Source organism: Mirounga leonina, unplaced genomic scaffold (genome assembly GCF_011800145.1).
Source record: "Mirounga leonina isolate KUSES-001 unplaced genomic scaffold, KU_Mleo_1.0 Mir_53, whole genome shotgun sequence".
Lineage (NCBI taxonomy): Eukaryota > Metazoa > Chordata > Mammalia > Carnivora > Phocidae > Mirounga > Mirounga leonina.
In genome coordinates this window covers 93151391-93212338 of record NW_023270807.1, presented here as the reverse complement: position 1 = coordinate 93212338, position 60948 = coordinate 93151391, and the positions used below count along the sequence as shown (strand labels likewise).

Below are 60948 nucleotides of genomic sequence, written 5' to 3'. Positions count from 1 at the left end.
AATGGGAAGAGTCTGCTGAGATAGCCAATCAACTTCTTAGTAGGATTGTCTGAGAAAAATTTAATATATTTCTTGTCCCCACAAGTTCCCTAATTGAATATGACTTATTTTGATCTATCCATGGAAGCTGTTGTCAAGAAGACTGATGTGAATTACATGCCCTAGTTAGAAACTTCCATAATTTAGGGGGTCCATAGATTTTCTATACATAGTTAAGCATTAAACATGATAAGCTACTGAGCCACCTCCTCTTCTTTCTCCTCTTCTTTCTTCATCTTCTCAACACTTTTATTGATATATAATTCTCACCATATCATTCCTCCATTTACAGTGTACAATTAAATTATTAATATATTCACAGTTGGGTAACCATCACCACAATCAATTTGAAAATATCTCGTCACCCTCATACATACCCCAAGCCCGTTAAACTTTCCCCACATTTTCTCCCAGCCCCTTCCCTCTAACTCCTCAGTCCTAGGCAACCACTAAAGTATTTTCTATCCCTATAGATTTGTCCATTCTGGACATTACATTTAAATTTTATACATTTCATTTCATATAAATGGAATCATACAGTATGTGGTCTTTTGTGATTGGCTTCTTTACTTACCATAATATTTTCAAGGTTTATCCATACTGTGGCATGTATCAGTACTTGATTCCTTTTTAATACCAAACAATATTCTATTGTATGGATATATTAGATTTTATTTATCCATTTATCAGTTGAGGGACATTTAAGTTGCCCCTGATCTTGTTTTTTTTTATTTTTTATTTTATTTTTTATGTTATGTTAGTCACGATACATTACATCATTAATTTTTGATGTAGTGTTCCATGATTCATTGTTTGCGTATAACACCCAGTGCTCCATTCAGTACGTGCCCTCTTTAATACCCATCACCAGCCTAACCCATCCCCCCACCCCCCTCCCCTCTAGAACCCTCATTTTGTTTCTCAGAGTCCATAGTCTCTCATGGTTCGTCTCCCCCTCCGATTTCCTCCCCCTTCATTTTTCCCTTCCTACTATCTTTTTTTTTTTTTAACATATAATGTATTATTTGTTTCAGAGGTACAGGTCTGTGATTCACAGTCTGCCAACCATTGCTTTTTGTTTGGATTGTTTAATCCACTCACCCTTTATGTTATTATTGATGTAGTTGGATCTTGTGTGACATTTTTCTTTTTGTTTTTTTGCATGTCATACTTTTTTGTTCTGTTCCTCTTTTATTGCTCTCTTTTGTATAAAGTAAATATTTTCTAGTTTAACATTTTAATTCTTTAAATAATGATGCAGGAGAGCTAGGTTCTTGTCTCATGGAGTCGAAGAATGAATCTTGTGGACAAAGGAGAGTGAGTAAAATAGAACTTTATTAAGTGAAGATACAGAAAAAGCTCTCGAGAGTGAGAGGGGTCCTAACAGGGTTGCCATTGAGGGCCTTTAGGGTTGGTCTTTTATAGAAAGCTAACCAGGGAACTTAAATCCTTTTAACATCTCTATTGATATCACCATTGAGCAAGGACTGGTGATAACACCTTCAATGCCTTACTTCCTTTTTAGGGTCTGGTTATTCTTTGTTGGACACAGGTGATTATTATAAAAAAGACAGCCATCCCACATGCCTAGGGCAGGGTGTTCTGGTTTGTTCCCTTATCTCTGGTTTCCCCACACCTCCACATTTTGGGGATTTCTGTAAGCCTGATTACATAGCCCCTTATCTATCTCTCCCTACCCAGCCCCACCTGTCCCTTACTCAATAATTTTTTTACTGTATGTTTTGTGTTATTTTCTTAGTGGTTGCTCTAGGCCTTATCATATATATCTTATCAGAATCTACTTCAGATTTATACTAAATTAATACTAGTTTATGTGTAGTAAAAACCCAACAGTACATTGTTATAATTTTTACTTTATATAATTATTCCTTTTAAAGATGCTGGGAGAAGAAGAAAGACCAAGTATGTATTTATTGTTTGTTATAGTAACTTTCCTGTTTACCATTCCTGGTTCTTTTCATTTATTCTTGTGGATTCTTTTTATTTGTTCTTATGGATTCATCTAGTGTCTTTTCTTACTCCTGTATAATTCTGTTCCCACCCACCTACTCTGTGCATTAATTGTCAAATACTATTATATTTTATATATTATAGGCCCAACAATATAATTTTATACATATTGTTTTATACAATTGCTTTTTAAAATAAGTTAAAAGAAGAAAAAGGGAGAAATATGCACATGCTGTCCTTTCTAACTAAATTTACCCACATTCTTTGATTTTCATGTGGATTTGAACTACTGTGAGAGTCACTTTCTTTGTTTGATTGTCTTTCAGAGTGTCTTTCATCTTGAACTTGCTCATACTCTGTTCCTGATACAGTAAGTTTCCTTAGGGAGAGCTTTGGAGCTCTCTGCTTTCATAGCTTATCTCTTCCTTGTGCAAAATCTCTTTCTCATTGAATGCTGATTTGATTATGATGTACCTTGGTACAATTTTTTTAAGCCACAGGTAGAGTTTATTGAATTTATTTAAAAAAACAAAAACAATCCCAAAAAGACTTCTTTTGACATTAAAATATAGAACAGATAATTCTATCAAGGAGTTCTTATAGATACAAATATCTAGGTTAAATGCAGCACCTTATAACTAAATATGATTTTATTCTATTTATCTTCTTTAAGAAAAGACTTTATTTTTTAGAACAATTTTTTAAAAGATTTATTTTCTTTATTTTAGAGAGAGTGAGAGTGTGGGGAAAGATGGGCAGAGGGAGAGAGAGAATCGCAAGCAGACTTCCCACTGAGTGTGGAGCCCCAGGTGGGGCTCCATCTAACGACCCATGAGATCACCACCTGAGCTGAAATCCACAGCTGGTCACTCAACTGACTGAGCCACACAGGAGCCCCCTTTAGAGCAATTTTTAAAGTGGCTTTAGGTTCACACAAAAAATGGAAAGTTACAGAGATTTTCTCTACATCCCCTCCCCTCATAGGTACACAACCTCACTATCAACATCCTGCGTGTGTTCATATATTTGTTATAATTAATAAACCTATATTGACAGATCATTATCACCCAGAGTTCATAATTTACATTAGAGTTCACTCTTGGTGTTGTATTTTCTATGGCTTTTGACCAATGTATAATGGCATGCGTCCACCATTATGATATCATACAGAGTAGTTTCACTGTCCTAAAAAGTCTCTGTGCACTGTCTCTTTTCCTCTGCTTCCTCCATAATGTGAATTCTGGCAACTGCTGATCCTTCTACTGTCTCCATAGTTTTGTGTATTCCAGAATATCATACATTTGGAATCATACAATATGTAGCCTTTTCAGGTTGGTTTCTTTCACTTTGTAAGATGCATTTAAGTTTCCTCCGTATCTTTTCCTTGCTTGATAGCACTTTTTAAATATTTATTTATTTATTTGAGAGAGAGCAAGAGAGCATGAGCAGGGTGAGGGGCAGAGGGAGAAGCAGACTCCTTGCTGAGCAGGGGGCTTTATGTGGGGCTGATCGCGGGACCCTGAGATCATGACCTGAGCCGAAGGCAGATGCTTAACTGACTGAGCCACCCAGGCACCCCAATAGCTCATTTTTTAGTGCTGAATAATATTCCATTGTCTGTATATACCATCGTTTATATGTCCACCTACTGAAGGACATCTTGGTTACTTCCAAGTTTTGGCAATTATGAATTAAGTTGCTATAAACTTCCATACACAGGATTTTGTGTGGACATTAAGTTTTCAATTCATCTGAGTAAATACTAAGAAGCATGACTGATACATTTTATCATAAGAACATATTTAGTTTTGTAAGAAAGTCCAAACTATTCCAAAGTGGCTGTATCATTTTGCATTTCCAGCAGCAATAAATGAGAGTGCCTATTGTTTCACATCCTCATTAGCATTTGCTGTTATCAGTTTTTTGGTTTTTTTAATAGGTGTGTAGTTGTATCTCATTGTTGTTTTGAATTTAAGTGCTTTTTATTTTTTGACAACCTACATGACATGTTTTTTTTTTCTTTCTTTCTTAAAAACAATGCCTCTGCTCCAAATAAATCAAGGTCAAAATAAATGAAGAGCTCAAGATGACAACAGTCCCTTTGTCTAAGTCCTGGTGTTGTGTGGATGAAAAATAGCAGTCAGTTATGATAACACATGATAACATCCAAAGTGTAGCCAAATGTGTTAACATTTTTACACATCTAAACCAGCCTTAAAGTAATCACATATGGGGTTACACCATCCTCATGGTAGTCCAGGATAACAACCATGTCGTCTGGATTCATGGTTTTATCAATAAAGAACTGGTTGTTTTTGAAATTAGTGAAGATGTGCTTGATTTGTTCTGTAGCCCTGGTCATAAAAGGTTTCACTCTTTCTGGTCTTTGTTCTTTAAGTTTTCCTTTGATTGATTTCATATAATCTTTGATGTACTTCTTGTGGGTTTCTTTTGTGAATCTGGTTTCTTGCAAGTGATGGTTCATGACAATATCAACTCCAGTGATCACTGTGATTTGGGTACCTTTGCCCTTGGGGCTTTCAACGAAGACATTTTCACCAATGAGCGACTCAACAGTGTTAACTCTGTCTTACTGGCCATATTCCCCTCCACCCACAGGAACTACTCAGCTTATCACGGGACTGATGAGGTCCCAATAGATGATCATGACAATGGCTAGAGAGAGTCAATGGTAGTTCTAGCCTAGCAGGAGCCCAGAGCTGGAAGTAAATGGTATGCTGCCAGAAGGCATGCTGGGGGAGGGGTTAGTGGGTGGAAAAGCTATCTGTTCAGACTTTTTGCCTATTTTTTAATTGGAGTTTTTTGTTGAGTATTAAGTGTTTTTATTTTTGGATAACAGTCATTTACCAGCTATGTGTCTTAGACATATTTTTTTCCCAGTTTGTGGCTTGTCTTCTCAATTTCTTGACTGTATTTTTGCAGAGCAGAAGTATAATTTCGACTCACTAATTTAGTCAAGCTTATTGATTACGCATTGGGCTTTCAATATTGTATCTAAAAAAACGTTGCCATCCAAGGTCACTAGGCTTTCTCCTATGTTATCTTCTAGGAGTTTTATTGTTTTATGTTTTACACTTAGGTTGATGGTTAATTTTGTGTAGGGTGTAAGATTCCTTTTTTTTTTTTTTTTTTTGCATGTGGATATGTTTTTCTAGCACAATTTGCTGGAAGACACTCTGCTCCATAGTATTACCTTTGCTTCTTTGTCAGAGATTAGTTTACTATATTTATGTGAATCTATTTCTGCACTCTTTATTCTGTCCCATTGATTTGTTTATTCTTTTGCCAATACCATACTGTCTTGATCACTGTAGCTCTATAGTAAATCTTGAAATCAGGTAGTGTAAGTTCTCTGACTTTGTTCTTTTTCAATATTGTGTTGGATATTCTGGGTCTTTTGATTTACCATATAAACTTTAGATTCACTTTGTCAATATCCACAAATTAAGATTTTGATTGATATTGCATTGTAGATCAAGTTGGGAAAAAGTGATATCTTAAAAATATTGAGTCTTCCTATCAATGAATATGGATTATCTCTCCATTTATTTCATTCCTTTATCTATGTGATTTATTTTATCAGAGTTTTATAGCTTTCCTCATATAGATCTTGTATATATTTTTTCAGATTGGTACAAGTATTTTATTTTGGGGGTGCTGGTGTAAATGGTATTGCGTTTTTAATTTCAAATTCCACTTATTCACTGCTGGTATATAAAAAAGCAATTGACTTTTATATATTAACCTTGTATCCTGCAACCTTGCTAAAATTGCTTTTTAGTTGCAGGAGTTTTTTTTGTTGAATTTTTTGGGTTGTCTACATAATCATGCCATTTTTGAACAATGACAGTTTTATTTCCTCCTTCCTAATCAGTATAACTTTCATTTCCTTTTCTTGTCCTATTGCATTGCTAAGACTTCCAGTACAATGTGGAATAAAAGTGGTGAAAGAGATCATCCTTTCTTTGTTCCCAATCTTAGTGGGAAAGCCTCCAGTTTTTCTTCTTGGTAGAATTTTCTTCATGTTTCTTCTGCCTGGGATTTGCTTTTATCAAATTTGAAAAAACACTGGGTCACTATTTTGATTTTTTCTTTCTCTCCTGTCCTTCAGGGACCTAATTACAGAAAGATTAGGTCACTGAATGCTTCCCACAGTGCACTGATACACTGTTTTTTTTTTTTTTCAAGTTTTTTTCTCTCAGTATTTTAATTTGGATAATTTCTATTACTATATTTCAAATTCACTGATCTCTTCTGCAGTGTTTGATATGCTCTTAATCCTATAAAATTTATTTCCCATCACAGACATTGTTTTTTCCTCTGTAGAAATTGAATATGTCTTTTTATATTCACCATTTCTCTATGTTAATGCTAATGTTTTCTTCTTCCTTCTCAAACACATGTATAAGGTTTAGTTACATTTTTAATATCTTTATCTATTTATTGTGTCATGTGTATAATTATTGGTTTAGTTTCCATTGACTGATTTTTTTTTCTTTTTTTCTTTTTTTTTTTTTGGTTGTGATTTCCAGCTTATTTCATGAATTTTAAACAACAAAGAATGTTTATATATACTTCTGAATAGATTTTGTTCAGTTTAGGGCAATGAAATGTATAATATATATTTTATAAACATTGAATACTTCAGTATTAAAATGTGTCCTTCAATTATATAGAAATCACATTTTTTCATGCAATTTTATTCTCTTGGAACAATGAGATACAGTGGACTTTGAAGTCAAATATAATAAACTTCAAAATACAGTTTTACTAAAGTCTTTAGGAAATTAAGGAAGTTACCTTACCTCTATGAGTTTTGATCATCTCATATGCAAAATTAAGACTCAAATATGTATCTCATAGAAGATGTACAAACATTAAATTAGATATGACTCTAAGGAACTTAATGTGATGTATAGAACATAGACTATAATAAAAAAAATTGCCCATTTGGTAGATGTTTATTCTGATGTATACTGATTCTATACAAATGAGACAATACCCATGCACCTATATGTAATATGATGATATGTCTAAATGGTACATACATAATTATAATAATTTTATAATATTTTAATAAAATATCAGTAAGGTTATTATTATTAAAGCATTCATTACACTCTCCAATCTCATGAACCTAAGACTTCAAGTAAATACATATGGATTCACTTAAAATGCAAAAATTCAATAATCTAGATGCTTCATTTCTACAATGCCAACAATTGCATATTTATTAATCCAGTTTTTAGACTAAACATTTTTCTCATCTAAATGCTTAGCATCATCAGACATCGTCACAGGAGAATACAGATATTCGTACAGCAATCTAGACTACAATATGTTTTCACATAAAAAAGGTTAGAATGGGATAGTTGCAGTTTGAAAGTGAGAGATTTCATAATATAGGAGATTGCTTTGGTAGTTAATTTATTTTGCATAATAAGATTGGATGTTAAAAGATAAAATGTATATAATAACTTTGAAGATAAAATTCCTAGAGACATTCTCAACTTATATGTAATATTAATTGCCTTGATATATATGATATATAAAAGTGATTTATATACGTATATTCAAACTTATTTTATTTAGCCAACCTTAACCTAATAACAAATTAAGTAATGAGATCCAAGAAGAATATGATAAGGATTTGTAATCAAGTTAGAAAACATAAAATTGACTACAGTGCAAATGTTTATCTTGTCTAATGAAACTGTGATGTTTAAATGCTGTTATTGGCCAGAAATATTTAAAAATTGCTTACATTTTAGAAATGGGTTGGCACATTTCATCAGCTTATGTCTAGATCATTGTAAGTAGTTCTTGACTAATTTTCTTTTTATCACACAATTTTATTCTTTAGTAAACAAGAACCATCCTAATGTCATTTCTAATGAAGAGTGTTATTTGGCTAACTTCAGAACTGTGCCACTTCTGAGAAGTTTACGTTAAAATCAGATGGTGTTAATTTGGAAAGTTGTTTTGGTTTGGGGAACATCCTATTTAAAATAGTGTTATCAGGTGATGGGGATTAAAGAGTACACTTATGATGAGCATTGAGTTATGTATGGAATTGCTGAATCACTCTCTTGTACAGCTGAAACTAAAAAAATCGTGCATTCTATATGTATTGAGTGTATATTTAGGGGTAGCATTGCTCAGTCATAGGCAATCATATGTTCAGCCTTAGTAGATATTGTCCAGCAAGTTTCCAAAAGAAAAAAAGTTGGAATTCACTTTGGAAAATTCCCCATTTCTACTAAAGTTGAACATATTCAATCATTGTGATCTAAAAAATCTACACCTGGGATTCAAATGTGCATCAGAAGACAGGCAAAGAATATTTATGGAAGCATTGTCCAAATTAGCTAAAACTATAAAGAATCCAAACGTCAACATTAGAACTGATAAATACAGTGGTATGTTTATACTAGAATACTCTGTGGCAATGAAAAATGGTACACACAAAATCACAAGTGGGTTTCACAGACATAATGTTGAGTGAAAGAAACTGGACACAAGATTAAATACTTTATGGTTCCAATTATAAGACGCTCAAAAGCAGCAAACTAATCTCAGATGATAAAAGGCAGAATAGGGGCGCCTGGGTGGCTCAGTTGGTTAAGTGACTGCCTTTGGCTCAGGTCATGATCCTGGAGTCCCTGGATCGAGTCCCGCATTGGGCTCCCTGCTCAGCGAGGAGCCTGCTTCTCCCTCTAACCCTCCCCCCTCTCATGTACTCTCTCTCTCTCTCATTCTCGCTCTCTCAAATAAATAAATAAATCTTTAAAAAAAAAAGGCAGAATAAATAGTGGTCACTTCAAGGGATAGTGGTTAGATTGTAGGCTCTGAATGGTGGTCAGATTAAGCTGTACATTTAAGAATTGTGTACGGTGTGCATACTCTAGTTCAATAAAATATGTTTAAAGCTCATACGCCAGCTTTTGGAAAGAGTTTCCCTATTTGGGGTGAAAAAAATTGGGTCAAGGAAGAAGAATGGGGAGGGAATTCCATTCATTTGCTCCATCCTTGTCACTTTCTCTTTCCTAAATTGTTTTCCAGTGTCAGGGCCTTGCCAGCCCAGCCCCTGAATTCGGAGGTTCCCAAACTGTCTGGAGCTCCTCCCGCTCGGAGGCGGGTGAGGATGGAACTGTGTAGGGGCGCAGAGTGAGAGAGAGGACTCAGATCCCCCCCAGTTCCGCACATGCCAGCAGGAACTGCAGAAACAAGAGCAAAGCTGTGGAAAGAGCAAAGTGCCCGCCCAAGGTTTCAGCTGCGGTTCGCTGGTCAGCGGCAGGATGACCTCCTCCCCTCCCCGCGAACTGTGGGGCAGGTACTTTTATTAATTCCGGAGGGATAAATCTTTGTTCACAAAAGGACTGTTCTCCGCTAGCTACAAGGGAAAACAAAGCACTGAGGATTAGAACAAAGACGCAACTGCTTTGCCTTTTTTTTTTTTTTTTTTTTTTTTTTTTGGAGGCAGCGGGCGCCAATGTGCCCCTTCCAGAAGTGAAGCATAGGAGCGTGGACAGACTCCCTCTTTGGGACGCGGCGGTGTGACTAGCTCGCCCCAGGCAGTGCACTTGTGCCTGGGACAGGGAAATGGATTGAGCCCCAGTGTGTGTTGCACTTTTCAGGGCACCCGGGCGCATGAAAACTCCAGTGGACTCTTTTGGGAAGGAGAACATGCCCCCCAAGTCTCTTTGCAACCTCTCCCAGACCGCGGACGAGAATCCAAGCGGCTTGGTTCCCGGGGTGTCGGAGAGGGACTTCCTGCCCGCCTCGGACGGGACCAGCGCCAAGTTCGCGATCCGCTGCGCGATCCCGTCCCTCTACCTGCTCATCATCACGGTGGGCTTGCTGGGCAACATCATGCTGGTGAAGATCTTCATCACCAACAGCGCCATGAGGAGCGTCCCCAACATCTTCATCTCTAACCTAGCCGCTGGGGACTTGCTCCTGCTGCTCACCTGCGTCCCGGTGGATGCCTTGCGCTACTTCTTTGACGAGTGGATGTTCGGGAAGGTGGGCTGCAAGCTGATCCCGGTCATCCAGCTCACCTCCGTGGGGGTTTCCGTGTTCACTCTCACAGCGCTCAGCGCCGACAGGTAGGGGCGCAGGAAGTGGAGGTGTGGTCTGGAAAAGAGGTGGAAAGGCGTAGGAGTGCGGGGGCGGGGGTGGTTTGGAAAGGCTGGGGATGGGCAAGGAGAGAGGGAGAGAGGATGTATCCGGGAATTAGAGTAAAAGGAGTTAAAACGACTGAGATGTGAAGCTTGAAAATATATATAAGAAAATTATTACTTCTAAAATAACTAATATTGCCTTAGTTTGAAAGCAGTTTTAAAATTGCATATCCCAGTCTTCCTCCTCCCCTGCACATTGGAAATCTTTATTAATATTTCATAGAAAAGTTATAGAAAAATTGGGCAGCGGTGCAACTATCATGTAGAAACTTTTCTCGTGTGCCCAAATTTTAGAAGTGCACTTTCCTTATTCAGTACTTTAGTAACCTGATAGGTAAGAAAGTCTGACTTAATATTAGGGAAATATTTGATTTTGAGGTTTTTTTCAAATATGGGGAAACATTGTTTACACTTATTAACTAAATTCTGTTATCTATTTTGAGTCAAACAACTACAATAGTAAATGCTCTTCAGACAGATGACTATACATTCTTGTTTTAATACCTCAAGTCAAGTGACGCCCCCAACAGGTAGGTACCCAATTTTAGTGTCTTAAAATGGTGCTGTAAAAATACATTTTTTGACATTTAAAATACATTTTATTTCATAAATCAAGACAAATTCATATTGATTATAGTTTTCTTTAAAACAGTATCTTTTTTTTTTTAGAGAAACATTTACTTATGCTTACCAGTTTATTATAAAGAATATTATAAAGGATACCGATGAACAGCCAGATGATGAATACATAGGGCAAGGTACATGGGAAGGGGCACAGTGCCTCCATGCACATGCTCTCTCTAGGTACACCACTCACCCAACACCTCCATGTGTTCACCAGCTTGGAAGCTCTCCAAACCCCATCCTTTTGGAGTTTTATGGAGGCTTCTTTTTTTTTTTTTATGTTATGTTAATCACCATACATTACATCATTAGTTGTTTTTTTATTATTATGTTATGTTAATCACCATAAATTACAAAATTAGTTTTTGATGTAGTGTTCCATGATTCATTGTTTGCATATAACACCCAGTGCTCCATTCAATACGTGCCCTCTTTAATACCCATCACCAGGCTAACCCATCCCCCCACCGCCCTCCCCTCTAGAACCCTCATTTTGTTTCTCAGAGTCCATAGTCTCTCATGGTTCATCTCCCCCTCCGATTTTTTTGATATCAAATCTGCTTTTCACATATTTTAAACACGGGGAAGTGTCCACTGTTCTACCTTGCAGATCAGCTAAGTTCAACTATGTCATTCTCCAGGTGAAGATACTGAGGCCCAGGGAATGTTAAGTTCCCTTGGCAGAGCAGAGAGAAGAATCCAGGCCTGCTGACTCCTGGTCCAGTGCCCCTACCTCAGTCTGTTTATGATCATGCTTTCAGGCCTTTAAGCAGGAGGGATGTCTGAATGGGGGTGGGGACAAAATGTCCAATTAGGCAACTGTGCATGGAACCCTGGTCTAATTCCCTTGGGGATGGGGTATGGACGTAAGCTATTTAGACAAACAATTGGACTTGGATGATTAAGGTGGTGGTCACTCTCTTCTTCAATTTACATGTTGTTATTAATGGAAAATGAGTCCATCTAAATTTCCTGGTATTTGCAATAATACCCTTCCCTTACTCTGGCATTGAAGAGCTGTTCTTCGTTGAAGGAAAGACAGTAATCACTGGGGAGTTGAGAGCTTCTGTCCTTTTAAACCAAATATTATTGACATTTTGGTTTGTGTCATATTCTTTCTAAAACCACGTTCCTATAAAAATAGGTGACTTCGGGTAAATTATGTACCTTATCTTGCTAATATGACACCATTTCTATTACCTTTTATGAAGTTTTCTTTGACTCCTATAATTAAAATGTGACTTTTTAGTTTAGCTCCCCTTCCTTATAGGACCTATTTTAATTAGAAAGTTAAAAGAATTCTACTTAATGATTAGAATAAAACTTAATGAATAGCTATCACTACACTAGTTAAAATTACTATTGTTGTGCTTTAATTCCATGAGTAGCAAGATCCAAGGCTTGAGTTTATTTCATGCCATTTTTCTCAGCCTATTATCATGGAGACCCACAGATAAATTGGCTCTGACCAAGCTGCGAGAACATGCTATTCCTCATGTACTTACTGACTTTTTGGTTTGTTATGTGTGTCAAGTACTCTGTAAATGCAGCACAGATAACTTACTAAGGATAAAAAAAGCTGGGTTGCCTCTTCTACTTGGTCCAGATTTGCTTATTAGTGCATGTTTTGGAAACATAAATTAGGGAACTGGAATCCCTGGTGATGAAATGACCCAACATATCCCAATATTCAATTAAAATGCTTTGGAAATGTTTTGCTCTATATTGTCTACACGTCTACTTTTCTTCCAGAACATAGTAATCAACTGTTGATAAGTACTTGATCTCCTCACATTTTATTTAAGCAAATATTTTGATTTCCTGTCAATTTGATAACAAGTAGAAGACTAATCTCCCTTAGCACTGTGCTTATTTGTGTGTGAGTTTATTACCCTCACAACTCTATGAAGTAGGTATTAATATTATTACCATTTTGAAGTGAAGAAAACTAACTCTTGAAATTAAACAGCATGGTCTGAGATGGTGGGAATGGTGACCTCAGTTTGTTTTCTACTTTTATCTTGATGAATTTTTTTGTATTTTGAAAATGTACTTGTTTGCTTGCTCACATTAAATAGCGAATTATAGGCACTTGCATATTCTCTGTGGTTAAAACACATAACAGTTCTACACACACTCACACACACTCACACACACTCACACACTCACACACTCACCTATATGCTGTGATACTGAGTAGGTGGGGTCCCATAAACATACTTTGTTTATGGCTGGCATTATAGATCTCTCCTTCACTATCTATTACAGTAGCTTCATTTCCAAGTTTAGAATACAATTTCTTTGATTCTTGAAGACATTTTGGCCTCTAAAGGCCTCTAATTAGAATGCAACTAACTTTTAAGAATGAGTTCTTTTTCTTTTATAGGAAAAATTTCTCAGATTCCTAGTGCTGATCTGTAAACTTTATAATTTTGTATATTTACAAATGTAAAACTAGATATCTTATTCTTTTTTATGTGTTAATTAAAATGCATTTATAAATTAAATATTAAAAATCCATAAAAATAAAAGTGAAATTAATATTAATTTAATGTATCAGACCAAGTTGTTTTTCTGATATTAAATAGCCAATGTTGGATTGAATGTAAAAATAATTTTGCACCAAATCTGACTGAAGTGCTAAAATATGAATGGTTTCAAGCCTTTGTTTGCTAGTTAAGATAACCAGATTTAATTCCATAACTGAGTTAGTTCTATTAGGTATGAACCTTGAATTATTAACATTATTTGGATATTATACCAATGCAAACAGATACTCTCTTCAGTATAGTTATTTGTTAAAATAGTGAAATAGATCAAATGTAGGCCCTGGATCTATATTTCCTAGGCTGTCAGAAGCGTTTTTATCAGTCTCAGTCCAGTAATGGGGCGGGGGGGGGGGGGGGGGGCATGCCATAATCTCTTTGCTGGGTTTTCACCAAAACTCCTGACTGAAGCTCAGATACTGATTAACCAGCTGGCCCGGACTGCAGATGATTTCTTCTTTGGTCTGGAGCCCTGGGTAGTAGGTGAGAAGCCCTTGCTTCTCTGTGCTGACATTAGCACTTTGAGTGTATTTCTCAACTCTTCTGGAGAGTACAGACTGGCAGTACCTCCTAAGAGAATACTCCCCACTTGCCCTTTTACCAGAGTGAGGACTTTTTTATTGTCAACTTGTTCCAAAAGAATTTAAGGGAGCTTAAAAATAAAGATACAAACAACATACAATGAAATAAAAAAGGGAGGAAACCCAGGTAGAGGAAAAATAAAAGTTGAAGACTATAAGTTGACTTATACTATCACAAAATGTGAGTCACATGTTTGTCTGCAAGCATTCTATCTGCCGATGCAAAAAGGGCATTTTTTTTTTAAACAAAAGTTGCTATATTTAACTCCAATAAGTCAGATATCTTTTATTCATTGGTCTCAAATGCTTCTAGCTTTTGAGAAAACTTTATAGTTTTTGAGGATTATTCACTCACCTTGATCTGAAACTTTTGGGACACACTATAAATAAGAAGGAATGCACCAGGAATGTGGGTGCTAGTCCTGCCTTTGTTAGGGTCAGATGTTCTAGTTGGAGAAGATGATAAAATAATGCAAAACACATGCTCTTAAGGTGGTTATTTTCTTCATTTGCAAATTAAGAATGATGTCTTCAACTGTAGAGCTGAGGGACTATAGCCAGGATCCTATTATTTCCCTACCTGGGTATTGAATGGAGAAAGACCAAAAGAGGAGAAGGGACATTAGTATTGGTAAGGCAGCTGGATGGTGAGTTCTGTCTCTGGGGCTCTACCTATCACTCTACTCCATGTTGCAACATCTCAGACAAGTCTTTCAGTTAATAATTTATGCTGATCTATTTGGCCCACTTCTTAGTGGAAACAAAGACACTCTAAGATGTATCTGTCAGTCTTCTGCCTGTGGTGCTACATTTAAATAGGGTCCATCTGCTCTGGTTGAGCCAGGAGGTGAGACAGTGAAGTTCAACAACACCTTCCTTATTGTTAGTTGTCCCAGCAGTACAGTTCTGTGTGTGTTTCAGGAATGAAAATAACAATTTACTTTTGTTCTGCCAGTTGCTGATTCCTCAGGAGGGTTGACCAGTCTCCAAGGTCTTTTAAAATTTTTAATTGCATTTTTATTTTCTCATTCTCAACAAGTTCTTTTTTAAAAGAAAATTAAAACTTGAGTATAGTTGATATACAATGTTATATTAGTTTCAGGTGTGTAATGTAGTGAGTCAACTTCTCTATATATTATTCTATTGCTCACCACAAGTGTAGCTACCATCTGTCACAATGCAACGTTATTACAATAACATTGATTATATTCCCTCACCCTCTCCCTCTTGTGGTTGTATGTTGTTTGTATCTTTATTTTTAAGCTCCCTTAAATTTTTTTGGGACAAGTTGACAATAAAAAAGTCCTCACTCTGGTAAAAGGGCAAGTGGGGAGTATTCTCTGTTCCTTTGATTCTCGTGACATTCATTGCATAACTGGAAACCCATATCTCCCACTCTCCTTCACCCATTTTGCTCATCCCCTCACCTCCCTTCCCTCTGGCAACTATTAGCTCATTCTCTGTATTTGTGGATCTGATTCTGCTTTTTGATTTTTTTATTCATTTGTTTTGTTTTTCAGGATCCACACATGAAAGAAATCATATGGTATTTGTCTTTCTCAATCTGACTTATTTCTCTTAGCATGATACCCTCTATGTCCATCCATGTTGTCACAAATGACATGATCTCATCCTTTATTGTGGTTGTATAATATTCCATTCAATAAGTTCATACTTAAAGTTTTTTAGTTAGTCCTGACTTGTTTATTTATTGTATTTCTGGAAAAGTTGATGTTGATATGAGGTGTATATGATTCTCTTCTGGAAGCAGTTGATTGAATATTCAGTACAAGATAGTTATATGCTATATTTGTGTATTTACTTGCCATTATTATCTTTACTTTTGAATCAATATATAGGTTTTAGATAATATTTATGTAGCCAGTAGATTATTTTAAGTCCACCCACATTCCAAATATACTGACAACTGGTAACTGGAAAGTTCATTTGTTTATTTTCTATACAAAAAGATACATGTCTTCATTACATTTCCTTTTTTTAAATTGTTTTTGTTCCTGTATTCTTATTTGTTTTTGTTTGATCAATGTTATTTTCAGTTTCAGTCCAGGCTCCAAGTGATGAACCAACTTAATATTGCTAGGTTCAAACTTAATGAGCTATCTCTTAACTTATTGTTTTAATTATTGATACAAAATACTCATTGTTATTAGGTTAATAGCCTGTCTTTGTGAACACCACTGATTTATTGAGGTTCTAGGCAGTATTTTCTATTTCTAGTTACTCATGGAACTTCAAGGGGAACAAGAATAAATGCTAACCATTTATTTATCCCTAGCCCTTCCCTTGATTCTTCTATTTGCCATTAGGTTTTGATTTTTGTCTTCTGCAGATTTTCATTAAGAATATTCTTTCAGGGCACCTGGGTGGCTCAGACAGTTAAGCGTCTGCTTTCGACTCAGGTCATGATCCCAGGGTCCTGGGATCGAGTCCCATATCAGGCTCCCTGCTCCGTGGGGAGCCTGCTTCTCCCTCTGCCTCTGCCTCTCTCATGAATAAATAAATAATAAATAAATAAATGAGAGGTGCAGCTCTCTCATGAATAAATAAATAAAATCTTTTTTTTTTTAAAAGAATATTCTTTCAACTTTCAGTGTAGGCCTTCTTTACTTTTATTGTTTGTGGAAGTTTGGGGGGAATATTTTGAAAATGAAAATTTTAATAATTGTGATTTAATTTAAATTAATTTTGGGGAGAGAATCACATTTTGGGGGGGAGAAAATCACTTTATTCCAATTAATTCACAAATGAGAACATCACAAAAGGTGATTTAAGGAGGCACACAAACATCTGCCCAACCCCAAATTCAAACCATCTCAATGAACTTCTATACAGTGAGAACAACATTTTTCATTCCAATTCCAAAGAAAGCTGTATTTAGTGATGAAGGAGAAGCTTAACTGGTGGTTTTACACCTTATAGATTCACCTTCAATTATATTTTTATGCTAAATCAACTTGGTTATGAGAGATGATTTTCCATATCTTCAATTTGAACTTCTTGATTAGCCTAATCCATTTGCAAATCTGCACTGTTTCAGCACCTCGCTGAAACCTTCACAAAGCTTCAGGTCACCCTGGTTCTGGGCACACTCCAGAAACTGTTTCATCTCGGAGTGGCCTGGGCCAACTGCTGCTGCTGCTGGTGTGCTGGCCGGGTTCCCTGAGGCTCCTGGTAAGTGATGTCAGGCCTTGAAGGCTCAGCATTGCCTCCTCCACTGAAGCCCCCAGTGATGGCATGACCTCTGGTGTGCCCGACAGCAGAGCCCACAGCCACGCCAGCTGCAGTGGTTGCCATCTGGGCCATTGAGACCTGGCTGCCGGGTTGCCATCTGGGCCATTGAGACCTGGCTGCCGAGCCGACAGCAGCTGGTGGGGCCACTGCTGGAGGCTGAGCTGCCGGCGCTGGTCTAGGGGCCGCTCTCATCCGAGGTGCCCGGCTGGCCGGAGGGGCCATGCGGGAGGTGCGGCTCCGGCTTCCACGCGGCACCGCGACTTGCAGAGCAGCTCGGCGTCTACAAGTCCGAGATCGAGGGAATCACATCTTAAGAGACAACCAAGCATTAGATTATGAGAGCATGACCTGGAGGTGACTGTAGGTATTTACATTGATTTGATGAAAATGCAGTTTTTAGAGATGACTTAAAAAATATGAAATGGGGCACCTGGGTGGCTCAGATGGTTAAGCGTCTGCCTTTGGCTCAGGTCATGATCCCAGGGTCCTGGGATCGAGCCCCACATTGTTGGGCTCCCTGCTCAGTAGGGAGTCTGCTTCTCCCTCACCCTCTCCCTCTGCTGCTCCACCTGCTTGTGCTCTCTCTCTCTGTTAAACAAACAAACAAACAAACAAACAAATAAATAAATAAATAAAATCTTTAAAAAAATATGAAGTATTACTTGCTAGTAGTATTGAGTATGGGAGTAACTGAGCCTCCATACTACTAGCAAGTAATACTCCCATAAAATGATCATTAAATTGAGAAAATGTGATTACAGACATACGTCAAGTCTTTCCATTTAAAAATACCACTGACTTTTAAAGGACAAGGAGATCGAATGTCTAAAAATGAGTAGAACAGATAAAGCATTTAATTTTTCAGTTGCATCTTCCGTGATGTGCCATAAACTGAAAAAATATAGCCTGAAGTCACAAGATAGTCTTGTGTGAATCCCCAATCATCTGCATACTGGCAGTCATTTCAACATCATTTAATCCTTTAATCTCAATGAGATTTTCTGTAAAATGGGTACTTTAATTAATTTTACTGCACAGGATTATTTTATCAAATGACATAATTAATGTGAAAGCATTTTTAAACAGTATGTAGCTGTGTAACTACTTATACTATGCCAGCTGTGTGTCAGGATGACAAATAACCCATTAATTCAAACCAATATTTATTCACATATGCAGATAATTATTAGATAATAGACATTAAAGTGGAGAACAAAATGAGCCTATTGTAAAATTAATGAAAATGAGCTCTTTACCTTCTATAGGCCTTCTCCAATTCCTTTAATCATAGACTGGCTAGTTCCAACCTGTTGCCTTCACCAACACGGTTTGTCATTGTCTTCTCCTCCTCATGACACTTTCATATGTCATTTAAATCATACACTTTAATGGGTTAAGAACAAAGTAATTTGGTGGGGGGAGTATAAAAAACAAATGGAATTGCTGAGCCCTCTGTAATTGAATCCTGTATTTCTCATTCTTTCCAAAGTAACATCCCACTTATTACATTATTTTAAAAAGATTATTGTTTTAGACATTCTGTTCTATGGTCTTGAATAGATATTTTTAAATAATAAATTTATTAATTTTATTCACAAAAAGTTTTACTGCTACAAGCTATAAATACATTTAGAACATGATGTGGTGAGCACTGGCTGTTATATGCAACTAAAGAATCATTGAACATTATATCAAAAACTAATGATGTACTATAAGTTGGCTAATTGAATTAAAATAATAAAACATGATGTGGGGCACCTGGGTGGTTCAGTTGGTTAAGTGGCTGACTCTTGATTTTGGCTGAGGTCATGATCTCAGCGTCGTGGGACGGAGCCCTGCATCAGGCTCCATGCTCAGCAGGGAGTCTGCTTGAGTATTCTCTCTCTCCCTTTCCCTCTGCCCTTCCCCCTGCTTGTGTACACTCTCCTCTCTCTCAAATAAATAAACAAATCTTAAAAAAAAAAAAAAAAAACATGATGTGACATATTGTAAAGGGCAGGCATCTAATTCTTAACACTGAACTTTCGCTGGATTCCAGATACTCTCCGCTGATGAATGTGTGTCCTTTGCACCAGACAAGTTCACAGGGGTCTTGTGGAAAGATGCACACTGCCACAGTCAATCTTCTTGAAAGGTGGTTTCTAAACCTGGCTTATATTCAGAATCATTTGAAAATCTTAGTAAAATGCAGAACCTCATATTTTTACCTCCTAGAGACTCTGTGCCAGTAAGTCTGGGGAAAAATCTAATACTTTATCTGTTTTCAGTTCCAGGTGATTCTGAATATTGATAAAGCTTGGGCATCACTGGACTAGACTGTATCTCCATCTCTAACGTCCATTCTCCCCTTAACCTACTATCCAACGACCACCCCACTCTACCAAAACTGCTTTTAATAAGTGATCTCCTTGCTGCTCAGGCCACATTTCCTTATTAGTTCAACAAATGTTTATTGAGAAATGACTATGGGTCAGGCATTGTGTTATTCACTTTAGATACAACAGTAAGCAAAAGGAGGTTTCTGTTTTTGTTTTTACAGAGTATTTGACACAGAGGGTCTATACATCTTTTTGAAATTTTCTCTTTCTCTTGCTTCCACAATACCTTTCTCTCCTTTGTCAGATTGTTCACATTTAAACTCTTTGTTGTCCTCTGATAAATGAAACTATGATGAGAAAAAGAAAGAAACTATAGATAATGTAGCTAGTAGGTTTATAGAAATGTGTAGTTGGAGATTTTGAGATACTGAGATGACTTTATATAAGCTAAAATGATCTAATTTTCATTATATATTTTGTAATATGATTATATTCCATTATCCCTTTACATTAAATTTAGACCAGATATGATAAGGCAAGATTCAAAACAGAAATTAATGAAGAAGCATACTATTTATTAATATTTAATACATAAATGGTAATTATGTTTTCTTTAATCCCTTTTGATTGATTATTTTCTAGTTTTCCATTAGGGATACCTTTCTGAGACTATCTGAATGAAAAAAACATAACTTTTCACACATATCTGTTATGCTACTAAATTTAATGAGATAGTTTACATACTGAGGGACTGTTTCATTCCTACATTTTTATAAATATTTGAAGGAAAGATGATTAAACATGTCCATACTAATTTGCACTGTATTGCTTGACTTTTTATCCTTTCAAAGATGCACATGAAACATCAATGTAAAACTTATTCTCTGGCAATTATGTGATGTTTAAGTACTAATAATGACACTTAAGTAATCTATTGATGTAAACTGTGATTTCTGGCTTTATAGAATTGTCAGTACTCCCCTTTCCATTACATGTATGTCATTTAGGGAAAGATCCAAAGTCTATTTCCCTTCCTTACAAGACATGACCAGGAATCGTCCCTGTTGGAAAGGCCTTCTGTACCCATATCTTACATTCCTACTAGGTTTCTTGCTTCTCCTAAAACAAGAATTCTAGATCTGTTGCTAGCTCTACTATGGCAATCTTGTCAGAATGAAAGAGTTATAACCTTCATTCCTCTTCGCAGTTTCCCTAACATGCTTTATGTTTATGTGGTTAGATATGCGGTGGGAATAAGGGGTGGGGAGTGATATTTGTTTTCCTCCCCCCCCCCTTTTTTGAAGACTTTATTTATTTATTTGAGAGAGAGAGAGAGAGCATGAGTCAGGGGTAGAGGCAGAGGGAAAGGGAGAAGCAGACTCCCCGCTGAGCAGGGAGCCTGATGCTAGGCTTGTTTCCAGGACCCTGAGATCATGACCTGACCCCAGGACCCTGAGATCATGATCTGAGCCAAAGGCAGATGCTTAACTGATTGAGCCACCAAGGAGCCCCTGCTTTCCTTCTTTTTAAATCCACAAAAGAAAGTTCAGAATATTCTTTGAGTTTTCTAAAATCTAACAAGGAAAGCTAGTTATTTGATCAATTTTTAGTAATCATCACCCCCAAAATTTCTCTGGTCATTTCTCATCTCCTCCATGTACAAAAGAATTTACCATTAGCTTTTTGTACTTTGATCTTAAATATGAGTTGGCAGGTAGTAGATATCTAACTTTTGAGGAGAAATTCTAGCATAAAGAAACCAAACAAATAAAACTCTTTGAATGTATTAGTTTGTTTTTTGTTTGTTCAATATCTGCTTTAATTATGTTTCCATGAATTCCAAGAATAACAGCTTGCAATTAATGTTAAAAGAAAACAAAGAGGGACATCTTAACATGTAAAAAGAAAAAAATGGATTCACAGTGAAAATAATGTATATTGGTACTAAAATATAGTTACTGTACTTTGTGAAGGGAATGGTTTTCTTCTAACAGTTATTCAATACTTGGATTTTAATATGAGAAAAAAAATTTTTGCTTGAAACTTTGGAGAAGCTGTGCTACTATTATTGTTAGCCATATTGAAACTATACTAGAAAGAGAAGTAAACAAAATTTTCTGAATTAGTTCCATAGATATGTAATAAGAACATGTATTTATAAGAATAGGATGCTATGTAAAAGAGTGACTTGAAAACTAGAAAGAACTTCTAGAAATTAAAAATATGATAGCAGAAATTTAAAAAATCAAAAGAAAGAATGGAAGCTAAAGCTAATAAAGTATCTTAGAAAGTAAAACCAAAAAGAAGGTGGAGATGAGCTTGATAAAGTAAAAGACTAAGAAAGAGGAATTGAGATTCAAGCACTGGGATTCCAGTTATTCAACAAGGTGGTAGAAGAACATTTTTTAAAAAAGTAAATTCAGGAACATGGAAAATTATGCAAACAAAACAATGATCAAGTAGCAACTCTAGATAAATCAGAGACATGTTTAAGAAAGACAACATAACATATTACTTAATCCTACAGTGGGAGATACTTGTTTACTCATAATAACAGTATAGGGACTATTTTATAAACATTGAATATAGCGTACTAAATCAGGAAGTTGGTAATGGGGGGAATAGAGGTGATATAAGAGAGAAAATCTTCACCTTTAATAACAGGAGTCGAGAGCAAATGTCGATAATATTTACTTCAAGAGACATTTCTTAGACATATGGAGGTAATGACGTGAAATTGGTTCAACCCAGGAGCAGGACCTGAAATGAAATCAGGGGCTTCTATTGTTCTTTATAGGCTCATAGTGCTCTCTGATTAAAACAAAAACAAAAACAAAACAAAAAAGAAACAGAAAAAAACAGTTCATTCTAGTTACCGATTGTAATGCTTCTTTTAGTTTCTTAAGAACATGCAATTAAGCAGAATGGGGAAGGAACACATGTATACTGTGTTCTGCCATGTGCAAAGTCTGGGTAAAATAAATGCATTACGCATGCTTCTTTATTTACTTTGGTGTCAAGGCCCTTTGCTGTTGTTCTACTTTAAAATTTATATGTTTCTTGTTATACATGGGAAGACTCTCTAGATAAAAATATGGACTTTTTCTTATTGAGGTCCTGGGAAGGACACTTGATGCAAATCAGGAAGGAGAAAGCGAGGCTCCCCTCAGGCTGGGAGCTGTTCCTCTCCTGTGGGCAATGGGAAACAGCTTTATAGAACCTCAGAATGTCTTACCTGCTTGTTATGGTGCTTGAAATATTCTGAATTTTTTAGAACACCAGACTAAATCAAATGTAAATATGGAGAAGGTACAGAGTCATGGTATGGTTAATATCTGCTAATCGGCAGGCACAGTAATAGGTGTTCTCTCCATTTTTTTATAATCAAAAAACTTTGAGAGAAATGTTTTTATCCCCACCTTACAGATGAAGAAGACCTTAAGTGATTTTCCAAAGGATATCAGAGATGAGACAATGGTTCAGATTTGTTTGACTAAAATCAGTTTTTACTGTCTCGTGTTAACCTTCTAGGTATATTGTAAGCTGAAATACTTTTAGAAAAATATAAAAATTTGGTGTTCATATATAATTTTGGTTTGTTTGCATTATTATTACCCTAAAGTGTGTGATTGAGTTAGCTGTTTGGATTGTTTAAGCCCTGTGTCCTGGAGTGTGGTTCCTTTTACCATTATGATGGTTTTATATAGGAAGAGAGGATTTCATGAGGTCTCAACATGAAATAAATTTGAGCTGCAAAGACAGAATGTCATTTCATCTTCAGTTCTTTCAGTTCTTATGATTGAATTACCTCAGAAATCCCAGTCTCGATTAATCTTTTTTCCTAATGTCCTCAGGAAAAAAGTAGGAGACTCAGGCTCAAAAGCTGAAGAAGGGTATCAAGACAGAACTTAGTAACATTATTTTGTAGACATCTTATATTTTAGAGTTATTGTATATTAGAGCAATTTCAGTATTGAGAGCCTTTTTTGAAAATGTAATGATTTAAATAAAAATATTCAATAAATGATACTTTTTGTATTACTGATTTAGAATAAGACTTGTGAAAGAGGTAAGCAAATGAATGCAATTTGGGGAATGACAGTTTAAAATCTTTCCCTTTCTCTTCCTGTCTGCTGTGCTAGTAAGCAGTGGAATGACTTGTAGACAGACAGACATCGGAGATATGAAATATTCCATACACTACAAAACAGCTAGGGAATAATGGAGTATTAGCAAGTAGGATCTCCTTCTTCCCTCCCTTCCTTCCTCTCTCTTTCTCCCTCCCTTTACATTTTCCTTCTAAGAGAGTAATGTGAGGCGTGTTGTCTTTCCAGGTACAGAGCCATTGTCAACCCCATGGACATCCAAACGTCCAGGGCGGTGGGGTGGACCTGTGTGAAGGCGGTGGGGATCTGGGTGATCTCCGTGCTGCTGGCGGTCCCAGAAGCCGTGTTTTCGGAAGTGACAAGCATTGATAGCTTGGAAAATGCCACCTTCACGGCGTGCATACCCTACCCTCAGACGGACGAATTACACCCAAAGATTCATTCGGTGCTCATCTTCTTGGTCTATTTCCTCATACCACTTGCTATTATTAGCGTTTATTATTATCATATTGCAAAGACCTTAATTAAAAGTGCACATAATCTTCCTGGAGAATACAATGAACATGCTAAAAAACAGGTAAGCTTGGTAGGGGTGTGTGTGTGTGTGTTCGGGGTGTGTGGGTCAGAGGCAGTAACTGCTATTTTCTGTTCTATTTCGTGGGTTCTCAATGCCGTGAAAGATTAAACAGAGTCCCAGGGCACCGGGATTTGCATTAGCCTGAACTAGAAGGGATGTTGTGCCGGGAGGAGGAGGGGAGGCATCTCCAATATGTGGCCATGTTATATATAGCTCTGTAGAGATCCACTGAAGTCCAGCTTCTCTGCCATCTGGGCCAGAGCTATTAAAATTCAAAGTCTTTGAAGGTTTTTCTTTACCTTCAAATGTTCATGCAAAAAAATGACATAATAAACCAGAAAATTATCACATTTCAAGTATAAATTTATTTAATTATTGTCTCTTCTCCCATTAACCCATTAGGGATGACAGAAAGTCTTGGACAAGGATTCATCAGGAAAGGACTGTAGGACATGGTCTGGGAACTGGGGATGCCATTTGGGTAGGATGCCAGAATGGGGCTCTGGGAACAGAGGGCAGAGAACAAGGGTGAGAGTGATTAAGAGGTCATACCTTCTTTAACTCAACTTTATAGCTTGTCCTATAAAAATCATATACTAATTTAAAATTACAAATGCACCTTACATAGTCTTTCTTCCTTAAGGAATATACAGAGATACTAACTTAAGGTAAAACAAATTGTGTTAATCCACAAATAGATGGAAATACTGTCTAGTGGGACAGAGTTTCAAGTTGTGCTTTTGTGGACTCTTCGGGAGGAACTTCTTCCAAAGGGTTCTATAGGTACAAGGAGGTTTGGTTGGCTCTTCACCAATTTAAAGGCAAGTTGAATGACAGATCATTAAAATTTGCTGGGTTGTAGAAGGAGGCACAGGCTGGGGTGTTGCACACTTCAACAACAACAGAATCTCGAAAGAGTTCTTGCATGGAAAGTAACCTCTACTTATTAATGACGATCAACATCAGAGATCCACATCTTCTTTAAGAGCTAAAAAATCAATCAGTCACTAAAGTAATTGTAGATAAGTTAACAGATTTATTATCTAAATATCTAGCATCATTGCAACAAAAAAATTCAGGTCATGGGCTCAATGCACTTTTTCCTTTGCCTTGTGATCCAATTTGTATCTCAATTTGGGTATTTGAGTTTTTGCTTTGGTTTCTAAAATTGAGTTCCTCTTACCCTCCCACCTCCACTTTTATTTTTTAAAGTGGCCTTAGTTCTGCCTTGTTTTTGTGAATTTCTCTATTGGGACTTATAAACTCTGGCTGGGTAACTAGGCTTGATATCAGTAAGAAGTACTCTCAATGCCAACAGCCTGCCTGTGCATTTGAGTCTCCAAGTATAGGTGGCCCTAAAATCCTTGCACCCATGTTCCACCTGTAGGGTGGACACTGCTTCATAATAAATTTCACGTTGAGCCCCTTAATATTGCCAGGTTGCTTAACTCATGCCACCAGGATACATCTGGGGTACCACATTTTGCTTTCCTTCTCTTTACTGCACCTTTATTTGCTTCCCCCATCACCACTCACTACACTTTTCTTTGGAATATTCTAATTCACTATCAATAGTTTTAGCTCAGAAAATATCATTTTGCCTACTATCAATATCCTTTGATAAATTAAGTTTTCACATTCATGTTGCCTTATTTAAATATTTGAGCAAGTAAGACATATAAGAGCTAAACCTTGAACTCTAGATGTTAGAAAATGATTTTTAGATTAAAAAGATTTATTTCCAATATTTGAATTTTATCTATCACATTCCTGAAGACTTTCTTATAAAACAGTGAACACAGTATGTAAAGTTTTTGAAAAGAAAGAAAATATCTTTTTATTTTTAAAGGTAATCTAATATAGTAATACTTATAAGAATAATAGTTACATCAGAAGATTGTGATTTATGTGAGTCAGAAGTTTAAATCTCAAGGTGTTTTGTGTGTGTGTGTGGAATAAGGATTTAAAAAGTCATGCTCTAGGGCACCTGGGTGGCTCAGTCGTTAAGCGTCTGCCTTTGGCTCAGGTCATGATCCCAGGGTCCTGGGATCGAGTCCCACATCGGGCTCCCTGTTCGGCGGGAGGCCTGCTTCTCCCTCTCCCACTCCCCCTGCTTGTGTTCCTTCTCTCGCTCTCTCTCTCTCTGTCAAATAAATAAATAAAATCTTTAAAAAAATAAAAATAAAAAAAAAAGTCATGCTCTATTTCAATTACCCTGATTAAAAAAATCTAATCTTAAGTATATTGTGTGGTTCATTAATTCAATGGATTTAATACAAACAAATGATTTATATTTGAAGTGTACACAGTAAGACTGTAAGCAACAGGAAAGTAGTTAAAAATAAGAGAGAATTTTTATAGGTCACGGTTTTAAATGAAGACGTAGCCGGGCGCCTGGGTGGCTCAGTTGGTTAAGCGACTGCCTTCGGCTCAGGTCATGATCCTGGAGTCCCGGGATCGAGTCCTGCATCAGGCTCCCTGCTTGGCAGGGAGTCTGCTTCTCCCTCTGACCCTCCTCCCTCTCATGCTCTCTGTCTCTCATTCTCTCTGTCTCAAATAAATAAATAAATAAAATCTTTAAAAAAAATTATTTTTAAAAAAAGACATAGCCATTTATTAATAATTTATCATCTAGTCTCATAGAGGCTGTCAAATATTTTTAGATGAAAGGGTATAAGACCAAAACAGGCTTTGTTAAATTGTTGAAATTATCACTTTGTTGAGGAAAATAATTTTTGTATTTTTGGATGCATTTGCATGCCATGGTAAGTTTTTACTCTTTTTGCACCATGATGTTTTGTATGCAGATGGTTCCATTTTCATTTTAACCAATGGGACTGTTTCCTTGTATTTGCAGATGGAGACACGGAAGCGCCTGGCTAAAATTGTGCTGGTCTTTGTAGGCTGCTTTGTCTTCTGTTGGTTTCCAAATCACATTCTCTACATGTATAGGTCTTTCAATTATAATGAGATTGACCCATCTCTAGGCCACATGATTGTCACCTTAGTTGCCCGTGTTCTGAGCTTTTGTAATTCTTGTGTCAATCCATTTGCTCTTTATCTACTCAGTGAAAGCTTCAGGAGACATTTCAATAGCCAGCTCTGCTGTGGGAGGAAGTCCTATCAAGAGAGATCAACCAGCTACTTTCCCAGCTCTTCTGCAGTGCGTATGACATCTCTGAAAAGCAATGCTAAGAACATGATGACCAATTCAGTTTTACTAAATGGGCACAGCATGAAGCAGGAAATGGCATTGTGATTTGAGCGATTCAACTCACTACCTGGAAAGAACTTACCTTTCTATCTCTATTGAGCAGAGCAGAAACAATTTCCTCATTCTTACTATTGCTCAGCTAATTCATGAGGTGATTTCATGATTGACTCAGAAAAGGCAAGACAAACACAGCTAGCATTCTTCTCTGAGCAGGACTTTAAATTACATTGAAAAATATATATCTCACATTAAAAGTCATCCAAGATGCAATTCTACATATGTATAAATTAATATTGCTTCAGGATTTAAGCTGTTGTTAGAGCCAACACTAGTGTATTTATCTTAAATTTGTTTCATCTTGAAGCATGAAATGAATTCCTAAATTGACTTGATGATTCAGTGAGGGTAATATTCAAACTCCTATTATTTGAAATACAAGTCATATTTTCCTGGTGAATTTTATTCATAACCAGAGCATGTATTTATCTCCTTTGTTTAAATAAAATAGAAAATTCAAAAGGTAGAGCTTAATCACAAGTCCATATTTATTTATTGTGATTCTTTGTGTGATTAATCATAATTTATAGAGACAGCTTATGTCTGTAACTTTTAGGTGTGTGATTAAAAGGTATGATGACATTTGATTATGAATAGTAAAATAGATATCATATGAATATGATTGATTTTACATTAGTTATCATATGTCCCCAAACTATGACTTAGAAAATGGCATGGCCATTTTTGTATACATTGCTAAATCCCTGGATATTTAGATGTTTCTCTATAGATACGATAATTAGTATAATTCTGGTGAATTCAATCATTTACTCATCCTCTCTTGCAACAGCCATCTCACATCATTTAAGCAAGTTTACTCTGTGTAGTACCACAGTTTTTTCTGAATAAGTATTTTAGATATTTCACCAAAATGCAAACATGGCCTTGATTAAATTCTAAAAGCTACCCTTCTTAAATTTGTATCAGTAAGTCTAACATTTGAATTAATATATTTCATACTATTTCTCTTTCCAAATTTGCTAAATGGAAAATTCTATTAATATACTAAGCTCTTTCTTAAACACCCCTAAGCCATACTCTTTAAGATATGAAATATTCAATCGTATGTAGCAATGGGAAAAATAAACACAAGCAAACTGCCTATCGTGGTTGATAATAATAATGGTAGTGAACATTAATCAAGCGTTTTCCCTGTTCTAGTCATAATCCTAAAGCTTTATCTTTTTTATTTATCTAATTTAATACTCAGTATAAACCCTAACATGAAAAAGAGAAAGATCAATTTTTGGTAGGCCATGAAGTTACACAATTTGAGGAATATCTCTATTAAAAATACACAATTTTGCAAATTTTACATAATTATACCCCATCACATAAACACATTGCCAGGGCACTGAACTTAGGCTTTATTCACTTTATGGTAAGTTCATCTCTGAAATATATCCTTTCATTATCTTTATTTTATAGATTAGAAAATTGAGATCAGAAATATTAAGAAAGTTAAAGAGGATTTACACAGCCTTGTGGGAAAGGTGAGATCTAAAACCAGATGCTTCACCATGGTGCATGCTCCCACTATTCCATCACAACTCAGTTGTAACTCTCTTCTATCTGGATTAGTTGTCCTTAACCTTTGCAAAAGTTGTTGATCTACTCATCACAAAGGTGCAAAATATTACACACAAATTTTACATGGATTCTGAGTGTCTTTAAATCTTTTAAGGCTCATCCATTAAAATCTAAAGAACCAAGGGTAATCCTTGGTCCATGCAGAATCTTTCTCTTTGCTAGTATTAAGGTGATGGTGAAAGTAAATACAAGGATATTGCAAGGTATATGCAAATATATCTTGCAAGATCCTTTTAATTTCTCATACACACACACACATATATTATGAGATATATGCTATATATGTATGAAACTATATATATACATATATATATGAGGCTAAAGGGATATACATTCATCTTAATTATAAAGTCCTGAGAATTTAAAGTTTACGAGAATAATGTTTTTATATAATCTGTTATCTGATTTGTTTTTCAGGAATGAAAAACATATTTTCAGGAAATATTTTAGAAAATTTTTTTAATTTATACTTATTTTGTTAAAAATGTTTTTCTGTAATGACACTAATGTAATAAAAATAGCACCAAACTTCAGTTATCCTCTTTTAAACAAAGACTTTTAACAGTAGCCACGTCTGATTATATAATATTATCAATATTGTCAAACTTTGGTCTGCATTTTATTTATTAAGTTTTTATTTATTGACTACATTTAAAAATTTTCTTTCTGGTTGCTATTAATACTGAAAGTCAGATTTTCTCTTAATGTTGAGCCCTGAAGTTTGGAGACTCTGTCAATACTTTGAACTCTGTTCATAAATTAAGCAGGTTGAAGATTGTGCAACTTTTTTTTTTTTAAGATTTTATTTATTTATTTTACAGAGAGATAGACAGAAGAGCACAAGCAGAGGGAGTGGCAGAGGGATAGGGAGAAGCAGGCTCTGCACTGAGCAGGGAACCCGATGCGGGACTCGATCCCAGGACCCTGAGATCATGACCTGAGCCGAAGGCAGATGCTTAACCATCTGAGCCACCCAGGCGCCCGAAGATTGTGCAACTTTTGTTTTGAATCTGGCTGCTGCCCTCCACTCCTGGGTTATAATCCTAATTCACTCACTAACTATAATGATTTCTCATTTTCAAGAAGTCCTGTGAATTGCACCATTTTTTCAAATATTTTCTTTGGGAGAGACACTTGAGAATTAATATATTAGCATATGTTCCATATACAGGATGATGAGGGCAAATATTTAATATTTACTTTTTTCATATACTTTTCAAGTCAAACAAAACTTCATGCCTAATACACACATACATACTCTCACACACATATGAGATTGAATTCATATTAAAACAGAACTCAAGGTTTGGCATTGGTTAGATTTTATATGTTTATACATGCTTCACATATTTATTTTTGAGCTTTTAATATTTATTGCCGGGCATTTGAAGACTGTTTTTAATACCAGAGAGTGAAATTAAAAGAAGTATACCCTAAATTTATCTATGAAATCAAACTACAGAAGGAAATCAAACTAATTATGCATATTAGTCAGAAGTAGACCAAAAAGCAAAACCAAATTTGTTAAAATAAACAGTGAAACAGACCTTTGAAAAGGTAGTAAGTTTCCTGATTTATATAATTCTGTCTAGTAGTATCTTATTTCAAGGTAATATTAGGAAAAAAATATGTCTAGTGTGGTAATATCTGCCATAATGGAGGCAAATTCCACTCAATTATGATTTTTCATGTAGATAAATGTCCTTTTATGTTAATCTCTTCTTTAAACCAGGTGTATTTCAAAAGAACTACAGCATGATAGGATCTTTGCAATGCTTGGGACCAGAGAATGCTCTTTTTTAATTGTCTTGTTTGTGAAATGGGTTCACAATATTGTAGGGGTAAAATTGGGCAATGCATGTAAAGTACTCACATGATTCCTGGAGTAATAATAAGCGTTCAATAAGAGTAGCTTCTATTATTATATTTAAAAGTTATCTTTCTTCATGTAGTAAAGTAACAAAATGTACTAAAAATTTGCTATGTGCCAGATCCTGTATTTTACAGGAATACCTCAAACGGCAGGCATTATTCTGATTCCCATTCTATGGGTGTGGACACTGGGGGTTAATACACTGGTAGGCAAATGGAAGAGCTTGTCAAACTCTTATCTGACTTTAAATTCATATATTCTATCTCTGGTCAGTACTGCCAAGAATCTGAATTTCAGTTAATTTATTGAAAGATAGAATGGAAGATAGAAATAAGTATGAGAACATTTTCTTCCCTGGAATGTGGAAGTTACCTGATGATGGAGGACAAAAACAAATGGGTCTTTGAGTCTATGTTTATCCATTCTAGAGTAAGAATAATAGCTTAAATTCTGGGTCACCCATATGAATACTTTTTTTTTTTTTTTAAAGAGAGAGAGAGCTCAGGGAGGAGGGGCAGAGGGAGAGAGAGAGAAAATCTTAAGCAGGTTCCACACCTAGCGCTAAGCCAGATTCACAACCCTGAGACCATGACCTGAGCCGAAATCAAGAGTCAGGTGCTTAACTGATTAAGCCACCTGGTGCCCCCATATGAATATTTTTATAAAAATAATTTCATATATAAAAATATGGGTCCATAATTTCTGCTCCCAATATTTTCCTCTATTTTGTGCATGATATATAAAAAAAGAAGAGAAATAATAAAAATTAATGGAACTTTTTTTGATCCAAAACACATATTTTATTTGACTATTTGCTTGTTAGAACATGTCTTAAATGTTTATATGATTGTATAGAGCTGTAAAACACTTAATGGATTTTAAACAAGTATAATTTTTCCCTTTACTAATATTTTATTAATGGCTTCATTGCACACACAGGAAATATTTCCACTAAATTTCTGAGAAATGAAATGTTTCAACCATTAAGCTTCTCTTAGATAGAATAAGTATATGTATTTCAACTTTAAATAAACTAGTATTTGTGCAAGTTTTCCTTAGACTTTTTCAAAGCAAGGCACGAGGTGTAAGTAAATATGGTCAGCTTTAGTGCAGAAAACTATTTCTTTTGTAAAGTTATAAAAGAGTAACAAGAGTGCTAAAGAAAGTCTGATTGTAAGTGGATCTTTAATGGTTATTGGAGGAAACATTACTTACATTCTGTGGTTATAGCATTTTACACCATTTCATTTTCTAAATTATTTTACCAAGCTCTTCCAAGAGCCCTATTTTTTCCATATGTTGTGTCTTACCAAAATTTCAAACAGGAAATGTTCTTATATACAGAGCCAAGTCTTAATCTGTGGGGGGTAATTTGTGTTTGAAGTAGTGTATAGTAAAATTTAACCAAGATTTTATTTCTGGGAACTAATTCTACTCTTGGGCAACAAACAGATAATACTTACCCTTTATTCCTAAGAGTAGAATAATAATATAAATTGAACCCAATTAGGGACCTAAAAAGTATTTTATAAAATATTTAATGGTACTTAGAACTATTTGAAATGAGAAGCCTGTCATCACTCGAGGTATTTTGGCAATTGTACATAATCAAAAATGAAAATCAAGTACTAGAATGTTCAAACTGTTGTTTTCATATGCTGCAAAAATTTAATTGCGAGCCTGAGGGTGCTTACAGCTTTTAATTTTCTGCTAAATGTTAGAAATGTATCTATTTACTTTATGTAATATTTTGCTGCATTCTTCAAACCAAAAAGTGTAAGTCCTCACCAATATGACCCATCTTTTATCATTTTGCACATTTATTAATGTGCCTGTATAAAAGAGAGTATGTAAACATGGTCCTATGAGAATGCAGAAGGAGGAGGAAAAAATCCTACATATCATTTTAAGATAACCCTATTGTCTCCATTAGACTTAGTCATTCACCTAAGTTTGTGGTTTTCAATGGGAAAAGCTTCTCCATGGAATAGCAAGAAGAGTTTGGTTAAACAACTGTGTGGTATCTTGCAGATACATAATAAAGTTCAATAGGAAATTAAGTTTAGTGTACACTTCTAACATATCTTAAAAACATAAATTTATCCAAATACCGAATTACCAAGACCAGCATTATTTCTCCCTAAGCGTTTAATTAAATAAATCTCTTGGACTCAACAAGGACCATATTACAGTGCATGCTGGATTTCAGTTGTGCTTGATCCACATTAGTTTTGTATTTCAGCCTAAGCTACAATAAGCTGTCTAGAGTATAAATTAGAACCTATTTCCCCTCTCCAGGTCGTTTTCCAAGAAGCATATCAATGAAAGCTATCACTGTTTAAATAAAATGATTCGGCATATCTCACTGCACAGGGCAGGAGGATACATCTTCTTTAGAAGAATTTATTAGTGAATGAAATCAAGAAATAGGAAATAAAGATAAATGTTTGAACACTGTTAATGCTTTTTAGTTCTTCATTTTATATTGATCTCAGTTTTAGAATACCATATTGGTTTCATTTTAATTAATAAAATAGTACTTAATAAAATTAGGTTGGAAGTTACAAATATGAGGACAAAAAAATCACAAAGTTTTAGGGTCAAGTTCTATAATTTTCCTAGAACACTATTTTGGCAGTAAGCCTGAAACGAGGCTCGATTCCCATGACCCTGAGGTCAAAACCTGAGCTGAAACCAAGGGTCAGACGCTTAGTAGACTGGCACCCCGGAAATTGCCTTCTTATATATAACTTCTTGTGAAAAGGCAGAAACTAGCATTTTTTGTTTGTTTTTGTTTTTATTTTACCTAAAAATATTCATAGAGTAAGACAAAAATCAGAAATATAATTAATGGTGCTTACTCTACTGGGTATTATCAGGGAAACAGAATGTTTTCTATGATAGCTTTTATGTATTTCAAAGAGCATTCTATCATATTAATATGGACTATAAGCTATCTTTAATGCATTCTTTATGAAGGTTCCAGAAAACTTTAAAAACTGCCCTTTATAGTTGTGGTAAATAAATATTTCATAAAATGCCCACACTTGTGAAACAAATCAAGAGGACATTGTTTATTGTTTTAACCTGCAGTGAAGACTTTGAAGAGGATCCTAAGACTTAAGTAGAATCAGCCAATTAAACTAAAGATGGGGTGGGTACGGGTTTGATTTGGAAGTGGCAGTCTGAAGTTGGTGCATTAAGGGTAGCCTGATGGAAGGGGACTCATCATCAGTCATTACTAAAACAGAAGTAAGAATAAACTCTTTTTTGATAGAGTGAGTATATTTAGGATCAAATAGGGAGTCATTTAAAACTGCAAAGCTATGCTCAATTATGTTATAGTATCCTAGGCTGAACGGTTTTAACTTTTTGGGAGTAAGAAAAGAAAGATTTCCACTAAGGGTGAGAAAATAAAAGAGAAGAAAAGGGGAGGGATTATTTAGTCATTGTGAGGCTGATTTTCCCAAGAGCAAGAGACATGGGTCCTGGGCAGGCCTTGAAGAGGGCAGTGGCTATGGGCCAGATCTGCAAATTTCACTGTCTAGGGGGACATCTGCTCTGGACATTTCAAAGTCACCCCAAAGTTGGTGTGTATGAAGCCAACTCATTACTCGCAAACTTGATCCTTCTCTTTTCAAACTTGATCCTTCTTTCTTCCATATTTTGGTAAATGCCATGCCTTTCACCCTTTACGGAAGGAAAATAAACCCAGGACTGGGTTTAATTTAATTTAATTCTTTCCCCACTTCTCTACGTCCAATCCATCAGCAACTGCTGATTCTACTTCCAAAGTGTATCTGGAGTCTTTCACTCTCTCTCCTCTTCAACTCTTAGCATGTACTCTAAACAACCATTCTTTTTTGCCTAGATTAATGCAGTAAGCTCTTAACTGACCTCCCTGTTTACCCTAGTCCCCAATTAAATCCATTCTCCATATTGCAAACAGAAATCGTGTCACACCTTGGCTTTCTAATACATTTAGAATAAGACCAAAATTACTTGCTTGGGCTACATAATCTGGCTCCTGACTACATTTTTAAATCACTTCCTACTTAGCTTACTGAATTATAGCCTCACTGGCCCTCATTTGTGTTCCTGCAGCACACAGACAACTTCTGACTTCAATGCTTTTGCCCTTGTCCCTTGTGTCTAGAACTCTCTTTTCTGAGATATTCACATGGTTGACTCTTGTCAGAGAAGCTATCTGTGGTCAAAAATTTATAGTAGCCACTCTCCAATCATTCCATCACATTTTCTTGTCCTTACTTATTTTCCTATAGCACTTATCTTTTCTTTCCTCGCTTCTATGGTCTTTCTCCTTCATCTCAAATAAAAGTCCTGTAAAATCAGCCACTTATCTGTGTTGATGTATACTATATCCCCAAGGCTTAAAACAGTTCTTGGACTGCAGTTTAATGTAGCTGGTGCTCACGAACTAACTGTAGACTGAATAAATGAAGGGTAGAATGGTGCTGGGTTACAAGATAAAGAAGGTACTTGGAAATAAAGAGTGGAAACATTTTGTGCAATGTCTCAAGAAATCATCCTGCACCCCTTCTTCTTACTGAACTAAATGGAAACACTTCCTCTGAACAAGATTTAGAAGATACTTGATCCAACTCTATGAAGTATTAGGTTCATTATGTTTTACTCTACCTATATCCTCTGCACTACTCTACAACAATAAACATGGATTTCCCCATGTCAGGTACTGATACAACTTTATAGTTTTGTGTCTTTTGTGTCACAGTGTGTGAGGTTTCTTACAAAATATCATCTGGATTATATTTTTCTGGGAAAATGTCGAGGGCATAAAGCAACACTGGAATATTTTTCCTGAAAGCCACATGGGATGCTCATACCATTAGAATTTACCTTAATCTTTTTTTTTAATTTATTTTTTTTATGCTTATGTTAATCCCCATACATTACATTATTAGTTTTAGATGAAGTGTTCCATGATTCATTGTTTGTGCGTAACACCCAGTGCTCCATGCAGAATGTGCCCTCCTCAATACCCACCACCAGGCTAACCCATCCTCCCACCCCCCTCCCCTCCAGAACCCTGTTTGTTTTTCAGAGTCCATCGTCTCTCATGGTTCGTCTACCCCTCCGATTTCCCCCGCTTCATTCTTCCCCTCCCGCTACCTTCTTCTTCTTCTTTTTTTTTTCCTTAACATATATTGCATTATTTGTTTCAGAGGTACAGATCTGAGATTCAACAGTCTTGCACAATTCACAGCGCTTACCAGAGCACATACCCTCCCCAGTGTCTATCACCCAGTCACCCCATCCCTCCCACCCCAACCCCCACTCCAGCAACCCTCAGTTTGTTTCCTACAATTAAGAATTCCTCATATCAGTGAGATCATATGATACATGTCTTTCTCTGTTTGACTTATTTCACTCAACATAATACCCTCCAGTTCCATCCACATTGTTGCAAATGGCAAGATCTCATTCCTTTTGATGGCTGCATAATATTCCATTGTATATATATACCACCTCTTCTTTATCCATTCATCTGTCGATGGACATCTTGGCTCTTTCCACAGTTTGGCTATTGTGGACATTGCTGCTATAAACATCAGGGTGCACGTACCCCTTCGGATACCTACTTTTGTATCTTTGGGGTAAATACCCAGTAGTGCAATTGCTGGATCATATGGTAGCTCTATTTTCAACTTTTTGAGGAACCTCCATACAGTTTTCAAGAGTGGCTGCACCAGCTTGCATTCCCACCAACAGTGTAGGAGGGTTCCCCTTTCTCTGCATCCCCGCCAACATCTGTCAATTCCTGACTTGTTAATTTTAGCCATTCTGACTGGTGTGAGGTGGTATCTCATTGAGGTTTTGATTTGGATTTCCCTGATGCCGAGCGATATTGAGCACTTTTTCATGTGTCTGTTGGCCATTTGGATGTCTTCTTTGGAAAAATGTCTGTTCATGTCTTCTGCCCATTTCTTGATTGGATTCTTTGTTCTTTGGGTGTTGTGTTGAGTTTGAAAAGTTCTTTATAGATTTTGGATACTAGCCCTTTATCTGATATGTCATTTGCAAATATCTTCTCCCATTCTGTCGGTTGTCTTTTGGTTTTATTGACTGTTTCCTTTGCTTTGCAAAAGCTTTTTATCTTGATGAAGTCCCAATAGTTCATTTTTGCCCTTGCTTCCCTTGCCTTTGGCGATGTTTCTAGGAAAAAGTTGCTTCAGCTGAGGTCAAAGAGGTTGCTGCCTGTGTTCTCCTTTAGGATTTTGATGGACTCCTGTCTCACACTGAGGTTTTTCAACCATTTGGAGTCTATTTTTGTGTGTGGTGTAAGGAATGGTGCAGTTTCATTCTTCTGCATGTGGCTATCCAATTTTCCCAACACCATTTGTTGAAGAGACTGTCTTTATTCCATTGGACATTCTTTCCTGCTTTGTCAAAGATGAGTTGACCATAGAGTTGAGGGTCCATTTCTGGGCTCTCCATTCTGTTCCATTGATCTATGTGTCTGTTTTTGTGCCAGTACCATGCTGTCTTGATGATGACAGCTTTGTAATAGAGCTGGAAGTCCGGAATTGTGATGCCGCCAGCTTTGCTTTTCTTTTTCAACATTCCTCTGGCTATGCGGGGTCTTTTCTGGTTCCATACAAATTTTAGGATTATTTGTTCCATTTCTTTGAAAAAAGTGGATGGTATTTTGATGGGGATTGCATTGAATGTGTAGATTGCTCTAGGTAGCATTGACATCTTCACAATATTTGTTCTTCCAATCCATGAGCATGGAATGTTTTTCCATTTCTTTGTGTCTTCCTCAATTTCTTTCATGAGTATTTTATAGTTTTCTGAGTACAAATCCTTTGTCTCTTTGGTTAGATTTATTCCTAGGTATCTTATGGTTTTGGGTGCAATTGTAAATGGGATCAACTCCTTAATTTCTCTTTCTTTTGTCTTGTTGTTGGTGTATAGGAATGCCACTGACTTCTGTGCATTGATTTTATATCCTGCCACTTTACTGAATTCCTGTATGAGTTCTAGCAGTTTTGGGGTGGAGTCTTTTGGGTTTTCCACATAAAGTATCATATCATCTGCAAAGAGTGAGAGTTTGACTTCTTCTTTGCCAATTTGGATGCCTTTGATTTCTTTTTGTTGTCTGATTGCTGTGGCTAGAACTTCCAATACTATGTTGAATAGCAGTGGTGATAGTGGACATCCCTGCCGCGTTCCTGACCTTAGGCGGAAAGCTCTCAGTTTTTCCCCATTGAGAATGATATTCGCTGTAGGTTTTTCATAGATGGTTTTTATGATATTGAGGTATGTACCCTCGATCCCTATACTCTGAAGAGTTTTGATCAAGAAAGGATGCTGTACTTTGTCAAAAGCTTTTTCTGCATCTATTGAGAGGATCATATGGTTCTTGTTCTTTCTTTTGTTAATGTATTGTATTACATTGATTGATTTGCGGATGTTGAACCAACCTTGCAGCCCAGGGATAAATCCCACTTGGTCATGGTGAATAATCCTTTTAATGTACTGTTGGATCCTATTGGCTAGTATTTTGGTGAGAATTTTGGCATCCATGTTCATCAGGGATATTGGTCTGTAATTCTCCTTTTTGATGGGGTCTTTGTCTGGTTTTGGGATCAAGGTAATGCTGGCCTCATAAAATGAGTTTGGAAGTTTTCCTTCCATTTCTATTTTTTGGAACAGTTTCAGAAGAATAGGTATTAATTCTTCTTGAAAGGTTTGGTAGAATTCTCCTGGGAAGCCATCTGGCCCTGGGCTTTTGTTTTTTGGGAGATTTTTGATGACTGCTTCAATTTCCTTAGTGGTTATAGGTCTGTTCAGGTTTTCTATTTCATCCTGGTTCAGTTTTGGTAGTTGATACATCTCTAGGAATGCCTCCATTTCTTCCAGGTTATCTAATTTGCTGGCATAGAGTTGCTCATAATATGTTCTTATAATTGTTTGTATTTCTTTGGTGTTGGTTGTGATCTCTCTTCTTTCATTCATGATTTTGTTGATTTGGGTCATTTCTCTTTTCTTTTTGATAAGTCTGGCCAGGGGTTTATCAATCTTATTAATTCTTTCAAAGAACCAGCTCCTAGTTTCGTTGATCTGTTCTACTGTTCTTTTAGTTTCTATTTCATTGATTTCTGCTCTGATCTTTATTATTTCTCTTCTCCTGCTGGGTTTAGGCTTTATTTGCTGTTCTTTCTCCAGCTCTTTTAGGCGTAGGGTTAGGTTGTGTATTTGAGACCTTTCTTGTTTCTTGAGGAAGGCTTGTATTGCTATATACTTTCCTCTTAGGACTGCCTTTGCTGCATCCCAAAGATTTTGAATAGTTGTGTTTTCATTTTCATTGGTTTCCATATATATTTTTAATTCTTCTTTAATTTCCTGGTTGACCCATTCATTCTTCAGTAGGATGCTCTTTAGCCTCCATGTATTTGAGTTTTTTCCGACTTTCCTCTTGTGATTGAGTTCTAGTTTCAAAGCATTGTGGTCTGAAAATAGGCAGGGAATGATCCCAATCTTTTGGTACCGGTTGAGACCTGATTTATGACCTAGGATGTGATCTATTCTGGAGAATGTTCCATGGGCACTAGAGAAGAATGTGTATTCCGTTGCTTTGGGGTGGAATGTTCTGAATATGTCTGTGAAGTCCATTTGGTCCAGTGTGTCATTTAAAGTCTTTATTTCCTTGTTGATCTTTTGCTTAGACGATCTGTCCATTTCAGTGAGGGGGGTGTTAAAGTCCCGCACTATTATTGTGTTGTTGTCAATGTGTTTCTTTGCTTTTGTTATTAATTGCCTTATATAATTGGCTGCTCCCATGTTAGGGGCATAGATATTTACAATTTTTAGATCTTCTTGTTGGATAGATCCTTTAAGTAGGATATAATGTCCTTCCTCATCTCTTATTAGTCTTTGGTTTAAAATCTAATTTGTCTGATATAAGGATTGCCACCCCAGCTTTCTTTTGGTGTCCATTAGCATGGTAAATGGTTTTCCACCCCCTCACTTTCAATCTGGGGGTGTCTTGGGGTCTAAAATGAGTCTCTTGCAGACAGCATATCGATGGGTCTTGTTTTTTAATCCAGTCTGATAGCCTGTGTCTTTTGATTGGGGCATTTAGCCCATTTACATTCAGGGTAACTATTGAAAGATAGGAATTTAGTGCCATTGTATTGCCTGTAAGGTGACTGTTACCGTATATTGTCTGTGTTCCTTTCTGGTCTATGTTGCTTTTAGGCTCTCTCTTTGTTTAGAGGACCCCTTTCAAGATTTCCTGTAGGGCTGGTTTTGTGTTTGCAAATTCCTTTAGTTTTTGTTTGTCCTGGAAGCTTTTTATCTCTCCTTCAATTTTTAATGACAGCCTAGCTGGATAGAGTATTCTTGGCTGCATGTTTTTCTCATTTAGTGCTCTGAATATATCCTGCCAGTCCTTTCTGGCCTGCCAGGTCTCTGCGGTTAGGTCTGTTGCCAATCTAATGTTTCTACCCTTGTAGGTTACATATCTCTTCTCCCGAGCTGCTTTCAGGATTTTCTCTTTGTCTATGAGACTCGTAAGTTTTACTATTAGATGTCGGGGTGTTGACCTATTTTTATTGATTTTGAGAGGGGTTCTCTGTGCTTCCTGGATTTTCATGCCTGTTTCCTTCCCCACATTAGGGAAGTTCTCTGCTATAATTTGCTCCATTATACCTTTTGCCCCTCTCTCTCTTTCTTCTTCTTCTGGGATCCCAATTATTCTAATGTTGTTTCATCTTATGGTATCGCTTATCTCTCGAATTCTGCCCTCGTGATCCAGTAGTTGTTTATCTCTCTTTTTCTCAGCTTCTTTATTTTCCATCATTTCATCTTCTATATTACTGATTCTCTCTTCTGCCTCATTTATTCTAGCACTTAGCGCCCCCATTTTTGATTGTACCTCATTGATAGCCTTTTTGATTTCTACTTGGTTGGATTTTAGTTCTTTTACTTCTCCAGAAAGGGTTTCTCTAATAACTTCCATATTTTTTTCAAGCCCAGCTAGTATCTTTAAAGTGATGATTCTGAACTCTAGATCTGACATCATACTAATGTCCGTATTGAGTAGGTCCCTGGCAGTCGGTACTACCTCTGTTCTTTCTGTTGAGGTGATTTTTTCCGTCTTGTCATTTTGTGCAGAGGAGGATAGATTAATGAGAGAACAAAATGCTAGCAGAATAACAATGTCCCCAGAAAATATACTCTAAACAAATCAGAAAAGACCTGAAGCAGTGGGAAAAGAAAGGGAAAGAGAGAAAAAAGAAAAAGAAAAAAAAGAAAAAGATAAAGATAAAAACAAAAACAAACAAAAGAAAACAACAACAACAACAAAAAAAAACAGAATGTGATCAAATATGATCAGGCTGGTATATAGATCAGTGCCACACACTAGATTTGGAGTGTATTTTGATCTTTTAGGAGAAAGTGCCTCCCAAAATTTTAAAGAAAGAAAAACTTATATATGTACAAAAATAAGGGTTGATATGATGAAGGGATGGAATATGACTGTAAAGATGGAAATTATAAAAAATTTTATAAAAGGAATTGATAAGAAGTTGTTTGAAAAAAGAAAGAAGAGGATTTAAAAAAAGAAAAAAGAAAAAAAAAGGGAGAGGATGTGATCAGGCAGGGGAATAGAAAACACCATATACTAGAGATTTAGGGTATATTTTAATCTGTTAGAAGAAAGTATCTCAAAATTTTAAAGAGAGAACAACTTATATATATAAGCCAAAAATACGGGTAACTACTATGAAGGGATAGAATATGACTCTAAAAATGAAAAATAAAAATGTTTTTTTTTTTTTTAAAAGGGATTGATAAGATGTTGGTTGAAAAAGGGAAAAAAAAATTCAAAAAGAAAAAAAAGAAAAAAAGACAGTTAAAAAAAATTAACTTTAAAAGACTAAAGAATCATGGTAAAAAAGCCGTGAATTCTATGTGCAGTAGTCCCCTAGCGCTGGAGTTCTGCCGTTCTCACTGATCGGTAAACTTGGTCTTGGCTGGCTGTTCTCGCTGATCTTCTGGGGAGGGGCCTGTTGCCGTGGTTTCCAAATGTCTCTGCCGGAGGCGGAATTGCCCCGCCCTTGCCCCCTCCCGGCTAAGTAATCTGCTCGGGTTTGCTCTCCGGGGCTTTTGTTCCCTGCGAGCTTTCCGTACAGCTTTGGAGGCGGAGAGTGAAAATGGCGGCCTCCCAATCTCCGCCCCGGAGGAGCCGAGAACTCGGGGCCCCGCTCCTCAGTGAGCCCCCAGAGAAAAGCCGCCAGTCACTCCCGTCTCCCCGGTCTCCGGCCGCACCCCATGCTCGCCTGGCCTGTGACCGCGCGCCTCTGTCTCTGGCACCCGACCCGGTGCAGTCTCCAAACCCAGCCGATCCCTGCGGTGTTTTCCCGCGTGGCTCCTCCCGGGGGAGGAAGGTGAGTCTCCCCGGATCTGCCGCTTGTTGGGTCCCTGCTGGAGGAGCAGGGGCCCGACTGTGCGCGGATCCCGGTTTATGGCAACCCCGAGCTGAGAGCCCGCGCCTGGGCTCCGCCTCTGCAGCCGGCTTCCCTGCTCCGTTACCTGGGATCTCTGCCACACTCAGGCACCCCCGGTCTTTCTGTGACCCCGAGGGTCCTGAGACCACACTGTCCCGGAGGGTTCCACCCCTCGCTTAGCCACCGGAGTGACTTCCCTCAGTGGAGCAGACTTTTAAAAGTTCCGATTTTGTGCTCCGTGGTTCTATCACTTGCCAGAAGCGGCCGACGGAGGCCCCTCCCCCGCCGTCTATCCTCCCGAATATCGCCTCGGATTCACTTCTCCGCACGTCCTACCTTCCAGAAAGTGGTCGCTTTTCTGTTCAGAGTTGCTGCTCTTCTTTTCTTCGATCCCCTGTTGAGTTCGTAGGTGTTCAGAATGGTTTGATCCCTATCCAGCTGAATTCCTGAGAGGAGAGGAAATCCAGGTCTCCTACTCCTCCGGCATCTTGCTCCGCCCCCCCCCCCCCCCCGAATTTACCTTAATCTTAAATGCTCTGTGGTTTGAAGTGAGAAGAAAGCTCACAGTTGGTCATCAGGAAACATCTCTTTGTGTACCCCAAAATCCTTCCTGCAGGTAAAAGCAACCATTCTGTGGGACCATAACTCTACTATAGCTGGATAGTAATCCACTGACTCATGGTCTTCATGAGTCATATATATATGACTCATATATCTTCATGAAATATCTTCATGAGTCATATATATGACTCATATATCTTCATGAAAATCTCTTCCCCTTTTAGGAATTTATAACTAAAAACTGACTACATTCTATTTTGCTTGATACAGTAAGTGAGAAATATTTTAAAAAGAGTCACTGTGTAATATGATCTTAGATTGTATTCTTAACACTATATATAGCACAGATAAGTTTTTAAAGATAATGTATAAAAGTTATGAATGCCTGTCAAATATTTTCCGATTTAAATACTTATGGTTGGATATAGTCGACTGATTAGAATACAAAGGCCAGAGACTTTGGGTCAGGTGTGGGCATTTGCTACTGTGAGTGTCTGCTTTTCTGATTGAGTTCTTGAATTGAAAATTCTAAACTTTTGAATGCTGTAAATTCCATAGTTTGAATGATTTACCAATCTTCCACCCATCCACATTCGGTTATTTTATCCATTGGAAGGCATGTTGCCCAAAAAAGGCCAGGTATAATTGAGTAACAGCACTGAGAAAGGCTAGAATTATAATTCTTTTTTTTTGTTCTCCAGCTGGGTACCAGGTGTTTTGTTGATCAAGAGATACTATTTCATTGACTTACAAAAAATGTAGATGAAGATTAACATGGATCGTCTTTTTTCTTTTTTATCTTCTTATGCTTAGTAATAAAAACAAAAATAAAGTTGCTCAGAATCAGACATTGATAAAACACTAGTAAGGGGGGAAATAATCAACCTTGGCATAAATGTGAAGTCTAACACTTCAGGCTAACTCAGGACTGTCCTTTGCTGGTCTAATGTAGATTCTAATCCTATTCCTATCTCTAAATTCTGCATGGTAAAATGGCATTTAAACTGTAGAGTTGAAAAGCAAATTTAAATATGGTGGTTTCTTATAGATTCATTGTATTAGCTTCATAAACAACCATAGATCACTAGAATCATGATCTGAGTCAAAGCTTTATCTGGGTGTAAGATAAGTATCTTATCTTTAATGGCTCCATGAGAAACAACTGTACAGCTTTCCTGGTAATGTATAGCAATGTACAGCTTCAATGTCAGAATATTTTTCTCGATAGTTTTCCCTTCCCTTTTTTTTTTTTTTTTTTTGTTATTGTTCAACTTAGAGAGGAAAAGACTTTTTTTGATAACCTCAAGGTTAAGCTTCCCAAGATGTTTTGGCACTTTATTGTGACAACTACTCAACAGACCCAAATAGTAAGAAAGGCATGTATAAACAATACAATTTAAGCCTATGAAACTCCTGTAAACCAATTATTACTCTGCACTATTATGACTACTTATATTTGATGATGTTGATTTTAATCTCATAGTCCCCAAATGATTGGAGCCCCAGCCATGTAGAAAATCACTGGTCTCCAGGATTTTGAAATCTCTCTCTGCCTGAGATCAAGGTCTTAGAGTAAGCCTCTTTGCCTGAAAACTTGTGCAGGGAAAGCATTCAGCTATATTGATTTGATTACTTTTCTTTTCTTTTTTCTTTTTTGGTGGGGGATTATAGCAACAGTGCTTAGATTTGTGTTTTCTACATGAAATAGCATAAAAATTTCATTTTGATAAATATTTATGTAGCACAAGTATGTAATGTATGCTCTATTAGGTCCTGGGTGTACAGTGTAAATAAAACAGACATGAACAGAGACATCTTAATTGTCAGCAACAGATAGTGGTTAACTCAAGTGGAAGAGAAATCTTGGGGAAGGATATTAAGAATTCTCCAAAATTAATGGAAAGTGGAAAACTAGTCAAGAACAAATTATTTATACTGAATAGTCAGTGTCAGTCCTCATGGGCCTTATAGAGAAGTGTGGGAGAAATACAATAACCAAGAAAAAAAGTATCAGCATATCATTATAATGTGATGCTGGTGCTGTTAAAGAAATAGAGGGCCAAGATAGAGAATAACAATGTCTGGGTGAGAATAGGAAAACAAACTCTCCTGTTTAAGCTGAGAAGAAGGATGAAAAGAAGCCTCCCAAAATGATTATTTATTTATTTATCTATCTATTTATTTATTTATTTTTTCCAAAATGATTTTTTAAAATTATCTTATTATTAATATTGTTTTATTGCATCATTCTACCTGAAAGAAATCTGACTGATATTTAGGGGCTAGGGCTGGGTCTAGTGGGCAGTGATGATTAGGGAAGGGCTCCAGGTAGAGGAAATAGTGCTTATAAAGTTGTCATGGCAGAAAGAAAACCAGGATTGGGGAGCCTATGTGGCTCAGTTGGTTGAATGTCTGACTCTTGGTCTTGGCTTACGTCATGATCTCGGGGTCCTGAGATTGTGGGGTTCTGTGCTCAGCGGGGAGTCTGCTTAAGATTCTCTGTGTCCCTCTGTCCCTGCTTGCATGTTCTCTCTCTCTCTAAAATAAAATAAATAAAATCTTAAAAAAGGAAAGAAGGAAGGAAGGAAGGATAGAAGGAAGAAAGGAAGGAGAAAGCAAGCCAGGATTTATTTGATGGGCTTAAAGGAGACCAGTGTGGTTGAAGCTGAGTTGGGGAGGGAGAGGATAAACTGAGATGAGGTTTGGGAGTTAGGCAGTGATCCTAACTCCAGACTTTGGAATCTATTTGAGGGAAAATTGGAAGTTTTAAAGAGTTTTAACCAGCCCAGTGTATGTTTATTATTTCTATTTATTAAAGGCGATTTTGGCTGCTGTGTGGAAGACAGATCAGAGAGAAGCTGGAAGATGAGCAATGTTACACATGACAGTGACTGATGTCACTGATGTCTTGCATCAACATGGTGGCAATGTATATTGGAGAGAAGTGGTCAAATTCAAGATATGGATGAGAATATACATGTCAGGAATTGTTGACAGATTATATACTAATTTTAGTAGAGTGGCCTTCAGTTCTTGAATGGAGAACTTCCATTTACGTGCATGATATATCTGCATTATTTCAGGTCTTTTGACTGCAAATGACCAAAATCTAATTACAATTAGATTAAGGAAAAAAAGAATTTATTGGCTGGTATGATTGGGAAATCTAAGGGTGAACTAGGGCTTTAGGCAAAACTGTGCCCAAGCCCATAGATGATTTTTGAAAGTTGTATCAACCTCTTTGTTTCTGTCTTTTTAAAAAAATATGTTACTCACCCTTCTTCAAGCTTCAGGGCACACGATCTCAGGCAGCACCAAGTTAAAAACATCAGAGGAATCAGAGAAATTTCCTCATTCACAATCTGCATTTTGTGTCTCTGAGAAGGATTCTGATAAGTCCTTCTTGGGTGTCCTATGCATCAGTGACAAAGCATTATGTCTAGGGTCTGATGTATATGCTTACTTCTTGGGAAGAAGCAGCTATTACTCTATGGAGGTATGAGGGAAACCTTACTCTGTGTACCAAAACAAACAAACAAAGCCGTGGCAATCCACTGCAACTATATAGAAAGACAAAAAACAGTCCTTGACATTCAGGAGCTGGCCTGGACTCAAGCAAGACCCTTAGTGTTCTTCTGTCGGATATAAACAATTTTGCAGAACATAAACATCTGATAAGGCAACACTGTGACCATTATGGCTCAAGAAAAAATAATACCATGTAGTCATGTCTGAACACAGATAAAATATGTGTACTGCCCAAGCCACACAAATTGCCCCAAAGCTATCTTGACTAACTATGAGTAGATACAGCTTCTTTACCAATTGCAGGGTTAGCCTGGGTTTTTTATTACAACACCAAATCGTAGAATTACCCTTGCTTCCTGAGAGCATCCAATCCAGAGCCCAGTCCTGCTTTCTTAGATCCTCTCCCCACATCACCTAACACAAACCCAAATCCTGTAACAAGTAGTTCCTAATACTTCCCTACTGAGAAACCCCTGGGTCCTTATGATATGCATTTATCCTCACAGCAACAAGCAAAAACTCAACTCATTCAGCTATAACGTTATTCCTGGTGGTCTTTAGCAGAGGGCATTGGCATCAGTAATTTTATCATTAATAAATACAAAACAAACAACAATAACAATAACAACCAAAACTTTATTTAAGTTTAAGAGAAATAACCAAGTAGCAACCAGTAAATTTCATCCAGCTCTTCTTGGAATTCTTTCTCTCCTCATCTTTTCATTTTGGGGAATATTGCAAAAGCCAGCAATAACGAGGAGCCTAGAGACAAGTAATCACCATGTCATTACTATTGTGGTGATGCACTTGATCTTGTATGAGATACTGTGTCACTCCTCATGTTTTACATATATTAACTGGCTCCACTGTGACATAAAGTCTGTCCCAATTATTTGATGAATGAGGAAGGCATGGTGCTTTACTTTAGCTATCAATCTGATAACACAATACCATCAAGCTTCCTATGGCTTTCTCTAATTTTAATCATTCATGTTTTTCCCCAGAATTTTCTCTAGGACTGTACCAGCCAAAAATTGACCATAGCCATGAAAAAGAAATCACCTTTGTTTATGTCTATTTCATGGCCATTAAAGCAGGTTAAGGCAAGGTAAGTATTTTATGCCACTTAGAAAGGGGATGGACAGATTCAGGATGGTCTTTGTTGAAATTGTTACTTCTTGTGTGTTCTTTTAGCAACCAGCTCTGACTGAATTGTACATAGATTACATGATTTGTCTGAATGTCTATCTCTTTCTTAGAGGGAATATTCATTTATTCAACTGTAAGTTCTTAATAACTAGCTAGCATTGTTCCTGATATAAAATGGGTACTTAATAAATGTTGAATGAATGAAAGGTTACTATTATAAATAAACTTCACTGTTTTCCCATTGCTCCTAAAACAAAACCCAAACTCTATCCATGAACTGCACAACTTGATAGAACAAAATTTCCAAGTTGAAAGCAAACCCTATTAAAGACTCCATCTGGACTTTTAAAAGTGTACCAGACCATTAATATCCAGGGCTTGTAGTTTCTTCAGGTGAAATGATCATTTTGAGCACTTCATAAGCCAGTTTTTGCTTACTTTTCAAGTCTCAGCTTGTCTTTCTTTCAGGGCAGTCTTTTCTGTTACCCTAGGTAAAATTACCTCTCACATTTATACCACCATATTTATTTCCTTTATAGAATTTGTACCAATTTCTAGGCTTCTTATTTATTACTTTGCGTACAGTCTGTTTGCCTACCTGACTGTGAGTTCCATGAAGGCAGGTATCTTGTTGGCATAAGCCCCTGTCATGGGGCTTGGTGTTTAGTAGGTCCTCCACAAGTGTTTATTGACTTTATGAATAAAAGAGTGAATGAGAATTGATTTTGTAGCTGACTAAAGGGATTCGTCTTCTTCCAGGTGGAGCTAACAATAAGCACTAATAATTATACTATTTTGAGAACATTTAAGCAAGGTCTTGAAGACAGTTACAAGGTAGTAAGTAAGATCTGGGATGAAGTAATGTCAGGTGGAAGGAATAACATACAGTAGGCAGGTCTTGGAAATGGTAAGTGGTCTATTTTGGCTACAGCATAAACTCCCCAGATGGAATTGTAGAAGGGAGAGTTAAGAAAGTAAGCTGCTGTCAGAGTGTGCACATTTGTTTTTTTTTTTTTTTTAAAGATTTTATTTATTTATTTGAAAGAGAGAGAATGAGAGACAGAGAGCATGAGAAGGAGGAAGGTCAGAGGGAGAAGCAGACTCCCCGCCGAGCAGGGAGCCCGATGCGGGACTCGATCCCGGGACTCCAGGATCATGACCTGAGCCGAAGGCAGTCGCTTAACCAACTGAGCCACCCAGGCGCCCCAACATTTGTAAAACATGCCACGACTAGGATCTGTGTTGCAAGTTAAGGGCAATTGTTGACTTTGAGCAAAGGGATGACTTAATCAGAGTTGTTTTTCAGGTGACTAATATGAAAGTAGAATGGAAGACTGTTTGTAGAGGGGAGAAGTAGTTAGGGAAAGGTGGAGATTATTGCCCGGAATAGTGCAGAAAAACATCTGTGAAGACCTGAACGAGGGTACTGGAAGTGGAAATACAAAGAAGATGGTGAGTGCAAAAGATAACTTAAAGATAAATAGAGGACACAGAATATTCAATAGGATAAATAGAGTTGTACTAAGCACTTACTCTTTTTTTTTTTTTTAAGATTTTTCTTTTAAAAATTATTTATTTGACAGAGACACAGCGAGAGAGGGAACACAAGCAGGGGGAGTGGGGGAGGGAGAAGCAGTCTTCCCACTGAGTAGGGAGCCCGATGCGGGGCTCAATCCCAGGACCCTGGGACCATGACCTGAGCCAAAGGCAGCACTTAACGACTGAGCCACCCAGGCGCCCCTAGGCACTTGCTCTTTACTTTTGTAATTGCTTGTATATACAACCACTGACTAGTACAATTAGTTCTTTTATTGAAGCAGATTGTGAAATGGAAAATTATTTGATCTGGAAAGAGTGCAAGGGCACTCTGAGACTGAAATTTCAGAGAAAGAAACTCGTTGTTTATACAGTGCAGAGAAATTCAGTAGCATCAACAATTACAGGGAAATGTCCATAGTCCCGCAGGGTAAACTGACCAGATGCAATTAACAATGGTTCAGAGGTGGGGATTCCTACTGGGACGGAATGCCATATTGATCATGGAGCCAAAACTAGTGGCTAATTATAATACTTTGACTCTTTTCATAGAGGCTTGATCTGGGGGTAAATGCTTTAAAGTCTCATTTTGGTCTTTTTGAGTCAGTTTTTGCTTGAGGCAAGTGGTAGTAATATTGTTCAAATGGAATCAATAATATTTTACTACTACTATTGCATATTATAATGTTCCATAGTTATCTCAATCTATTATTGATGAGCAGCTTCTAACTCATATTTGGGACAGCTTACACAAGTCTTTAATTCATAAATTAAAGGTTTCATGGAAGCATTTTTACTTTGTGAGTCTGAAATTCCCAACTGTTCTGGACTTAATCATGGAGGAATATTCTCTTTTAGGAATGGTAATATCTTATCAATATTAGAGTAAGTGAATCATTTATTCAAGTAATTATTTATTGTGCCTAATATTGTAAAGAACAGATATTGGAACAATAAACTCTTCTGATGGAATAATATCTGCTGTATGCATTTAAAGTTTAATTTACTATTGTGTCTGTAATAATAAAAAGGCAGTGTTGAAATATAGACACATTCTAATTAGATTACTCTTTACCCTCTTTAATCTTTGATTTGGCTGACATCTTTTAACATTTTGGACCTATTATTATTTGCTACCCACAGCCAGTATTTAGTTTAAATGGCTTTATCAACTATGCATACATTTTAATCAGCTCTTGTTCCATGTTGGAGTATAGTTCAATTCTATTAAATAATTCACTCTGCCATTAATGGTGCTGCCTGTTAAATATGGTGTTTTGGAGAAAATCCATATTACTGAACATTCACTGGTGACATGAATTATCTCCTGAAGATGGTGTTGTGATTCAATGCCATAAGTTATTTGGACAGCTCTTACGGTAACTCTGTTTCACTCAGTAACACCTCATAACTCACTGCTGTCAGCTCAAGAGGGTGGGAGGAAGTCCCCTGGTCCTATATGCCCTCTTCCATTAGTCCTCCTTCCATTCCTTCTTGGAGAGAAAAGCTCTGTCAGAGTAGTCACTGGTAAAATTTCCCTCTGAACCTCATGGCTTATGTTGTGAATTGTTTTTAATCTACAACAATTAAATAACCTCTTGAAAGAAATGGAAAGATTTTAATTCTTTCAGTTCCCAGTGTATTTATCTTCCAACTTTCTGGGACAAATATTTGCATTAAGACATCCTCACTTCTTCATGTTCCCTTTGGGACAAAAAGGCTTATTTGCAACTTAATGAGGTCACCTAAGAACTGTCTGAACTGGGCCAGGTCATTATGCTGTGTTAGAAATAACAGAAGGAAATATGAGGGGGAAAATTTTAAGGTTAGGAGGCAGAATTGATACAATTATCTGTCATTTCAGATGAATGCCAGAAGATGGCAGTCCTATTTGTTCAGAACTTTATGAATTTTGCAAGACCCATGAGTCCTCTTTTGTTTCAACATGATCATAGCTCATGAAGAAAGCCAGAAATTAGTTTTTGTTACTATAGAAACCAAACGGAATGACTTAATTTTTTTTCTTTTTAAAGAAACAGTCTAAAAGTGAGGTAAAAACAGAATACTAAAGGAAAAAAAACTAGGGAAAATAAAACACTTAATTTTTTCCCCTTATGGCAGCATTGTGAAAATGCTGGGCCCTTAAAAGTTTTTTTGGATAATTTTTTTTTCTTTTCTCTTTCTTTTTCTTTTTTTAAGAAATATATTCAAGTTGACTTTGAAATTGTGTATTGCTTTAAAAACAAATTAATTTATATTGTTGTAAGTGCAATAAATATACAAGTAGGAACCTGAAATTATTTGTTTCAGTAAAAGAAATAGACCAGACTTTTCATGCTCTTTAGTTGGGTATAAGGGAAATCAATACAGAAATAGTCCAAAACAGTGCTAGACTGAAAACAAAATTCTTCTGTTTCTGCCTCCTCCTCAAGATGTTATTAATTCAGATAATTTGCAATTGCTTTTGTTGAATTTATTTATTATGAGATCTACAAGTTACAATGATTATTTCTGACTCCTCCAATGGCACATTTAACATTAGGACACTCAACGTCTCTCCTTGTATTTAGGACTTGATGAAGCCTATGTTTTATTACATTCTAATTTTACATGGAATCTGCTAACTAGTGAGCATAAGCAATACATATAAAAACTGCATTTTGAGAAAACATTTTCTTCTCTATGTTGGGAGTAAACAATCGCATGGCCACGGATAGGGATAACTCACAGGGAAGGGGTACTCTGTAGGATAATTAAAAGGGGCTAATACAAACTGAATAACTATTACTCCCTCCTTGATTCTCAACCTCTAAAACCCTCTGTTAGCCTCACCTGGGATGTCTGACTGCTGAATCTCTTAGACTCTACAGTCTATCAGGATCCAAGGCTGGTTTAACCCAGCTTTGTATGGTTCAGCATTTTCACACCATATAGTTGGTATGCCTCTGACCTTGGACACCAGTCTGGATAACTGGGTTTTTCACTTTCCTTGAAATCTACTCCTATCAAATGTCTCTCTTCTATTACCTGGACTCTCGCCTCATACCATAACCCTTGTTTAGGTGAGCTACTATCCCTATTCCTTAACATTAAGTCACTGCTTTATTCTAGCTACTGTTCTGGGGAGACAAGAACTCTGGCCTCAAACAACAGCTAGGTCACTGCTAAGGGCATGCTATCTAATGGTTGACTCCCACTGTACCCACTGAGACTCTGCCTGTTCTTCTAGGACTACCCCTTCCACCCCTCTCTTCCCATATCTCTTGAGATACATTCCCTTATTATTTTTTATTTTTTATTTTTTAGATTTTGTTTATTTATTTGACAGAGAGAGACACAGTGAGAGCAGGAACATAAGCAGGGGGAGTGGGAGAGGGAGAAGCAGGCTTCCCATGGAGCAGGGAGCCCGATGCGGGGCTCGATCCCAGGACCCCGGGATCATGACCTGAGCCGAAGGCAGACGTTTAACGACTGAGCCACCCAGGCGCCCCGAGATACATTCCCTTAATGCCTTGGTCACCCATGGCCTCATCTAGACTGTGATCTGATGTCACAAATAGACCCTTGCCTGTGTTTTGCTTGTCTGATGAAAACTTAACAGCTGTATTTGCAACTTAATATGCTCCTAAATGATGCTCACAACTCCAAAGTAGCACTCTCGGTTCTGGAGTTCGGCTTTATATTTAGATGGAGGAAATGCTACGTAATAGGTGTTGCTGCATACCTCTTCCCTATTCTCCCATCACGTTGGGAGCTCGGAATCAGCCATTCTGGGAATATTTACCCTATGTAAATTTGCAAGCCCTAAAAAATCAGGTTTCCCCTCCCTCATCCCCCACTCTGGACAGCAAGTGTTAAACAATTACCAGGACATCACTATCCTTCAACCTTTAACTGTTCAACACTCTCCTCTCCTTAAAAGTGTTTCCTCAGCCAGTTTTATTACAGGAAATGTTGCAACCATTCACCTATGGTGTTCAAGCCAGGGCCTTGAGAACAATCTCTGACCTCTACCTGTGACGTGCTCTTAACTCTTGACTAGTGATGTTCAGGTAAGTACAAATGCTTTGCCTGGGCTGCAGCAACATCTTCTTGTAGTCTCCACACTGCTTCCTTTCTGATTCCCTTTCTACTGTACAGTAAGGGTGAATTTTCTAAAGAGAAAGTCTCTTCTCCCATTGAAATCCTTCAGTGGTTTCTCTTAAAAAGGAGGCTCTCAAAGTGTGATCTGGGAATCAACAGAATTAGCAATTCCCAGAAATTTGCAAAAAATGCTAATTCACAGGCCCTTCCCTTAGAATTATTGTATCAGAAACTCTGGGGGTGGGGTCCAGGTGGGGTCTGTTTTAACAAGCCTTCCAGGTGATTCCCATGCACACCTAAGTTTGAGAACTACTGACTTAGGGTGAACTTCAAACTCCTGTAATGTTTATAGGGTTTCTAAAAATCCTTTCTGATTTACCTCTCACCTAAGCTTCCTTTGCTTGCTCTCCAACTTGAATTCCTTGCTTCAGCAATATAAAAAATGCATTCATTTCCTTTATTCAGGATTGTTGGCTTTCACCAAGTCCTCTTTGGTAACTGGCCCTTTGCATATGGCAATAATTAAGTTTCTTTCCTGCTTTCTCCCTCTATCTTCTCTTGCCAGACATTGTTCCTTCCATCTTCAGTGTTCCCCATTTCTTTATCAGAGGAATACTTAACCTTTTTTTTTTAGAGAGAGAGTGAGAGCACACTGGAGAGCATTGGGGGAGACAGGGGAGAAAGGAGAACGGAGTGTAGGGGGAGGGGCAGAGGGAAAGGGAGAGAGGATCTCAAGCAGACTCCTGCTAAGCACTGAGCCCCCAGATACTGGGCTGGATCTTATGACCCTGAGATCAGGACCTAAGCTGAAACCAAGAGTCCTTGGCTTAATTGACTGAGCCACCCAGGCACCCCTGCTTAACCATTTTTGTAATCCAGGATTTTAAAGGCAGTTGCATGTCCAAATAGAGCAATGTGGAATATGACCATTTTATCTTATTTAGCATAATCCTCAAATTCTTTTTTTTTTTTTTTTAAGATTTTATTTATTTATTCATGAGAGACAGAGGCAGAGGGAGAAGCAGGCTCCCCGCGGAGCAGGGAGCCTGATGCGGGACTCCATCCCAGGACCCTGGGATCATGACCTGAGCCAAAGGCAGACGCTTAACCAACTGAGCCACCCAGGCGTCCCATAATCCTCAAATTCTTAATTGCATATTCCAAATAAATGGTAACTATAGCCTTTACATCATATTGATACAGAATAATTTAAACAATTGAAATCTACTTTACTCTTTTTTTTTTTAAAGATTTTATTTATTTATTTGAGAGAGAGAATGAGAGAGAGAGAGCACATGAGAGGGGGGAGGGTCAGAGGGAGAAGCAGACTCCCCGCTGAGCAGGGAGCCCGATGCAGGACTCGATCCAGGGACTCCAGGATCATGACCTGAGCCTAAGGCAGTCGCCTAACCAACCGAGCCACCAAGGCGCCCAAATCTACTTTATTCTTAACATTAAAATAATCTTTCAGTAAAAATTTATTTAAAGCTTTATGACTGCCTAATATCTTTATCAATAATAAACTTGGAGAAGCAGGAACACAGTTTCCCTTTCAAAAAATTAATTGTATAATGAAAGAGAATCCAATTTATGTGGAAAAATAGGCATTGGTAGCATAGTAACATAGTTCCTGGATTTGTACTAAGGCATTATACTGAAAAAGAAAACATTAAATAAAAAATGAGCTATATACTTTTGAAAATAGAGTAATCACATGCTGAAGAATTTGGTGTGTGGTGCCGAGAAATGGATGAAGGTGGTCAAACGGTACAAACTTTCAGTTATAAGGTAAATAAGTTCCAGAGAATTAAGTTACACCACAGTAACTATAGTTAACAATAGTGTATTGTTAAAAAAAAAAAAGAAGAAGAATTTGCATTCTCTCTTTACCATACTGGAAAATTTAATATAAACAAGGCGCTCAAAATTTGTTGATTTTTCAAAATCATTGTGTATTCTGGTAATGTCTTTGAGTGTTTTATGTCTATTTTGAATAATAAATGCTGCATATTGCTGGTAGATGGTACAATAATTTTTTAAAATTTCATATTTTAAAGCAAAATTTTTGAGCTTCAAGTTTAGTAGGAAAAGAACAATAAGAAGCACAGCTATTTCAAAGGTGAAAGTGTCACCAAATGCCACTGTATGCTCTCAACATGAACCTATCTTTCTTGTCTTTTTCTTTGACATCTTAAAATGAGATCGTTTTAATACTCCCAACCATCTGATAGGATCTGAGAAAAGACTATACCGGCCATCAAAGTAAAAAAAAAAAAAAAAAAAGTTCTTGATTTGGAGTATACACAAAATCAAAAAAGACTAAGAAGTGAAGGGAAGAAAATTGCTCTTTATCCTTTATAATCCCCAGTGATTTATGGAAAAGTTGTTTTGATTAATGTATTGTGATAGAATTAGGTTGACCTTTTTTCTTCCTTAGCGGCAAAAGCTTATAGCTGTAACTGTTATGTACCTCTCTCTTAAACAGCCAGCCACCTGGACCATTTCTATGGACTCCTGCATCCTGGATTTGGAGTGATTCCCTGCATTCTCAAAACAAACGAGCTTAGGGGATGCAGAGAACAGATGCACAAAATCAGGCTCCTCATTATTTAGAAGCATTTCTAAGACACAAGGGATTCTATTCTCTTTGTTGTCTGTGCTTTTAGGCATACACACAAATAAATTAACTTTTTTTTCCATTAGCTTATTGTGTGGGTTAAATAAATTAATACAGGTAATGCACTTAGAATAGTGTTTGGCACATAGTGTTTGCTATTATTTGTATTCAAGTCAGTAACATTTATTAAACACTTCTGCCAGTAAATGGATTGCACATGAAATATATGGCAGGGCTCTGCGTACCCCCTGTATATAACAAACAAGATAATTACTAAAATTGTGTATGCTTTGGAGAAGTGTCCCTTGTGTGTGTGTGTGTGTGCGTAAAATGTATAAAAAACACATTTTATCATGGGAAATTTTAAGCATACACAAATTAGAGAAAATAGTGTAGTAAGTCCCAACTGCCTATCCTCCAGTTTCATCAATTAAGAATATTTTGCCAATCTTATATTTCACCTATTCTCCCATCCATTTTGAGAATATTTATTTATTTATTTATTTATTTATTTATTTATTTATTTATTTATATTTATTTATTTGACAGAGAGAGACACAGCGAGAGAGGGAACACAAGCAGGGGCAGTCGAAGAGGGAGAAGCAGGCTTCCCGCGGAGCGGGGAGCCTGATGTGGGGCTCGATCCCAGAACCCTGGGATTATGACCTGAGCCCAAGGCAGGCACTTAGCGACTGCACCACCCAGGCACCTCCATTTTGTGAACATTTAAAGCGAACCCCATTCGACATATTTTCTTTTTAAGTATATCAATACATATCAATAACATATAAAAAGTGTCCCTTACTTTATATGTCCACTTAAAGTGGACATAAACTCTTAGGTTTGAGTGAGAGTAGAAATTAAATGAGGAATTCTGGAATCTTCTCAACATTTAGATTTAGGTTCACCCACAATTCCGAGTAGTTTCTATATGTCAAGTGTCATATGTCAATTTCACATTTAGATGTAGCCGTGACTGTTTTAGGAGAGGAAACAGAGGCTTGGGGGTGGAGTGATTTGCTCAAAATGGCACATATAAAACACAGAAGAATCTGAATTGAACCTGGGACTTTTGACCCCAGGTCTGGAGTTAGTCTCACTGTGCCTTAGCCAGCTAAAACCTGACCTTGTCAGGAAGTGGTGCTCCCAGGCTAACTGCTTTCTGTTTCAGCTCTTAAGTTTCCCCTGGCATTCTAGGAGAGTGACCATACAATCTTGTAGTAGCCATCGGCATGAAACCAGTCTGTGAGATGAGTCTGGGGGGTGAGGAAAGCCAGAGTCACAGAGACTAGATGATTGGTGTATGTACAATTGACTAGGCTATGGCAAATTTCAGAGGGAAGATTCCTGCTTATAAAAAGAGTTATCAGGCTATTAAAATGTCCTATTACGCTTCCTAAATGGTAATCCAGTAATCTTAAAATGTTGTCAGTTGTTGGTGTTCCTAATTGTTTCCTTGACATGGTGGAAATTATTCTCAGATATAGTTAATATCATAAAAGCATCTTAAAAATAGCCTCAGGAAAAAAAAAGAGTGTTTCTGTTTCATTCTTATTAGAAGCTAATTATTTTCACACTTCAGACTTTAAATGTTCACTAAATCCCTTTTTTGTTGTTGTTCTTAGATATTGGTTCTAAGTATTGGTTCATTGTCTTTTCATGTCATTCTTTTTGCCCATTCTGTATTTCTACAAAGTATTGCTCCACAGGCTTTATGTTACTACCAACGTTGGTCCCTAAGTGAAGCAAATTGGTCAGTGAAATGAACAATTCATTCACTAAAGCCACCTGCCTTCAGTGAGTTGAAGATGACGGATGTAATTACCTAAGACTATTTTATCAATGCCCAGATAACAACTGTATTTAAAACTACTATCCTTAAGTATCTTTTAAAAATGAATATTTCTAACAGAACTCAATGAATGGTCTGTAAAGCTCTAAGCAAATAATAAACCATCAAGAGAAACTCAAGGAATGATAACCAATTTTGGGGGAAAAACTGGCATAATTTTCTGCCTATAAAAGTTTATCGGACACTTGAAGCATGTTAGACCATAGGAATATTAACTTGATGCAAGTTAAACATGGTTAATACTTCTCTGGGAACCCATTTCTCTCATAATTCTTTCTCAAATTTTGTACTTTTTCTGAACTTTCTGAAACATTAATCCTTAGAATAGTTCTCAAAATACCATGGATCTCACTGACATGCAGAATTCATTACCATTAAGTGCTATTGGTAGGAGAAGTGAGCAAAGAGAGGGAAGTAATATATATATATAAGAGAAGACATCTATGCTGGCCACCTGGAAAAGTGGACAGATTAATTCATACTATATAACATATTGGTGATAGTATTCCTAGAGTTAAAAATCTCAATTCGTGTAGAAATTATTGCATGTAGGATTCTGGATATGCATTGGAAGCATTTTGAAAGAGAATGCCCACATATTTATGTTTAAGTATAGAAAGATCTATTGATATCCCCTTCTTCCTCTTAAACTGGCCATCCTTGAATAAGGCATTAGCCATGGATGGTGAAGACACAAAAGCTACCCCCAGAATTTTGGGGTCATTACGAAGAGACGAAATTCAAACAGGGAATGTGTTGAGATACTATCCAAAAGGTGGAGGTTGTACTTTTCCTAACAGGTCACTTTTGTGTGGTTTGTTTTTGTTTTTGTTTGTTTTTGTTTTGTTGTTGTCAAGGAAGTGGAAATCCGAAGAGGTGGCACCGAGGAAGGAAGCTCCCTGCAGCAGGTGATTCCACATCTTGGAGAAAGAGAAATGATCTCCAGACTCTGCTTGACATTGCAGCGGCTGATTTTAAGCAGCTCTTGTTGCAATGCCAGCAGCATGTCTACATTCGTCTCTCTTTTTTCCATCCCTACCTCATTGTGTTTCACACTGTAAACTGATAACATTACCTTATTCTGAGAAGTCTGTCTTCTTTCTTCTTTCTTAAGGAAGCAATTACAATTAGAGACAATGCTATATTGCCAATGCTCGCCTTTATGCCCCTCCTTAGGGCAATATTTCTCAAATCTTCTCGTTGAAACCATCTGTATTCTGTCACCTGCGAGGCAAGGACTTATTCAATGTGCAAACCTATTAAGTCAGAATCTCTGGAATCTTCATTTTTAACCCGCTCTTCTCGTAAACCTCCTCTCTGTCTCTCCCTTAGCAATCGAGAGCCCAAACTATTGGGCCTTCCTCATAACAGGCCAATTAAGGTAATATCATGTATATGTAAGTGCATCCTTGGCACAAACTATAGGCTGCAAAGAGTTATTCTTGCATAAAATCATAACGGAAGACTGATGATAATGCAGTGTTTCAACAAAATGAATTGGGAATGATTTTAAACATACACACTCACACTTTTGTGAGCCTTTGTGTGTTTTCTTCCCATCCTGTGGGTTGGAAAGTCAAGAGAATCAGTAACCTCAGGTGAGACAATACCTATGAATTAATTTCAGTAGAAATAGGAAAATAAATCTTGGATTTTCTTTTTTGCTCCTGTGAGCTTATTCTTATTCTTATGACCAAACACGAAATTATTTTAACTTGGTTGCTTTCACAAGATCATTAAGTCAGAAGGAGAGAGTCCTGAGAAGTGGGCCCAAGCAGGGGTTCAGTGATGGATGCATATAAAGCTTAGCGAAGTGGAGGTCACTAAACAATAATAGGAAACACTCCTATGTAATATGCTATGTTATGTTGCCAGGTACTATTCTAAGTGCTTTATATATATTTAATCATTCGCTCTATCATTATAACAGCTCTATGAGATAGGTTCCATTATTATACCCATGTTACAAATGTAAAACTGAGGCATATAGAGTTTATATAATTTGCCCAAGTTTACAGAGCTATGGGATAGAGCTGGGATTTTGAACCTATGCAGACTGGATTTAGACTCAATGCTCTTAATCACTGTACAATATGGCAACAAAAACAGGGACTTTAATCATATCTTCAAGGATGAGAAGATGTGAAACATTGCAAAACTTTTGGAAAGGAAGAATGATATGTAGGGACTAGTCCTCTAAGATAAAACTTTTTCTAAGACTAGGATAATTAAATGTGTAATTTAAATGTTTAAACTATAGTAATTAGTGGGTGAAAATAGACTGGCAGATCGATGGAATAGAATAGTTATCATGGAACCAGATCCTATAGTGTAATTCATGATAAATGAGACCTGATGAATCAGGTGAACGAGATGGATCATTCATAATGTATTGCTGCGAATATTGAGGAGCTAGTTAAAAAATCCATTTTGATTTTACTTCACTCTATTTCATCCAAATAAATTTAAAAAGGATGAAAGAACTAACATAGAAATGACCAATGCTTCTCACTGTATGTAAACTCCTTCAAATCAATAAAGTAAAACAAAACAAGCCTGAATTAAATGAAAAATATGGAAATGTATTTGAAATAAAATATGACAGATTGTTACTGTGACCCAGAGCCTAACTTGAAAACAGGATGCAGGGAAACAAGTGTGGGTGTGTTTAGAGAAACGGTGCATGATTCATGCATGGATGGGGGAATATTCAGCAGCATTTGACACAGTTGATTTCTCTCTACCTCCTTCCTGATATACTTTCTTCATCTGCATGGTGGGATACCACATTTGTCCAGTTTACCTATAGTCTCTCTGGCTTTACTTCTTAGTTTCTTAGCTAATTCTTTCTCTGTCTTCTTCAACATTTTATTGTCTAGCCACACCTACTTAGGAAGTGATTTCATCCAGTTTTTTTAAATTAATTTTTGTTATGTTAATCACCATACATTACATCATTAGTTTTTGATGTAGTGATCCATGATTCATTGTTTGTGTATAACACCCAGTGCTCCATGCAGAACGTGCTCTCTTTAATACCCACCACCAAGCTAACCCATCCTCCCACCCCCCTTCCCCTCTAGAACCCTCAGTTTGTTTTTCAGAGTCCATCGTCTCTCATGGTTCGTCTTCCCCTCCGATTTCCCCCCCTTCATTCTTCCCCTCCTGCTAT

At 36.9% G+C, this 60948-nt stretch overlaps 1 protein-coding gene and 1 pseudogene across 1 annotated transcript; one reads left to right on the top strand and one right to left on the bottom strand.

The window, feature by feature from the left end:
- Positions 1-4196: 4196 nt before the first annotated feature.
- On the bottom strand, positions 4197-4611 carry LOC118000936 (annotated as a pseudogene).
- A 4899-nt stretch (positions 4612-9510) lies between these two features.
- Positions 9511-29265, top strand: NMBR (neuromedin B receptor). Its single transcript, XM_034990835.1, has 3 exons — positions 9511-10139; positions 23870-24218; positions 27076-29265. Exons 1-3 carry the CDS (start codon positions 9682-9684, stop codon positions 27475-27477), a joined length of 1209 nt encoding a protein of 402 aa, XP_034846726.1. The 5' UTR covers positions 9511-9681; the 3' UTR covers positions 27478-29265.
- Positions 29266-60948: the final 31683 nt, after the last annotated feature.

Coding starts and splice junctions, on each gene's coding strand:
- NMBR (XM_034990835.1), top strand. CDS start 9,682: ATGAAAACTCCAGTGGACTCTTTTGGGAAGGAGAACATGCCCCCCAAG. Junction 10,140..23,869: donor ACAGCGCTCAGCGCCGACAG/GTAGGGGCGCAG, acceptor TTGTCTTTCCAG/GTACAGAGCCATTGTCAACC. Junction 24,219..27,075: donor ATGAACATGCTAAAAAACAG/GTAAGCTTGGTA, acceptor TTGTATTTGCAG/ATGGAGACACGGAAGCGCCT.